This window comes from Musa acuminata, chromosome BXJ2-3, assembly GCF_036884655.1.
Source record: "Musa acuminata AAA Group cultivar baxijiao chromosome BXJ2-3, Cavendish_Baxijiao_AAA, whole genome shotgun sequence".
Lineage (NCBI taxonomy): Eukaryota > Viridiplantae > Streptophyta > Magnoliopsida > Zingiberales > Musaceae > Musa > Musa acuminata.
In genome coordinates this window covers 29,256,717-29,328,417 of record NC_088340.1, presented here as the reverse complement: position 1 = coordinate 29,328,417, position 71,701 = coordinate 29,256,717, and the positions used below count along the sequence as shown (strand labels likewise).

Below are 71,701 nucleotides of genomic sequence, written 5' to 3'. Positions count from 1 at the left end.
TGGAAAATGGTTCAAGTTCTTTGATTCTTATATTGCCATTATTTTCAAATCCCAATTTTTAAAAAGTGATCATAAAATTTTGTTAATGAGTTCAAAATCCAAAAAACTTCTACCAAGTACTTTTAAACCATTGACGATATCCGTAAAACAGGTGTACATGTCTCCAATGGTTTCGTTTGGTTTTATATGAAATAGTTCAAAATCATGCATTAAAAGATTGACTTTAGAATCTTTTACTCTACTCGTGCCTTCATGTGTCATTTCGAGAGTGTGCCATATTGAAACCCGATTAAACTCAGTTTTATCCAAAGTACAAAATATCATAGCTCTAGCATTTAAGGAAAAAGTCTTCTTCTCCAAATCATTCCAATGGTTCATTAGAAGAGAAGACATTCGAAAACTACTTTCAATAATATTCCATAAATTCAAATCCAATGAAAGCAAAAAAACTCTCATTCAAATTTTCCAATATATGTAGTTCATCCCATTGAACAAGGGAGGGCAAATGAGAGAGTGAACCTCTTGAAAGCTGAAAAGAGTCATTTGTTGAATCTCGGATTTTGATGATGAAATTAATTGTTGGGTTAATTGATCTAATCCATATTATTAAGTTAAGTATGCAGGATTAACTATGATAGCTTGAAGACATAAAGCAAGTCTACTAGAGTCAAGTTTGATTGGTGTTCGAGAGTCCGTCGAGAGTCCGAAGATTCGTCGGAAGTGCTGTCGAAACCAACCGAGAAGAAATCAGGGACTTACCGAAGTTTTCAGAAGTCCGCTGGAGAGATCATTGGAGGTTCGCGGAGATCACCGAGAAGGTTCGGCTACTTGCCAAAGACTCGTTGAACTCGCCACAAGACCGGGAGCCTATTGAGAGTCCGCCGGAAGTTCACCGAAAAGCTCGCCGGAAGGAAACTAGACGTTGCCGGTTAAAAACTTGCTTAAGACTATGTCTTAATTTATAGTTTACATGTAATTATGGTTAGGACTAAAGGTTAATCCTATATCCTGGTTATGGGTCAATTGGGCCCTAATATAGACTGGTTTAGGCCAAATTAGGAGCCTAACCAGTGACCCGTAAGGTCGGGCGGTGGTACCGCCAGACTGGGCAGTGGCACCGCCCAGCACCCGAGAGTTCCGGTGGTGGCACCGCCAATACACTGTCAGTGTTAGACACTGACGGGCAGTGGCACCGTCACTAACAGGCAGTGGCACCGCCAGCACTAGGAAACCCAAAAGCAATTCAAATTTGGAGCCCAAATTTAAATCCTCTTGGGGCCTATAAATACCCCTCAATTTTCAGTAGAGAATACAACCTTTGAGAAATTAGAGATTGAGATAAAGCCTTAGCAAAGTCTTTAACAAGTCTTGTTTTCAATAGCTTAAGTGTTCACCTCCCTCTTTCTCTTTGAAAATTTGTAAGAGTATGATCACTTGTAAAAGGTTGTAAGAGGGGTATTTGTCCTTCCCCTTCAAAGTGATTTGCTAGTGGAAGTTGGGAGCCTCATCGAAGAAGGCTTCGCAAGTGGATGTAGGTCATTTGGCCGAACCATCTTAAATTGGTGTGTACCTTTCTGAAACCGTTATTTACATAGCAGCAAGCTTTTGGTTTTCATCTCCTTACTTTACTCGAGAAAATTTTACCAAGTCATTCTTTGTCGAATCAAAATCTCTATGCATTTACGAAATCATTTTCAAACTTACTAGTTTTAATCCGCTACACTAATTCACCCCCACCCCCCACCACCCACCACACCCCCCCCCCCTCTTAATGCCGCTCCTATCCTAATAATTGGTATCAAAACTAGGCTCACTCTCATTTTTGGTTTAATACCCAAGAGAGATGGCTTACTCTAGCATGCATGAGGGTCATTCCATTACACGTCCGCCTATGTTTAATGGGTCGGATTACATGTATTGGAAAAGTTGAATGAGGATTTTCCTCATTTCCAGGGATTTCGAGCTTTGGACTATTATTGAAAATGAATTTCAAAAATCTTCTCTTCCGATGAGCAAATGGGATGAATCGGAGAAGAAGGTTTTTGCTTTAAACGCAAAGGCTATGAATGCCTTGTTTTGTGCATTGGACAAGAATGAATTTAATCGTGTTTCAATTTGTGATTCGGCTTTTGATATTTGAAGAACTCTTGAGGTCACTCATGAAGGCACTAGCTGAGTAAAAGAATCCAAAATCAATATTTTTGTGCACTCTTACGAACTTTTCTGAATGAAACCAAGTGAGTCAATCGGAGACATGTACACCCGTTTCACGGATATCATCAATGGACTCAAAGCTCTTGATAAAGGTTTTTCTAACTTTGAACTAGTAACTAAAATCTTAAGATCTCATCCAAAAGTTTGGGATCCAAAAGTTACGGCCATTCAAGAGGCCAAGGACCTTAAAACATTTCCTCTCGAAGAATTTATTAGGTCTCTAATGACCTATGAAATGACGTGTCATGCTCATGAAAAGCTCGAGAACCCCCTTCCAAAGAACAAGAAGGATATGGCACTTATAACACAAGAAGACCACTTGAAAGGAACATCAAGTGATGAAGACAGTGACGATGATATTGCACTTTTAACTCAAAAATTTTAAAAATTTATAAGAAAGAACAAATTTAAAAATAACACCAAAAATAAACTTAAACATAAAAAGGACCAAGTAATATGCTATGAATGCAAGAAGCTGGGGCACTTCAAAAATGAATGCCCCCAAGCCAAGAATAGGCAACCGAAGAAGATGAAAGCTTTAAAAGCAACTTGGGACGATTCAAGTGATTCCGAAAGTGAAGAAGTTAGCAACAAAGAGGAGGCAAACTTCGTGTTAATGACTTTAGGAGAAGAGGTATGTGATTTAATTAATGAAGATTTATCTTTCGATGAACTTTCTATCACTTTTTATGAATTATTTGATGAGTGTAGAACTATTAGTAAGAAGTTTAATCTATTAAAGAAAGAGCATGTCTCACTACAAAATAAGCTTGATAGTCTTCAAACTCCTCCATGCTCGAAGTGTGAACACTTAGAAGCAATAAAAAATAAAAATTTGCTACTTAAAGGGACCTTAAATAAGTTTAAGGTCGGTAGCAAGGGATTGGACATGATCCTTGCAAACAAGGGTCACGTTACAAATAGAAATGGAATTGGTTTTGTGAGAGGATCTCACCAAAATCCTACTACTTTCATTAAAGGACCCACATTATATGTTTCACCTCGTTTGAAATGTAACTTTTGTTGTAAATCCAGACATGTTGCTTACAAATGTCCAGTTAGAAAAATTAGTCTACATAAGTTGATATGGGTTCCTAAAGGAACTATAAATAGTTCAATGATGAATAACAAAATTGGTAGATCAATTTTTGAGGCACCCAAAATCAAATGAGTACCTAAAAACCATCCTCTTTTGTAGACAAACCCACAAGCTAGGAGTAAGAGATGGTATCTTGATAGTAGATGCTCAAGACACATGATTGGAGATCCATCTTATTTCTCTATGCTCACTAGCAAAGAAGGAGGGTACGTCATCTTCAGAAACAACAACAAAAGCAAAATCATTGGCAAGGGAATCATCGGTAACAAATTAAAATTTTCAATTGTTGATGTATTGCTAGTTGATAGATTAAAACATAATCTCTTAAGTATTAGTCAATTATGCGATAAAGGTTACATCGTTAGATTTGAATCTAATGTGTGCATTATTGAAAAACCAAACAATAACATGTCAATAATTGTTTTAAAATAAAATAATGTCTACACCATCGACCTTGACGAACTAAGTAATGAAATGTGCTTCTCCGCTTTAAATGATGATGCTTGGCTTTAGCATAGGAGATTAGGCCATGCAAGTATGAAACTAACAGCTAAGATCTCATCTAGAGAGTTAGTATAAGGGATTCCCGATATGAAGTTTGTTAAGAACAAAGTATATGATGCATGTCAACTAGGTAAACAAATAAAAACTAGTTTCAAACCAAAAAAATCAAATTAGCACCACTAGACCATTACAATTGATCCATTTGGACTTATTTGGACCAATTGACACAACGAGTCTAGGATGAAGCAAATATGCCTTCGTAATTGTCGATGACTATAGTAGATACACTTAGACCTATTTCTTGGCTCACAAAAGTGATTGTCTTAAATGTTTCTCTAAATTTTGTAAACTTACTCAAAACGAAAAAGGCTTCATGATTTTATCAAATCGGAGTGATCACGGTGGCGAATTTCAAAACCGTGACTTCTAAAGTTTTTGTGAATCCAATAGATATAATCATAACTTCTCCACTCCGAGAAATCCTCAACAAAATGGGATAGTTAAAAGAAAAAATAAAAATTTACAAGAAATGGCAAGAACTATGTTAAATGAACATAGCCTACCTAAGTATTTTTGGGCTAAAGCCATTAATACAGCTTGTTATGTCATGAATAGGGTTCTAATAAGACCATCTCTATCAAAAACTCCCTATGAATTATGGAATAATAAAAAACCAAATATTTCTTATTTTAAAGTTTTCAGTTGCAAATGCTTTATTTTGAATAAAAAGGATACCTTAGGAAAATTTGATGCTAAATCCGATGAAGGCATCTTTCTTGGTTACTCTTCCGTTTCTAAGGCTTTTCGTGTTTTTAACAAAAGAACCTTAGTTATATAGGAGTCTATTCATGTAGTTTTTAATGAAATTTCTGAGTTAAAGAAAAATGATTTTGATGATGATCTTGGTTTTGATAATTTAAATTTAAATGAACCCCCTCCTCAAAATAGCAACTTGGATGTATCTTCTTCTGAAATTTTCTTACCTAAGGAATGGAAGTATGTAGATGCTCATCCAAATGAGCTAATTATAGGAGATACATCAAAAGGAGTTCAAACTCGTTCTTCTTTCAAGAATTTTTGTGCTAACGCCGCCTTCCTTTCTCAAATTGAACCTAAATGTATTGATGAAGCATTGAAAGATTATTCATGGGTTATTGCAATGCAAGAAGAATTGAACCAATTTGAGAGGAATGAGGTATGAAAACTTATTCCTAAACCTAGTGATTATTTAGTCATTAGTACTAAATGGGTCCTTAGAAACAAGCAATATGAATGTGGTATCATGGTTAGAAACAAGACTAGACTAGTGACTAAAGGTTTTAACTATGAAGAATATATCGACTACGAAGAGACCTTCGCTCCTGTGACAAGATTAGAAGTCATTAGGATGCTCCTTGCCTATGCTAGTAGTAATGATTTTAAACTATTTCAAATGGATGTCAAAAGTACTTTCTTGAATGGTTTTATTTCCGAAGAAATGTATGTTGAACAACCTACCGGATTTAAAAATTCTCTTCTTCCTAATCATGTATTTAAATTGACTAAGGCTCTTTATGGCTTAAAATAAGCTCCTAGAGCTTGGTATGAAAGGCTTAGTTCCTTTCTTATTTTAAATAATTTTACAAAAGGCAAGGTTGATACTACATTATTTATCAAATATTTTAAAAATAATTTTCTTATTATTCAAATTTATGTTGATGATATTATTTTTGGTTCTTTGGATAAATCACTATGTGAATCATTTGCCAAATGTATGAGTCATGAATTTGAAATGAGCCTAATGGGTGAATTAACCTTCTTTTTAGGATTATAAATTAAATAACTTAGTGATGGTATATTTCTTAATCAATCTAAATATACATTAGAATTGTTAAAACGATTTAATATGGATGGTTCAAAAGCGATAAACACTCCTATGAGTACTTCCACTAAGTTAGATATGGTTGAAAATGGTGAAAACTTTGATAAAAAAACGTATAGGGGAATAATAGGTAGTCTACTTTACCTCACCGCGACTAGACCAGATATCATGTTTAGTGTAGGACTTTGCGCTAGGTTTCAATCTAATCCTAAATTATCTCATCTTAAAAGTGTTAAAAGAATTTTTAGATATCTTAAAGGAACTCCCAATTTAGGATTGTGGTATCCGAAATCCGATAAATTCGATTTAATAACTTATGTAGATGCCGATTTTGGCGGATGCAGGATAAATAGAAAAAGCACATCCAGAACATGTCAATTTTTAGGACATGCACTTGTTTCTTGGACTTCCAAGAAACAAAATTTGGTTGCACTATCTACGGCGGAAGCTGAATACATAGTTGCAAGTGCATGTTGCGCACAAGTTGTTTCGATGAAGAATACATTGGAAGACTATGGAATTTACTTGAAGAGTCATTTGTCTTACCAAAAATCTATAAAATGTGATAATACAAGTGTCATTTGTCTTACCAAAAATCCAATTTAACACTCTAGAACTAAGCATATTGATATTAGGCATCATTCTATACGTGATCATGTCCTTAACAATAATGTCATTCTAGAGTTTATTGATACAAAGCTTCAATTAGCAAACATTTTTACAAAAGCCTTAAATGAAGATCAATTTGACTTTATTAGAAGGGAACTAGGCATGTTAAATTATCCTTATGAATGAGCTTGAGTGTATGTATTTTCTGAAATTTTTCATCCTCTTTTCGGTTTTCATGGATTTGACTTCTTCTTTATTTTTTGATTCCAAATGACATCTTAAAGAGCAATCCAAGACCCTATTCTATCTTGAATCAAACACCTCTGAAAACAAAAAAAAAAAAGGGAGGGAAAGAAAAAAAAAATTTTGGCATGCCAGCGGTGACACCACTAGAACTGGCGGTAGCACCGCTTGGGCGCTCGATCCCCAGGCCATGGCACTGCTTGGATTGGCGGTGGCACCACCCAAGAATCCTCATATAAGTACATGAGTTAGGATCGGCGGTGGAACCGCCCCCAACCCATGAGAACCCCCCCTAGAACCCTCTAAACCTCTCATACCCTCATTCTAACCTCTAGGAGCCTAAGAGAGAGATTCTTGTTGGATCAAACTCTCTACCTCCAAGGAAATCTCTATAAGGTAAAATCTGAAATCTTCCTTTCTTCCTCTCATTATTTGGCCTACTCTTTATAGTTTTTTCTTAATCTATCATCTTGATTAGATATGGCTCCTAAGAGATCATCAAGAACAAAAGGGAAGAGGGTGGAAGGAGATTCCTATGACCAAAATCTTTATAAATCTAATGAAGTAGCTCTTAGGTTTCCTAATTTTGAAACAAGAACAATTGATAAGGATAAACATGTTGATTTAGATGAACTTGGAAACCTAGAACCCATTAGATGGTTTATATATTTAGATGCTTTACCTATCCTACAAATCAATGAACCAATTTATCCTAGGTTAGTTAGGTTATTTTACTCAATTGATAAGGGTAAACATGTTGATCTAGATGAACTTGGAAACCTAGAACCCATTAGATGGTTTGCACATTTAGATGTCTTACCTATCCTACAAATCAATGAACCAATTTATCCTAGGTTAGTTAGGTTATTTTACTCAAACTTATGTGTGGATAATGATAGCTTAACTAGCTACCTCTTAGGAATATAAATTCAAATCTTTGATAGCACTATATGTGAATTAATTGAAATTACCGAAAAGGACAAGGGCTGTTATTTTAGAAATAAATGAGATATCAATACAATATGAGCAACCTACTCCGAAGCCTTAGAAACTATTTTTGCAAATCCAAACCTAGGCATGATTCCCAAAAATTACGAGCACTTATTGTCCTTTAACTCTAAATTTCTTCATCACATCATGACTAGCATACTACTTCCCAAACAATTTCATCATGATGAAATTAGTCAAATAGAGCTAAGCACTATGTATTGGATAATGACCGGCCTGTTGGGAAATCATAGGGGGGGCGACATCATATGCGCAGCGGAAGAACAAGAAAACAAAAATCCCCGATTCCCAAAAAGATGTTCATCGTCGTGCGAAGATTGGTGCGCAAAATCCGCAAAAAACACAAAAACTGCGTATAGAGATTGTGTTACCTAGGGAGATCGTATATCCCTGTTTCCTTGCAGATCCTTAGGAGAGGGTGAAGGAGGTCAAGCGTCCTCCTCTCTAGCGGTGATCCACACAACAGGGTTGCGACGACGCTCCTCAAAACTCCAGGCCTACTCTGAGGTGGAGAGGGAGAGGAGAATAGGAAGGGCAAGCAAAGACTCTAGCCTATGAGGCTGTGAATCCCTCCTATTTATAGAGATCCCGTGTCAAAACCCTAATGGGTCCTTTCCCTAGTGGGTATTGGATCTGCATCCAATAAGACAAGGGCTCCGTCGGATATCTCATATCCGAACCTCTACTCATCGCAATGCCTACCATATGTGTGTGACCCTCTAGGCCCAATATCGAGCTGGCCGTGAGTCATACCTGTCAGAACTCCTTCTAACTAAGTGAATTATTATCTCTGTAATAATTCACTCGACTCATCGACTACGGAAGTACTAGGCCACTACGCCGTAGTCCCCAGACGATACAGGGGAATCCAATCCATTGGACCTGTCTGTCCTCAGTTACCATATACCTATAGTCCCAAATCCATCTAATATCCCAAAGACCGTATATCGAGCATGGTGCTGTCAGACCCATACGGTTTCTACTCGAGTCTCGCTCTAATCGGATTCTCCCGGAGAACTCTTTCTCTCTCAACCCAAATGACCCTGGCCAGGGATTTGTCTGAGCAAGAACACATGGGATATTCCTCTCATGATACCGAGAGTGGATGATCCTCTATCGACACTCAATAGCCCTCGTAAGGTCGACTACCACTCCCAATGACCAGCTGTACTAGATCTGGGAACAGCCAAACCTATAAGTCTGGTATCAAAGAGTGGAGCACTCATACAGGACATCCTTGGTGTCTCAAGTCTAAGAACCAGATACACCACTAGGACTACGGAATCGTTGTCTGACAATAAGGCATCATCAACCATCCAGCATTCCGTAAGCGGATCAATCAGTGAACTCATTCTCCAATGAGCACCTGTACTGTATCCCTAGTGTCCCTACACGAGCAGCTATGAGACCAGTTGCATCCATCATATGGACGGGTATACAGCACACCAGTCTATCCGGTTATCACGATGTCCCTCTCGAGTAACCTATGACCGGGATTATTTAGGATATGTGTTTAAAGGTGAATCGATCTCATTATCGTGATCTCATCACGATCCGATTCCCATTGCACAAATCCAAGGACATCACAATATATATGCATTTATGCAATAGTTATAAAGTGATATACGCCAAAATATAATAAGCAAAAAGATTCTGTATCAAGTCACACGTGCCATCACTCACGTGATTGGCTTGCTGGGCACTTATGACTAGCAATCTCCCACTTGACCTAAAGCCAATCACCTATATGTCTGATCCCCATCAGACCCCTGTGACGCTCAAAGACAATCTGAGACAATGGCTTTGTTAGTGGATCTGCAATGTTATCTTCGGATGGAACTCTTTCCACTGCTACATCTCCTCGGGTCACGATCTCTCTGATAAGGTGGAACCTCCTCAGAACATGCTTAGATTTCTGATGAGACCTAGGTTCCTTCGCTTGAGCAATTGCCCCGTTGTTGTCGCAATATAGGGAAATCGGCTCCTCACTATCCGGCACGACTCCCAAATCTGTGATGAACTTCTTCAACCAGACTCCCTCCTTTGCTGCATCTGATGCAGCAATGTACTCCGCCTCTGTGGTCGAGTCAGCAGTGGTATCTTGCTTGGAACTCTTCCAGCACACTGCTCCTCCATTCAAGGTGTACACATACCCTGAATTCGACTTGCTATCATCGACATCAGACTGAAAACTTGAGTCAGTGTAGCCTTCAACCTTAAGGCTATTACCTCCATATACTAGTAAAAGATCCTTAGTCCTTCTCAAGTACTTAAGGATACACTTTACTGCTTTCCAGTGCTCCAAGCCTGGATCCGCTTGATACCTGCTCGTGACACTCAGAGCATGCGCTATATCAGGCCTAGTACATAGCATGGCATATATGATAGACCCTATTGCTGAGGCATAAGGTATCATATCCATGTTCGCCCTTTCTTCTGGAGTCTTTGGGGACATACTCGTAGAAAGCGATATCCCATGTCTCATCGGTATGAGACCTCTTTTGGAATTTTCCATGCCAAACCTTTTGACAATAGTTTCTATGTACCTGGACTGGGACAAGCCAAGCATCCTTTTGGATCTATCTCTATAGATTCTAATCCCCAAGATATAAGATGCTTCTCCTAAGTCCTTCATGGAGAAGTGTCTAGATAACCAAGCCTTTATTGTGGATAGCATTCCTATGTCATTCCCAATGATGAGGATGTCATCCACATATAACACCAAAAAGCTAATAGTGCTCCCACTTACCTTTCTGTATACACAAGGCTCATCTTCGTTCTTAACGAAGTCATAAGATCTGATTGCCTCATCAAATCTTATGTTCCAACTTCGGGAAGCTTGCTTTAGTCCATAAATGGATCTAAGCAACCTACACACCTTATCTGGGCAGTTCTTGGACACGAATCCCTCAGGTTGCATCATATACACCTCCTCCTCCAGGTTCCCGTTGAGGAATGCGGTTTTCACATCCATCTGCCAGATCTCATAATCATAGTGTGCTGCAATAGCCAATAGAATTCTGATGGATTTTAGCATTGCTACGGGTGAGAAAGTTTCGTCGTAGTCAACACCTTGCCTTTGACGATACCCCTTAGCCACTAGCCTTGCTTTATAGGTCTCTACCTTTCCATCTACTCCGATCTTTTTCTTAAAGATCCACTTGCAACCGATGGGTACAATACCTTCGGGTGCATCAACTAGGTTCCAAACCTTATTGGAGTACATAGAATCCATCTCAGAATTCATGGCTTCTTTCCACTTCCCGGAGTCTATACTCATAATAGCCTCCTCGTAGGTCTGAGGATCAATATCCTCTACATCCTCTGCTCTAATATGTCCCACATATCTCTCAGGAGGATGGGATACTCTATCAGACCTGCGTAAAGTTGAAACTTGTGTATTAGATACCTGAACAGACTCGGGCTGTAGAGTGGTGCTTGAGCTTGGTTCTCCAACCTCGCTCAATTCTATCATTCTCCCACTGTCTCCGTCAAGAATGTGTTCCTTCTCAAGGAACACTGCTCTCTTAGCTACAAAGACCTTTTGGTCCTCGAGATGATAGAAGTAATACCCACAAGTTTCCTTGGGGTATCCCACAAATTTACATCGCCCTGTCCTTGATTCTAACTTATCGGGGTTGTGTCTTTTAACATGGGCAGAGCAGCCCCAAATCTTAACTACTTTAAGATCAGGCTTCTTCCCTTTCCATATCTCATATGGTGTAGACACCACCGACTTAGTTGGAACTCTGTTCAGAAGGTAAGCTGCGGTTTCTAGGGCATATCCCCAAAATGAGATGGGTAGGTCAGCGAAACTCATCATGGACCGTACCATATCTAATAATGTACGATTTCTCCTTTCAGAGACACCATTGAGCTGAGGTGTATAAGGAGGTGTCCATTGGGATAATATCCCATGGTCCTTGAGGAAGTGAGTAAACTCTGTACTTAAGTACTCACCTCCTCGATCTGATCGAAGAGTTTTGATACTCTTTCCAGTCTGGTTCTCCACCTCATTCTTATACTCTCTGAATTTCTCAAAGGCCTCGGACTTGTACTTCATTAAGTACACATATCCATACCTTGAGAAATCATCAGTAAATGTAATGAAGTAGGAGTAACCTCCAATGGCATGAGTTGACATGGGTCCACATACATCACTATGTATGAGTTCCAACAACTCAGTGGCTCTCTCTCCAGTTCCACTAAATGGAGAGTTGGTCAGTTTTCCACGAATGCAAGGCTCACAAGTTGCATATGACACATAGTCGAATGGATCTAGATATCCATCATTTAGCAACTTTTGAATCCTTCTTTCATGGATGTGACCTAGTCTACAATGCCACAGGTATGCACTGTTCAACTCATCTCGTTTCCTCTTAGACACATTTACATTCATGATATGTGGAGTAGTGTCTAACATAAATAAACCATTATGCAATGTTCCTTTCGTGATGATCTTATCATCTAATAATATTGAACAACCATTGTTCTCAAAAACAAATTTATATCCACTAACTGTTAAACATGAAATGGAGATAATGTTTTTGATAATAGAAGGAACAAAATAACATGCATCTAATGCAATAAAAGCTCCACTAGGCAGATGTAGGGCGACCTCGCCAACAGCTAATACAGCAACTTTTGCTCCATTACCCATCTTGAGGTCCATCTCGCCTCTCTCTAGTCTCCTAGGCCTTGCCAGAACCTGCAACGAATTGCATATATGATAAGCACTACCGGTATCTAATACCCATGTGTTATCATAAGAGTCTGACAAATGGAGACTGATCATGAATGTACCTGAAGCTTCATCAAGCTTTTGTTTCGCCCTTTCTGCAAGGTACTCTTTGCAGTTTCTCTTCCAGTGCCCATCTTTACCACAGTGGAAGCACTGGCCTTTGTCCTTTGTTGGGTCTTTCTTAGCAACCTTTGCTTTACCTTGTTTGCCCTTGCCCTTTCCCTTCTTAAGGGACCTTTCTGCTTTCCTTTTCTTTCTGGTCTCACCAGTGTAGAGAACTAGCTTCTCTTTCTTAATAGTACTCTCTGCCTCCCTCAACATATTGAGGAGCTCTAGGAGAGTCACCTCAAGCTTGTTCATATTAAAGTTCATTATGAACTGTGAAAAGGAATCTGGTAGGGACTGAAGCACAATGTCCACACACAAGTTATCCTCTAGGACCATTCCTAGACCTGTGAGTTTCTCTATCCACTCAATCATCTTTAGGACATGGTTCTGAACCGGTGTCCCCCCAGTCATCCTAGCGCGGAAAAGGCTCTTGGATATCTCATATCGTTGAGTCCTTCCCTGTTCCTCAAACAATTTGCGGACATGTAGGAGAATGGATCTGGTATCCATCTTTTCATGTTGTCTCTGTAACTCTGGAGTCATAGAGCCCAACATATAGCACTGAGCAAGAGTGGAGTCATCAATGTACTTCACGTAGCGAGCGATCTCATCCTCGCTTGCCCCTTCTTCGGGCGTAGGCATCACTGTATCAAGGACGTACACGATTTTCTCCGCTGTGAGAACAATTCTCAAGTTACGGAGCCAATCCGTATAATTTGGACCAGTGAGGCGGTTGACATCAAGTATGCCACGTAAGGGATTTGAAAGCGACATTTTCTGAAAATAAAGATGTAGCAAAAATGAATAACATGCAGATTTTGCAAGAAATAAATTATCAAGATATGGACTTCTATCTTAATATGCTCCCACTATTTTACTAACGAGTCACGCGACACCCTCAGCACGTGAAACGGAAGTCTCCGGCAGACTTCTAGTGGGGATCAGGATCCAATCAGCGTCTTAGTGTAACCTCGAGGGACTCGACCAATCACACTAAGCCTAAAAGGTAGACAACTCTTGCCGATCACAACTCCTTGTGATTCCCGTCCTGTTCGGCCTCCGAATCACCATGGCCTCGAGGGACTCGACCAACCATGATGCTCGGTTAAGTCAACACCTTCGTTACAAGATGAGTCTGATTTGATGATATACCCTCGAGGGACTCGACCAAGCATATCATGCCCTCAGGTCACCGGTGACATCTCTATGTCGTAAGCAAGATAGCGAATCGCGATATAGGTGAGTCTCGAGGGACTCGACCAACTCAACCTACACCGGGATTCGGTTCCTACTCATAACGATGGAAGGCCACGTGGGTCAATCTAATTGCCTCACGTTTACCGACTTAATATTATCGAGAGATGTTTCTATGATTTGGTCTCCTAATATGACATGTCACACATATACATATTTAATATATATCTACATCGCATGCAAATATATATACATATCTAGTATGTGTATAAGCAATCACACCAGATGATCATGGACCACAACCTAATATGATTAGGCCCGAGCCAGTAGGCCTAATCACTCACATCAAGATCTATGTGTGCAACGGTGCATCTCCATGCCTTGTGATCGTCCATCTCGTCCTCGTCGGTTCCGTCGACATCTTGATGCATCTCCATGCATCACGATCGTCCGTCTCGTGGGTCCCGCTATGGCTTCCACGCTCCCGCTGCGCCTCCTCATGTGATTACAACTTAATCATAGGCACGCAGGCCCGACAATAAACGAGAAATATAATGGAGGTTCGCAGACCTCAATAATAATAATCACAAGTACACACATCACACGGTCCATGATCATCCGTCCACTCATCATACATCACATGTATAAATAATCATCATCATGTAGGACTACTAGATAATAATAAAAATAATAATCAACTAAACCTTTTAATTAATTAATATTTTCTGAAATCAGGGATATATAGGGAATTTCTCAATTCCTAAGGGTATTTTCGTAATTTGGACAAAAGACAGAAACTGGAATTTCTCAAATTCCGAGGGGCAAAACTGTCTTTTGCGCAGAAAACCCTAATACCCTTTCCCCTTTTCGCTGCTGTCGCCGCCGCCACCCTGCCGGCGGCGGCCTGTGCGGCGGGGCGAGGGCACTGCCCTCGCCTGCAGGCGGCACGCCCGCTGGCGGCGATGCCGCTGCGGGTGGGCGCCCTCTTCGAGCGCCGCCGCCTCCGCGGGCGGTGCTGTCCCGCCAGGCGGCCGCCCCTGTGAGGGGGGTTTCGCCCGCGGGAGTAGCGGCGGCAGGCGTCGCTGCAGGTGGGCTCCCCCTTCGGGCATCGCTGCCTCCGCAGGCGGTGCTGTCCCGCCGGGCGGCCGCCCCTGTGGGGGGGGTTTCGCCCGCGGGAGTAGCGGCGGCAGGCGTCGCGCGTCGCTGCCCTGCGGCGGCAGGCGCCGCTTCCTTTCGGCGGCAGGCGCCGCTGCCCTGCGGCGCCTCTGCCCGTGGGTTGCCAGCCCCGTCGGCAGCAAGCCTGCTGCAAGCAGACCGCCGGCCGACTGCTGCAGGCATAGCGCCGGCGCATGCGCCGGCGCTGTGCTGCCTGGCTGCGGCTGCCGCTGCAGGTGGCTGCAGGCATGCAGATCGAGGGCAGCAACTGTTGCTGCCCTTCCTCGCTTTTGCGTCAACGATTTTGACGTCAATATTCTTCCTAAACACAACACACGCAGTTCAAAAACCAATCATTCGCACGAACAACCTGGCTCTGATACCACTGTTGGGAAATCATAGGGGGGGGCGACATCATATGCGCAGCGGAAGAACAAGAAAACAAAAATCCCCGATTCCCAAAAAGATGTTCATCGTCGTGCGAAGATTGGTGCGCAAAATCCGCAAAAAACACAAAAACTGCGTATAGAGATTGTGTTACCTAGGGAGATCGTATATCCCTGTTTCCTTGCAGATCCTTAGGAGAGGGTGAAGGAGGTCAAGCGTCCTCCTCTCTAGCGGTGATCCACACAGCAGGGTTGCGACGACGCTCCTCAAAACTCCAGGCCTACTCTGAGGTGGAGAGGGAGAGGAGAATAGGAAGGGCAAGCAAAGACTCTAGCCTATGAGGCTGTGAATCCCTCCTATTTATAGAGATCCCGTGTCAAAACCCTAATGGGTCCTTTCCCTAGTGGGTATTGGATCTGCATCCAATAAGACAAGGGCTCCGTCGGATATCTCATATCCGAACCTCTACTCATCGCAATGCCTACCATATGTGTGTGACCCTCTAGGCCCAATATCGAGCTGGCCGTGAGTCATACCTGTCAGAACTCCTTCTAACTAAGTGAATTATTATCTCTGTAATAATTCACTCGACTCATCGACTACGGAAGTACTAGGCTACTACGCCGTAGTCCCCAGACGATACAGGGGAATCCAATCCATTGGACCTGTCTGTCCTCAGTTACCATGTACCTATAGTCCCAAATCCATCTAATATCCCAGAGACCGTATATCGAGCATGGTGCTGTCAGACCCATACGGTTTCTACTCGAGTCTCGCTCTAATCGGATTCTCCCGGAGAACTCTTTCTCTCTCAACCCAAATGACCCTGGCCAGGGATTTGTCTAAGCAAGAACACATGGGATATTCCTCTCATGATACCGAGAGTGGATGATCCTCTATCGACACTCAATAGCCCTCGTAAGGTCGACTACCACTCCCAATGACCAGCTGTACTAGATCTGGGAACAGCCAAACCTATAAGTCTGGTATCAAAGAGTGGAGCACTCATACAGGACATCCTTGGTGTCTCAAGTCTAAGAACCAGATACACCACTAGGACTACGGAATCGTTGTCTGACAATAAGGCATCATCAACCATCCAGCATTCCGTAAGCGGATCAATCAGTGAACTCATTCTCCAATGAGCACCTGTACTGTATCCCTAGTGTCCCTACACGAGCAGCTATGAGACCAGCTGCATCCATCATATGGACGGGTATACAGCACACCAGTCTATCCGGTTATCACGATGTCCCTCTCGAGTAACCTATGACCGGGATTATTTAGGATATGTGTTTAAAGGTGAATCGATCTCATTATCGTGATCTCATCACGATCCGATTCCCATTGCACAAATCCAAGGACATCACAATATATATGCATTTATGCAATAGTTATAAAGTGATATACGCCAAAATATAATAAGCAAAAAGATTCTGTATCAAGTCACACGTGCCATCACTCACGTGATTGGCTTGCTGGGCACTTATGACTAGCACGGCCAACATAATTGTTTTGGATACTTAATCCGGCAACATATGTAGGACATAATAGCTAAAGACATAATGTTACTATATGGGAGGTCAGTCACTCGATTAATACTTGCCCATAATATTTATGTCTCACCCGATGAAGAAATAATTCAAGTTGATCGATTTACCACTATCAATAGAAACCTCCTCAAAAGACTTAGGTGCACTTTTAGCAATGGTATTTGGGTTAGGCAACCTAGAAGGACTAATCCAGTTCTCCCACTAGTATAACACCCCGAAACATCAATTTTTAGGAGAAATGAATCTTCTCCTCCAAGTCTCTTTGGTGTAGCACCTTCAGAATCAGCTCTTGCTTTATCTTCTGAAGATTTCATTATGGCAGAATTACATCAGATCAAATCACAATAAGAGCAACTCAAATCACAGCAAAAGCAAATTCAATTACAGCAAGCTAAAATTTTGAGGGAACTACGACAAATGAATCAAAAGATAGATGTCATGTATAAGAACTATAGATTTCCTCCTAAGGATTAATCGATATGCCATCTTATTCTGCTACCTTGACATGCGATCCTTATATGGTTAATCTTAATATAAAGTTAAAGCTTTGTCATTTTGCCATCTCCTTTTTATATGAATGCTGAATTTTTCTAATGAGATAAATTTTGTATGATCGATCTTTATGCTGAACTCTTTTTCTAATGATTTTATGATCACAAATTGTACGCTTAAAGTCTCATCTCTTTTTTGTTGATGATAAAGGGGAGAAGAATGAGCAAAAGATTGATGACTTGTGCCAATGTGATAGCATGACTTATATGAATTGCAAAAGCTAATATGTTGTACAAATGTCTTATATGCATCGATAGCATGACTTATATGAATTGTAAAAGCTTGTGTAATGCAAATGTCTTATATGCATCGATAGCATGACTTATATGAATTGCAAAAGCTTGTGTAATGCAAATGTCTTATATGCATCACAAATGTGATAGCATGACTTATATGAATTGCAAAAGCTAATATGTTGTGATAGCATGACTTATATGAATTACAAAAGCTAATATGTTGTACAAATATCTTATATGCATCGATAGCATGACTTATATGAATTGCAAAAGCTTGTATAATGCAAATGTCTTATATACATCGATAGCATGACTTATATGAATTGCAAAAGCTAATATGTTGTGTAATGCAAATGTCTTATATGCATCGTAAAAATGTCTGATATGCATCGCAAGACTTTTTGAGAATATTGCAATATGAAAGTTTTCAGATTGGTTGTCGTTTCATCTCATGATCATATGAAATCATGCCTTATATTTATATCATGATATTTATGTTGAAAGTTCATATCTCTTGTCGAAATGATAATTGGCTTTTATCATTCGACTTGAAAATAATTTTCATAGCTTGAAATTATGAGAAATACGAAGTTTCGTATTTACTCATGCTTATAGAAAATAACGATAAGTTCAACGGATAGAACTTATCGGTTTAGGCTTGAATTCAAAGAGATTGAATTCAAGAGTTTTTATCTTCTCATTATATGGTATTTAGATAAGGGGAGTTATGTTTAACTCCATCATCAATTGATTGTCATCATAAAAAATGGGGAGATTATTGAATCTCAGATTTTGACGATAAAATCAATTGATAGGTTAATTGATCTAATCCATATTATTGAGTTAAGTATGCAAGATTAACTACGATAGCTTAAAGATATAAAGCAAGTCTACTGGAGTCAAGTTTAATGGGTGTTCAAGAGTCCGCCAAGAGTCTGAAGATTCATCGTAAGTGCTGCCAGAATTAACCGAGAAGAAATCAGGGACTTACCGAAGTTTTTGGAAGTCCATCGAAGAGATCGTCGGAGGTTCGCAGAGATCACCGAGAAGGTTCACCTACTTCCCAAAGACTTGCTGAACTCGCCACAGGACCGGGAGCCTGCTAGGAGTCCGCTAGAAAAAATCCGAGGGTGTATCGGAAGTTCGCCGAAAAGCTCGCCAGAAGGAAACTCGACATTTCCAGTTAAAAACTTGCTTAGGACTATGTCTTAATTTCATAGTTTACATACAATTAGGGTTAGGATTAAGGATTAATCCTATAATCTGGTTAGGGGCCAATTGGGCCCTAATATAGACTGGTTTGGGCCAAATTAGGAGCCCAACCAGTGACCGATAAGGTCGGGCGGTGGTACCGCCCAGAACCCGAAAGGTCAGGCGATGGTACCATCGGACTAGGCGGTGGCACCACCCAGAACCCGAGAGTTCCGGCGATGGCACCGCCAGTATACTGTCAGACACTGATAGGCAGTGGCACCGCCAGCACCGGGAAACCCAAAAGCAATTCAAATTTGGAGCCCAAATTTAAATCCTCATGAAGCTTATAAATACCCTTCAATTCTCAGCAAAGAACACAACCTTTGAGAAGTTAGAGATTAAGATAAAGCCTTAGCAAAGTCTTTAGCAAGTCTTGTTTTCAATAGCTTAAGTGTTCACCTCCCTCTTTCTCTTTGAAAATCTGTAAGAGTGTGAACCACTTGTAAAAGGTTGTAAGAGGGGTATTTGTCATTCCCCTTTAAATTGATTTGCTAGTGGAAGTTGGGAGCTTCATCGAAGAAGGCTTCACAAGTGGATATAGGTCATTTGACCGAACCACTTTAAATTGGTGTGTTCCTTGAATGTGTGAGTGTTTACCTTTCTGAAACCGTTATTTAGCAAGCTTTTGGTTTTTATCTCCTTACTTTACTCAAGCTACTTTTACCAAGTCATTCTTTATTGAATCGAAATCTCTATGCATTTACGAAATCATTTTCAAACTTACAAGTTTTAATCCGCTGTACTAATTCACCCCCCCCCCTCCCCCCTCCCCTCTTAGTGCTGCTCCGATCCTAACACCATTTCTCTTGAGTGTTAAACCAAATGAGAAATATGAGGCTCTGATACCAATTGTTAAGATCAAGAGCGGCACTAAGGGGGGGGTGAATTAGTGCAGCGGTAAAAATTACATCGGTTCAAAACTTCATTGCGATTAAATCTATTTTCGATGAAAAATCATTTCATATAGGTATTAACTTTAAAAGTGTTGAATCTCGGATTTTGATGATGAAGTCAATTGTCATTTGTTGTCTAACCTATATGTTGAGATAACTGTGCAGGATTAACTACGATGAAAGTAAGATATGCAGCAGGAGTTACGCCAGAGTCATGACAATGATCACGTTGAGAGTTCGAGAGCTCGACGGAAGTTCGGACAGTCGTCGGAGGTTCTGCGGGAACAAATCCGAGAAGTCCATAAGCTTGCCAAAGAAGCTCGTCGGAACTCGCCAAGTGTATCGTTGCAAGTCTAGGAGTTTGCCGGAAGTCTGCAGGAGAATCACCGAGGGTTCATCGGATGATCGACGGAAGTTCGCCGGAAACTCGCCGGAAGAAGCGATTGACGCACCGGAGCAAGCTGCAGGAATTGTCTTAGGATTTATCGTAGTTAGCACAATGATTAAGTTGGAAATGGGAGGTGATCCCATTAGCTTAATCTTGGGGCAATTGGGCCCCTGAAAAACCCAAATTGGGCCGAATGGATCTACCCATTCGGACCCTGATTGCTGTGGGAGGTGCAACCGCCCAAGCCAGGAGGTAGCACCGCCTGGGCTAAGTCTCCCAAGGAGACTGGGCGGTGCAACCGCCCCAGCCAGGAGGTAGCACCGCCTGGGCTCAGTCTCCGAGCGAGACTAGGCGGTGCAACCTCCCCTGACAGGAGGTAGCACTGCCTGAGCTCAGTCTTCGAGCTCTGGCAGGCGATGCAACCGCCCCAGTCAGGAGGTGCAACCGCCTGAGCTCGGTCTTCGAGCTCTGGCAGAGAGGTGCAACCACCCCTGACAGAGGTGGCACCGCCCAGAGGCTCAGTCTTCGAGCTCTGCCAGGCGGTGCAACCGCCCCAGTCAGGAGGTGCAACCGCCTGATCCCGGAATTCCGGGAATTGACAGTTTTGAGCTCCAAATTTGAACTGGGTTGGGGCCTATAAATACTCCACCCATTCAGCACTGAAAGGTAGCAACTAACACTCGAAATCTTGACATCTTTCTGTGATTCTTAGAGCTCAAAATTATTGTAAAGGCCAAAAGTTCTCCTCCCTCTATTCTTCAAAGTTTTGAGTTGTAAAGAGAGGAGAGAAAATTTCTGTAAGGGTTGTCTCCTAAGCCCGTCAAAAGGAGTGAAACTGTAAAAGGGTGGTTAGCCTTCGCCTATTGAAGGAAGGCCTCTAGTTGATGTCGGTGACCTCGTCGGTGGAGGAAGCCAAAAGTGGAGTAGGTCAAGATTGACCGAACCACTCTAAATCTCGCTTTGCATTTACTTTGAGCATTTTATCTTTACTGCAAACCTCCTAAATAGCTACTGCCTTCTGCGCTTTTACGAACGAGTTTCTAAGTTCAAAACTTTCCGAATCTGCGTTTAGACGTAAATCAACTTTTTCGTACGATCATTACATTTCAGTTTACGTTTACGTTTTGATTTCAATCATAACTGCAAACTGCCTTCTGCGCATTTATAAACCATATCTCAAAGTTCAGTATCTTCAAAATTGACATTTAGACGTAAACTGGTTTTATCGTACGAACGTTGCATTTCAGTTTGTGTTTGCATTCTGATTTTCATCATAAACTGCAAACTGCCTTTGTAGATTTACTTTAACGTCATCTTGCTTAAATTAAAGTAATCTTAGAATCGGCTTTTACATCGAAATCGTTTTTATCAAACGAACGCAGCTTTCGGTTTTAATCGCTGAAATATTTTCGCTGCACTAATTCACCCCCCCCCCTCTTACTGCTCTTGATCCTAACAATTGGTATCAGAGCAGGGTTAACTCTCAAACGGATTAAAACCCAAGAGAGATGGCTTACGCCGGAAACCAAGAGGGCCATTCTATTACACGTCCACCCATGTTCAATGGGACGAACTACACCTATTGGAAGACCCGAATGAGGATCTTTCTTATTTCTATGGATTTTGAACTTTGGAATCTTGTCGAAAATGGTTTTTCGAAGTCTTCTCTTCCAATGATCGATTGGAATAATTTGGAGAAGAAGGCTTTCGCTCTTAATGCAAAGGTTATGAATGCCTTATTTTGTGCACTTGATAAAAACGAGTTTAATCGTGTTTCGATTTGTGAAACTGCATTTGATATTTGTCACACACTCGAAGTGACTCATGAAGGCACAAGTAGAGTGAAAGAGTCAAAAATCAATCTTTTGTTACACTCTTTTGAACTTTTCCAGATGAAACCGAGTGAGACTATCGGCGACATGTTTACCCGTTTCACGGATGTCGTCAACGGTCTAAAAGGACTCAGAAAAAGTTTTTCGGATTTTGAGCTCGTAAATAAGATTCTAAGATCCCTTCCTAAAAGTTGGGATCCTAAAGTCACTGCTATTCAAGAGGTGAAAGATCTAAACAACTTCCCTCTTGAAGAACTAATCGGGTCATTAATGACCTACGAGATGACTTGAAAAACTCATGAAGAGCAAGAAGACATCCTTCCAAAGAACAGGAAGGATATGGCACTTAGAACTTCAGAAGACCACTTGAGAGAAAACTCAAGTGATGAGGCCTGTGACGATGACTTAGCACTTCTAACAAGAAAATTTGAAAAATTCATTAAAAGAAACAAGTTTAAAAATAACACAAAAAACAAACTTGAACCCAAAAAGGACCAAGTCATTTGCTATGAGTGCAAAAAGCCGGGACACTACAAGAGTGATTGTCCCCAAATCAAAAAGAGAACACTAAAGAAAAAGGTGCTCAAAGGAACATGGGATGATTCGAGCGCATCCGAAGAAGAGGAGTCCAACACCGAGCAAGTTGCTCATTATGCCTTAATGGCCACCGGAGAGGAGGTAACGAATTTAATAGATGCAGATTTATCTTTCAATGAATTATTAAATGCCTTCCATGACTTATTTGATGAATGCAAGATTATCAATAGAAAATACAAATTACTAAAAAAGGAGCATGATAGTCTTACTTGTGATTTTGATAAGTTAAAAACTGAATATCATGATAGTTTAAGCTCATGCATAAAATGCCATGATCTAGAAACTCTCCAAAAGGAAAACTTTCTACTTAAGGACACCTTGAAGAAATTCAAGGTTGGTAGCAAGTCATTAAACATGATCCTTGCAAACAAGGGTCACGTTCCCAAAAGAAGTGGAATTGGATTTGTGAGAAGTTCTCACCAAAATCCAACAACCTTCATAAAAGGCACCATCTTACATGTTCGACACCAAAACAAATGCAACTTTTGTTACAAATTTGGACACAAGACGCATTATTGTCCATTCAAGAAAATTAGTCCTTACAAATTGATTTGGGTTCCTAAAGGAACCTTGATAAATTCTATGTAACATGATAGACAATATAGATCTATTTGTGAGGCACCCAAAAGCAAATGGGTACCTAAAAATCATCCCTTCCTGTAAAAACATTAAAAACATAAAAATTTTAGGCTGGAGCAAGAAATGATATTCTGCTCCTTGATTCTCGATATTCATGACCCAAGATCCAAAGAGGAACTCGCAATGCTCTCTAGCCTAAATTACAGATGGAGATTATAAATTTAAAATCACAAATGCGATTTAGATACAACCTTATTTGACTTTTCAGAATTAGAAACGTATGATTCCCAAATTCACATATCCCCTAGATTTTTGAACCCATCAATTTCATCCGTTCATAACCTTCGAATCCAACTCTGTATCATGAAGTGACTAAGTCTCTCATGAACTTGCAAGGCTTACCAACTTGAACAAACTATCACAAACATGTATACGACATTGAGAGTATGCACGTTAAAAGATCTATCTTGATCGTGCAAAAGTCCTTGCCTTAAAATGAAAACTCTTACGTAATTACATAAATAAAGTTGATTGCTCTGAATGAAAATTCTTCTCAAGACAAAAAACTCTCAGATCAGATCACACTGATCAGAACAAGTGCTCACCGCCTGCAGGCGGTGGCACCGCCCCAGCTGGAGGTAGCACCTCCGGCTGTCACGTGTTGCAAGCGGTTGCACCGCTCCAGCGAGAGGTGCAACCGCCCGCAACTCTGCCCTTTTTAACCCAAGCTAGGGCCGGCGGTGAAACCGACCCCAACTCACTCCCTTCCCTCCTCTACTCTTCCAAGCCTCCTCCATCCCCATTTCTCCCATCTTAGCATCCCAAATACCCCTCATTTCGAAGCAAAACATCAACAACCCTTCCCTCTCTTGAAAATCTCACTAAGGTACTCTCTAAGAAGCCCTTAAACTCTGTTTTTTGATTCATTTACTCTTGCTCATCACTATTCTTCTAAACAGCAGTAGTTATGGGATCTAGAAGATCCTCAAGGGACAAAGGAAAGAGGAGATTAGTAGAAGATTTTGATCTCACCCTTTTCGATTCAAAATACCATGCTGAAAAATTTTCCTCTTTCGAACTTAGGAGTGTCAATAAGGGAAAATACGTAGATTTAAATGAACTAAGAGACTTAGAGACAATCCAATGGTTTGTAAACTTAGATCTACTTCCAATTTTATAAATTAACGAACCCATCTATCCAAGACTTGTTAGATTGTTTTACAACAACATACAAGTAGATGAAGAAGAAAGAATGACCACCTATTTTTTAGGACAACACATCTCAATTACGGATAGATTCATTTGTGACATGATAGGCATTCCCATGAAAAGTAGAGGACTTTACTTTAGAGGATCATGGGATGATGAAACTGTTGGAACAACATATGTTGAAGCCTTAGGAACAATTTTTGCCAATCCCAACTTAGCATTTGTTCCTAAAAGTTGTGAACATCTACTGCCTCTAAACACTAAGGTACTTCATCATATCCTAACTAGCATCATTCTCCCTAAACAATACCATCATGATGAAGTAAGCCAATTAAAATTAGGAACTATGTATTTGATCATGAAAGGACATGATATCTGTCTTGGTTATCTTATCCAACAAAACATGCTAGAACTATCTAAGAAAGACATGATGCTCCCATATGGTGGTATAATAACTAGAATAATGAAAGCCTACGATATTCTAATACCACCGGAAGAAGAAGTAATAAAAGTAGATAGATTTAGCATAATTAATAAAAATCTACTTCACCGATTAAGATGTTTTTATAGAAACGGTAACTGGGTTAGAATGCCAAGAAGAACTGATCCCCCTCAACCTGAACCAGAACCGGAAACACCAGTATTTAGGGGTACCCAATCTCCTCCGATCTGTCCCTTTGAGGAAACACATCCATTTGAGCAAACTCATACATCATCTGTCGAAGATATTGGGATTCGGATGGACTGATTCGAACAAAGACAAGAACGGCTTGAACAACAACAAGATCAAATCCTATCTGAGCTGCAGCAAATTCATTGTCAATTTGACTCCTTGTTTAGGCACTTTAATTTTCCACCTCATGAATGAGCTTGTATGAACACAATCATCTGTTGTTATTGTAAACTTCTTATGTTAGTCACCATGATGTGCTTTACCTTGATATGGTTACCTGATATATTTTGAGCATATGTAGAGTTGTAAACATCTATCGTGGTAAATATATGCTTTGTGCATTGTGGTAAATATAAACTAAATGGTTATCTCGGATTTTATATTGAAACTAAAAGTTTTGAAAACCTTGTGCTTTGATTTCCATGATAAATATAGTTTGAAAAAAGTGATATACCAATGCAGTTGATAAGTCATTGTCATTGATACTAAACATCAACTAGCTGACATGTTTGATTTCATAAGAACAATTTGATTTCATAAGAAGAGAATTAGGAATGTTGATATGTCCGAATAGATAAACTAGTCAAAATTATTTTTCGGACTTTATTGAATGATCAAATCACTTGATTGCCATGTGTTGAAATGTTTTGTCTTCATAATTATATTTGAAAAATTGTAGCATAATCTATTCCGAATGCATGAAAGAATTCATCTCATTTTCGGATTCGCTTAACAGTTGGAATGACAAAAATCAAATACACTCTTATGAAAAATATTTTTTCCGAAATGGATTTGATAAAATGACTTTCCTCCTTCATGCACAAAGGATTATAACAAAAAAAAGGAGAAGAAGTATTCAAAGCATTATACGTATCATGCCTTCCTTTATATGCTTGATAACTTGCTTATATTGTTCTCCTAGTATCACATCTACCATGCTTTTTGTTGATGACAAAGGGGGAGAAATATATGAATTGATGCTATAAACACTGATGCTATGATTATGCCATGCCTGCATCATCAAGAGATATATGAACAGATGCCATATATAGAAATGCAACACTTGCTAAAATATTTGAAATGTGTACATCATGTAATGATATCAAAATCTTACTTCATAGCTTTACATGTTGATATCTTACAATATGATGAATTGCTTCAATTACCATCATTCAAAATTATTATGTAAGAATGAATGTCAAGCCTTGACATCATTCTTCAGAGATGTCACTTGAATTCTTAGGTCTTGAATTCAAGAATGACTTATCTCAAGTATGGCATGTAGACAGGGGGAGTTAAGGTTAACTCCATTATCAATTGATTGTCATCATCAAAAAGGGGGAGATTGTTGAATCTCGGATTTTGATGATGAAGTCAATTGTCATTTGTTGTCTAACCTATATGTTGAGATAAGTGTGCAGGATTAACTACGATGAAAGTAAGACATGCAGCAGGAGTTGCGCTGGAGTCATGACAATGATCACGTTGGGAGTTCGAGAGCTCGACGGAAGTTCGGACAGTCGTCGGAGGTTCTGCGGGAACAAATCCGGGAAGTCCATAAGCTTGCCAAAGAAGCTCGTCGGAACTCGCCAAGTGTATCGTCGCAAGTCCAGGAGTTTGCCGGAAGTCCGCAGGAGAATCACCGAGGGTTCATCGGATGATTGACGGAAGTTCGCCGGAAGAAGCGATTGACGTACTGGAGCAAGCTGCAGAAATTGTCTTAGGATTTATTGTAGTTAGCACAATGATTAAGTTGGAAATGGGAGGTGATCCCATTAGCTAAATCTTGGGGCAATTGGGCCCTTGAAAAACCCAAATTGGGCCGAATGGATCTATCCATTCGGATCCTGATTGTTGTGGGAGGTGCAACCGCCCAAGCCAGGAGGTAGCACCGCCTGGGCTAAGTCTCCTAGGGAGACTGGGCGGTGCAACTGCCCCAGCCAGGAGGTAGCACCGCCTGGGCTTAGTCTCCGAGCGAGATTGGGCGGTGCAACCTCCCTTGACAGGAGGTAGCACCACCTGAGCTCAGTCTTCGAGCTCTGGCAGGCGGTGCAACCGCCCCAGTCTGGAGGTGCAACCGCCTGAGCTCGGTCTTCGAGCTCTGGCAGAGAGGTGCAACCGCCCCTGATAGAGGTGGCACTGCCCAGAGGCTCAGTCTTCGAGCTTTGCCAGGCGGTGCAACCGCCCCAGTCAGGAGGTGCAACCGCCTGATCCCGAAATTCCGGGAATTGACAGTTTTGAGCTCCAAATTTGAACTGGGTTGGGGCCTATAAATACCTCACTCATTTAGCACTGAAAGGTAGCAACTAACACTCAAAATCTTGACATCTTTCTGTAATTCTTAGAGCTCAGAATTGTAGTAAAGGCCAAAAGTTCTCCTCCCTCTGTTCTTCAAAGTTTTGAGTTGTAAAGAGATGAGAGAAAATTTCTGTAAGGGTTGTCTCCTAAGCCCGTCAAAAGGAGTGAAACTGTAAAAGGGTGGTTGGCCTTCGCCTATTGAAGGAAGGCCTCTAGTTGACGTCGGTGACCTCGTCGGTGGAGGAAGCCAAAAGTGGAGTAGGTCAAGATTGACCGAACCACTCTAAATCTCAGTTTGCATTTACTTTGAGCATTTTATTTTTACTGCAAACCTCCTAAATAGCTACTGCCTTCTGTGCTTTTACGAACGAGTTTCTAAGTTCAGAACTTTCCGAATCTGCGTTTAGACGTAAATCAACTTTTTCGTACGATCATTACATTTCAATTTACGTTTACGTTTTGATTTCAATCATAACTGCAAACTACCTTCTGCGCATTTATAAAATATATCTCAAAGTTCAGTATCTTCAAAATTGACATTTAGACGTAAACCGGTTTTATCGTACGAACGTTGCATTTCAGTTTGTGCTTGCATTCTGATTTTCATCATAAACTGCAAACTGCCTTTGTAGATTTACTTTAACGTCATCTCGCTTAAATTAAAGTAATCTTAGAATCGGCTTTTACATCGAAATCGTTTTTATCAAACGAACGCAGCTTTCGGTTTTAATCGCTGAAATATTTCTGCTGCACTAATTCACCCCCCCCCCCCCCTCTTAGTGCTTTTGATCTTAACAAAAAGCGTACGGAAGAATATAGTAGATGTAAAGCAATTAAAGTGGTTTGAAGTAAAGTAAATTGTATAAGAGAAATGCAAACCAGAATTTTATAATGGTTTGGTCATCGTGACCTACATCCACTTCGATGATTCCTCTTCCGTCGAGACCACCAACATCTACTATCAGTCTTCTTTTAATAGACGAAGACCAACTACCCTTTTACACCCCTCTTCTCCTTTTCACAAGTTTAGGAGATAATCTTTTACAACCCTCTTTTACAAGGTATCCCTCTCACACCTCCCTTAGAACTCTCTCTAAGCTTTGGGATGAGAGAACTCAACTTTCTAAGGTTTACAACTTTAGAATTATAGGGTTTTGCTCAATATTTCTTACTTACCCATGTAGGAATAGCTAAGATATTTATAGGCCCCAAATGGATTCAAATTTGGAGCCTAAAATTCAAACCCCCGAAATTTTAAGGTACGGGCGGTACCATCGCCTACAACCTGACACTGGATGGTATCACCACCCAAACTGGTGGTACCACCGCCCAGACAATCTCAGAGACTAAGTCTAGGTGGTACCACCGCCTGACACAGTCTCAGAGACTATGCCACGATGGTTTCACCTGTTTGGTTACGTTTGGGCCTTTCTCTTGGTCTAACACTACCCAAACTTGGTCCAACTGTCCCTAATTGGGTTAGCCCAATTTTACTTCCTATTATATGCTAACTATGAATTTTAAGATGTTTACTAAGCTAAACAAAATTCGTAAGTCTAGGTTTCTTCCGACGAACTTCCGACGATCTCTAGGCAATGTTATAGTAGACTCCCGACAAGCTCCTGGACTTCATGATGATCTTCTTGGCGAGTTCTGACTAGCTTCTTTGGCAAACTCTGGGACTTCTCGGTCAATTCTAACAGAACTTCTGATGAACATCCGGACTTCCGATGAACTCTCGAACTCCCAATGAAATCACGTTCTTGACTCCAGGACTTCATTTTGCTTTATGCCTTGCTATCGTAGTTAATCTTGCACATGTAAAAACATACTTTGATCTAGATAATTATTACTAAGCATGAATCATGTTGTCCGACATATTATTGGTCCATCGATGCTTCGTCCGATTCTTCGACTTATTATCCTCTCTTGTGGCCTATTGCCCAATCGGCCAGTTGACCTCTGCAACTCCAATATCTTTGGCGTAATTTTTGCTCTTCTTAGCCCGATGCCCGAATCCATAGCCCGAAGCCTTCTGTTGATATATCATATGATCCTCCGGCTAGACATCTAATATTCTAACATGTTCCATCGGCCCAACATGATTCTTCTTGCTTTAATTGTCTCATCCTGATCGAAGCATTCTACATCATTCAAAACATAGATCAATTTATAAATACTCATTAATTGGTTTCATCATCAAAATTCGAGATTCAACAAAATCTACTAACTCGATTATAATATTCCATGGTTCAAAAAGATTATCTTCTTCACTAAGGAGATCTTATAAATACATATTACCATCCTTGTGGTTATGATAAGAAAGGGAGAATCACATACTATAACCCTTTCTTAAATAGTAGTAACAAGGTACTATTAATCCAAGATCAATCCAAATAGAAGAAGAATAAAACAAAACGGAAAAAAAAGTTTTTTTGAACTTCTCAAAAAGAAAATACTTATAGACTTAGACTTAGAGTTAAATATTTGAGGCTTCAATTGATCTACATATAGATACAACCGATTTATATAGATATCACCTAACCTTTATAATCTAACTAATTTTATTTGAAATCTTTTAAAATCTATTTTAAACTAAAAATTTCTTATCCTTAAAAGTATATCTAATCTCATTTAAAATATAAAATATTAATTTATAATCTTTCAAAATATATTTTAATTTCTTAACTAAAGTCTCATCTTCAATCCTTCTTTACTATCCCAAGAGTAGAAGGCAATGAGCGGTGATCAGTTTCACAGAGTAGCTGTTGTTGTGTCTTGTTGTTGTGTCTGCAGTGTAGTGCAGACTTTGTTGCCACGGATATATGTGTGCGGCAACATGGCAGGCTACTGCGTTATCTCTGACATACTTCGCTGGACACCTATCATGGTGGTAGCTGAAGCACCAATCCACGGTTTATGGCTGGACCACCATCTGGATATCTCCATGGATGCATGCATGATTACCTTGTCATTTTTTCTTGACAATGTCAGCCAAATGTTTTGAGTTTTCCTCTTCCTTTCATCCTTTCATGCGAGCATATATCTGCCTCAATGCAGATGGATCATGAAACCATCGAAGGAAAGATGAGCGAAAGAAAGACAAGATTGCTTGTGCTGGTTTACATCAGATGTTTACCGTCTAAAATATAGTAATATGATACCATGCCAAGAACAGAGTAGCTCACGATGACGGTAGAAGTTCACTGGTCCGCATCGATCAATGTAGCAAGGACAAAGACGTGCCACCAAAATCACAATCTGTAATGGGGATCGAAAGCGATTGTCGCCCTGAAGTATTATTTTCATGAAGAAGATTTTTTCCGTATTAGGAATTTAAATAAGATTTTCCAGCATTGTTAAACACCTCGGCCAACAGTACCAGAGTTGTCTTGCCCCAAAATGCAATATGGATTGGGTGGAACAACGCAAGAAAGGAAAGCAAAACAATGCTCACAGTTCTTAGCATTTTGCTGTTAATCCTCTGCCATGGTGCATGTTTGGAGTTTCTTACAATTTCCCACAAGACAACAAAAGCAAACAGAGTCCAACTAGGAATTATTCGTAAGATCCTCAAGAAGGATCTCTCCAAACTTTTGAAACAAGGATTTGATCATCCCCCAGAACTAAGAAGCTCATCCAAGCTTTGAGGAAACACTGGTTGGGAACTGAGGATGCAGTTGTTTACATTGTCGAACTCCTCAGAGAAAAGGTCTACAAAGGGAAGATCGGGATTGAACGGAAAAGTCAACTTGCCAAAGCAATCCTCAGAAAGGAAAAGAAGAAGAAGAAAACAGAACCAAGCGTATCTATCACTCTTCCCCTTCTGAAAACATGATCAAGTAGTTCAACCATGCAAAAAAGTTTGCGATGAGAGGAGCAAAAGAACCTGAAGATAAACACTCGTGCAACGAAAAACATGATGCAAATGGTGATCTTTGGAGTGCTGGGGGATAACAGGCCTGGTGTTTTAGAACAAGATCCAGTAGTTGGGAACTGAAGTCTAGCTAATCTTTTATTATTTTCCACAGAGAATTTGATGCGGTTCGTCACATGAATTCTCTGAAAGCAGAGTTGAGCTTCTTCACTATGTCTTTGGCAGTCATCGAGAACTCCTCTTCGGTCTGCAAAAGAAGACAACACAACACAGGAAGGTCATCAAGTGCTCAAACTGGACCGACGGATTAACTTCATGCTGAGTCTTGCCTGAGTCATCACAGTGATGTCGAGAGAAGAGCCAGCGAAGGGCATGACGCTCGTGTTCATTACAGAAAGATGGAGCTTCTCGATCTCGCACAGTGCTTTCACCAGTACTCCTTTCCGGTTCTCGCAATGAATCCTGATGAGGATGGTCTTCTCGCACACTCTGGCCTCGATCTCTGGGAGGGACTCGCCGCTTTGGCGTTCGTTGAAGTTCTCAGTACAGGAGGAGCTATCATCATCAGCACACAGCTGATATTTCTTGACGAGTACCGCTGACTCAACATTCCTCTTTGCAACTTGATCTTCAAGGGCCTTGACATTCTCTTGAAGCTGCTTCAGGTACTTGATAGCATCGCTAAGAACAGACGCCTTGTCCATCTTCCCAGGAGCAGGAGACATGAAGAGAGATTTTGTCAGCTTTGTTGCGGCACATTAAAAGTAAAGGATTCATCGATCGAGAATGTACCTTCTTTAGGCCGGGAACTACGGCGGATAGCTCTATGAAACGTTGGCTTAGCTTCTCTCTACGCTTCCTCTCAGCCATTATGTGTTCCTGGTTATGAGAGGCTGACCTGACCCCCGTGTTCCCGCTCTTCGTTCCATCGCCGAACATGGTGTCGTAGTTCCTCTTTGAGCCTTTAGGAATCGACCCATCCGTCTCTTCTTTCGTCTTCCCCGTCGCAGCATGACTGCCATACTGACAGATGGGCGACTCCGGGTTGCCAAATGACAGAATTCTCGGACAGGACGCTTCAGGAGCCGAGTTCTGCTCGGTCGCGCAGGATTTCCAGCTGCTAGTCTTTATGAGTTTATTGGGTCGAACAGTGCTCGCTTGCGGGTGGGAGGAAGGGTATGAGGTGTAGCTCTCGGAGGAAGGAGACTGATCTAGATCTCGCCCAAGGGCCACTGGTGTACTGTAGTGATCCAAAGCAGTCAAGTCCCACTGATTGAAGAAACTGTGATCCATTCCCTGTCGATGGTACAAGAAAGGAGCTTAAGCGCATTCTTTTGGTACTCTGGTACTCTAGCTAAAGGACTTCACCTGGGGCTCCTTACCATGTCAGAGTAGCCTGGAGATGGTAATGCTTCCATGTTGCCAGATTCTTGCTCTGAGAGAGGAACCGATGGAACCTGAATCAAGGTAGACCTCTACAGGATCAAATTAACACCATCAAGTTACTCTACAGAACATGATCTTTTCAAGAGCCAAGAGAAGGAACTCTATCTTGATAAGCTACTAGACATCAAAGAAAACAAAGAACCAGCAGAAAGGAGGAAGCTAAAGACTGCTCCGACAGTGTTGAGATGGAGGAGGAAAGCCAACCTGCAGCAGCAAGTTTGAACCCTTCAGTTCTCTAGATATGAAAGAGCAATCTTCTTCTCCTTGTATCTATATTTGTGCTAAGCTTCTTGGGTACCCTGAGCGTTCATACTTCGTCTACCACTGTTCTTATGGAGGCTTTTGGGCCCTTTTATAAGACTTGGAGACCTCCATCTTTCCTTCTAAATCTATAATATTTATATGTTTTTAGCAGGCAGCTACAGTGTCAACAAAATTATTTCTTCTTTAGGGGGAAGAATAGATACGTGTTATAACATTTACCAATCGAATCAACTTTGCGACCAATGAGTCGGAAGATGATATGACAGGCAGCCCCATCGCTGCAAAGTTACAGAAGTCTCTGGCTCCCAAGCTATCGTCTTCTCCATGACCACTCATCGATGGATGCGATTTGCATCTATCTGGTAAGTCATCCGCTACAGCTAATAAAGACACAAAGCAGGAGCCCTCCCTGCCATCCACCACCTCCGGTTGCCTGCTGTATCACCAACATGATGATATATTGCCATAAATAGCTCCTGGTTGTAGCTGAACTCATGGCAAACAAATGATTGGTGCTTGTGTAGATTTACTAAGGAAAAGAAAAAAGAGAAGAGAACACATAAATCAAGTTGACTCGTCAACTTCACTGCGATTTCGTTTCCCTTACACAGGAAGGCGTTTAGATCAGGAAAGGAGAGGAAGAGGCATAAGAAGAAAATGAGTGCGACAAAGACGACCAGTTTCACGTGGACCTATGCATTAAACAATACCTTTAGTCCACGAGGGTTAATGGGCTACCATCAGAGGGATTGCATACGTGTATGTGTCCCATAGTTCACACTCTGATCCAAAATAAGTCACCATCACAAATAAATGACAAGAAAGATCAGCACAAGTGCAGTGAATTGGAGCTGCAGAGCAGAACAGTGAAGAGAAGGAGATCCATTTGTTTTCCTAGTTCCTGTTCAGGATTACATATAGTCAAATCCATCAGAATCCCAAAGTTTTTATGTCCCAACTCAGCCTGCAACAAAGCTGGAGCTGCCATCTTTATGCATCTCGGCGTTTTGGGATGCCTCGCAGTCACGTATTATATAGCCAATTATTGCTGCTCACTTAGGCATCACAAACCCTATCTAATAAACTACTTCATGAAGCAATAGACTGCTGAGGTGAAGATATAAATATATACTGCAACTTGCTGCGATCTTTGTTATGTATAACTATCTCCTGCTGATCCTTTTTGAAGTTTTATCAATGCATCTCTGGCGTTCGATCCTTGCATCGGAGACAGCCCAGCTCAACCATTCCCTGCATCTCACCATATCTGATATTATAATATGAGGAACCAACGTTGCCAACACTTGGAATCCGACTCAAGACAGTGACTTATCCTCACGTGACAAGAAGCTTTAGCATCATCTGCTTCGGAATCCAAAGAGATGGGAGGTTGCTCATTCAACATAGGGAAGCCCATACGAAGCTGACAGCAGCAATGATGTTAGACAGGGATCCAGTGGGATTCTCTCGAGGCCGGAGTTACTATTTAAAGATACCCGAGATCTTTCCAACAGTAGTCCTGTGCCTCAAGAACAGAGCATCTTTTCTTCTCTGATGTTAATCCTTTTGAGTAAACAAGGCTGAGTTCAGAGCTTGCCGGGACTGTGAAGCGAAGCAGCGATCGTAACGAATCTATCGGTCGTCCGTCGGATCGTCGGGAGACCAAAGTTGGCAGCAGTGCTGCAACTCATGGCAATCGGGTGGGTGAACTCGAAGATGCTTCGTGACGACTCCGGCACTCGGTTAAGATTAAATCCAAGCATGTGAGATCTCGAGATCGATGAGGCAATATCTGCACAGGATTCCATAAGTTCACGTGGGTGGCTTCTGTGGACATTACACCAACGACTAATTGTCGACCAAATCTCGTCTCGCCACAGGGAGAGCTAATTGCATACGTGATGAAAACGTTGATTGATTCTGCCTCGTAAGAAAAGGTCATGGGATCAAAGGTTCAGAAGGCCACAGCCCAAACGCCAAGCGGGAAAGAAAAGTCAGACGTGGCGTTGACCGTGTCACAGCAAACACAAGAGAAGGAACTGCAGTATCTTAATGGTTCCATCGAGCAGGGCATTTCCAGTATTGGTTTGCAAGAGCTGGATGTTATCGTGTATAGGTTTGGTTGTTTGGCGATGGGGATGGGGATAGGTTTGGTTGTTTTCTCAGAAGTGGGCCACTGGATTACAGTTTGTGAGGGTGCCAATTCGCCGGCCTTTGCTGTAGGAAGCACTTGCAGGTTGGCAATGGTTGGGGGACGAGGTGGTCAAATAGGGTGTTGAGTTCATAAAAATATAGATTTTGTTCCTTTTCGATGACTGCAGTATTTTTTTGAGTTGGTCATTGAAGTTAGATCCTTTATTAAATGCTTCACAGTGTTACAGGAATAAACTCCTACGTGTTTTTGTCTTTATTGTTATCTTTTTTTTTTCTTAATTAAGATATATGATTTTCATGGTTGGGGGGGGGGGATGGAGGATGTACAAGTCAGCATATGAAGATAAGAATCTCTCTCTCTCTCTCTCTCGATCTCTCGAGTTTAAAATCTCCTACAAGCAAAAAGAATCTTAATATAAAACATATATATAGAAAAAATAAGACATTAGAAAATATTTTGAGATGCTTTTAGATTTCTCTCTAAGGTTTTTATCTATGTAAATTATTCGAGATTTATACAAAGAGGATATACCAAAAGAGTTATGCTTGAGTGGAGATAATTTTTATAATTGATCTCATAATATTAATAATAATTTTTTTTTTAAGATGTAAGCAAAGAGTGTCGAACTACACAAATAAACCAGTAAATTTTATTTTGATTTGCAAGTTTGCTCTTTCTCCCAAACTTTGATATAATCACAGGTTGAGGACAAGTAAATAACAAAAGGATTTAATAAATAAAAACATATTTTATTAGTAGAATTTCTTTAGGTGACTCTATTACGTTAAGTTTGTTCTTCGATCCTCCTCAACCATGTCACTTGATGCTTATAGGTGTGAGTAGATCTGATTTGATTCAAACTAGAATTGAACTAAAATTGAACCAATCAACGGCTCGATTTTGAATTAAACCACAATAGGGTGGTTTAGTTCCAGTTCCTACTATCTACAGCTGAAATCGATCATTCAAAGGTTTCGATTTGATTTCGGTTCAATTCCAAATCAATCAAAAATAAAAAGATTTTTAAAAAAAAAATAAAATAGATAATTTCGATTCAAAACCCTCTGAAACCAATTCGGCTGATTCCAAATTCAAATGGTCGGAGCCACTGGTTCTGTTCTACAGGGGTCAGGGCTGGCTACGAGAGAATTGTAGCAAGCTTTATGATGGAGACATGCCTTGGGTTATAGGCCCTCAAAGCGATCTCCAAAGCGGTCGCTACTTCTCTTGCAAATAGGTTCCTGTTCCTCCTGAAAACCTATGCTGGCTTTCAATCTACTGCCTTCCATGCCTACTATGGCATGCGAGTCTGAAATCTCCCTCCCCTGTAAAAACCACGACTACTTTTACCCGGCATGCAAACACCTAATAGTAGCTTCCCTTGAATTCCAGTCACAGCAAAATGAGGTGTGGTTCCCACAGAGGTAGAGCGAGCAGTGGGTGCCGAGCCAAGTCAAGTCGTAGGTTGGTCCTTCGACTGAAGCGAGCTGCATACCGGTCACCAGATTCTTCTGTGCTCACTGTGCGGATCAACCCAGGGTTCTCCAAGTACTTGTCGAGATCACCGGAGTTCTGCGAAGGGTCCTTCCAACCTAAACCCCTTCGTGCGAGATAGGCCTAAGATTTGACAAGCTAAAGCCAGATGCATCGAGTCCTAACTAGCGGACCAAAGTACAACTGTGCTTCATCTCTTTCGCCGCTGATATGCGTCCCTTCACCTCCGTCGCCGTGTAGCGCAACGAGGACAAACAAAGTGCTTGCGTGCGAGCGAGAGAATGAGATCGATCATGTGTCAACCTGTGCTCGCCATCGCGTTGTTGTTGTGGGGACTCGGGAGGCCTTGCTGCTCTGCTCAGGCCCTTGAGCTGACGCCTCATGATGTTGCGGCCATGGATACAAACGAACCGGCGAGCAGTGCATGTCCTTTTGTGTTTCCTACCTTCCAACTGCTTCCTCGGCACTATGCACCATTTACCACCACCATTATGTTACGGGTGCCCAGCGTTTGTGCTCTCTAACTTTTACCCTCCCCCATTCTTCTGATCGTTTCTCACTGTTCATTTGGTGTGGTGGTACTTCAGACTCATCTTCCTGTTTCACACCTCTTTGACATTTTTGGTGGCACTTGAGAACATGTCAGTGATTGCTAGTTAAGATTATTTTGCATACTTCTCCTTTTAATCTTCCCTGTGTCTGATCATGAAAAGTACAAATGTGTCACTTTAGCCTGATGAATTGAAAAGGACATGGTGGTGTACCGTAGCGCAACACTAATGGAAGAACATGGAGGGTTATCGAGACAAAACATAGCGAGCGCTTGGCGTTTGCGATGCGTGAGTCATAGGACCCTTGGAGAGCTGAAGCGACTTCGAGAGAAATGGAACACGCAGACAAAGCTGGAGAGGGAACACAGGCAGGCAGGATCGGGAGAGGCCCCGCCGCAGCAGCAGCGGCGGGCGAGGCCCACCTTTCATTCTAGGAGGACCGGGGGAGGCCCCGCAGCCGCAGCTGCGAGCGAGGCCCACCTATCATTCTAGCAAAATCCAAGAGACAGAGATGGATGGCAGGGTGCTCGAGATTCCAACAAAACTCGGATAACAGAGCACCAACCGAAGCGTTCTTTGCACTCTTTTGAGGAAGGAAACAGAGTAAAACTTCGGAGGCAACACAGTGCCTACAGGAAATGAGGAGGTGGCCATGCTAAACACCGAGAAAATTCCAGCGAGAGGGACAGATCATGAAGGCTAGAGTTGCTTGCAACTGTACGATGAGTCTCAGCTCGACCGAGTTCAACTACGGTTGCAGAGGATTTGCTACGCCCGCCCGGGCGTAAGCATGATGAAGGAAGAAGCGAGTCAAAGCAGTAGACCCTGAGCGGCCTGCCACTCCGGCCCGGGCGTAAGCATGATGAAGGAAGAAGCGAGTCAAAGCAGTAGACCCTGAGCGGCCTGCCACTCCGGCCCGGGCGTAAGCATGATGAAGGAAGAAGCGAGTCAAAGCAGTAGACCCTGAGCGGCCTGCCATTCTCGGTAGGGAGGGACGTACGTGAACTGGTGCCGGAACCAACCACATCACGGTCCTTTCTGCTGATACGAGCCAAATGGAGAGTGGGAAGGGAAGTATGCCCCGAACCCACCTCGGGAATAAACAATCGACACGTGTGGTGTATCTGTGTACTCTCCCACTATATAAGGGGATGTGTATCTCCCAAGGAGGTGTGGACTCCCCCGTGCTCGCTCCCAATTAGCAGGCGGCAGCAGCGGCAGAGCACGCGAAGGAACCAAAGAGCCACTGCCCGCTGCAGCACTCACGAACTGGAGAAGTATCTTTGTGCCGTGCGAAGCTTAGTGGAGAGACAACCAGAAGCCAAAACAAGGAAGCAGCAGAACCATGTGCAACACCACACCCTCCTCTCCTCCCTCTTTCCCCTTCGATACGAACTCTCATCTCTTAAGTACCCACAAGCTCCGTATGGAGGATCTCCCTCTCGAACCCCTTGACCAAGACCTCCACAGATGCCCCGGTCTTGCAGAGGTAAACACACTGCTACTCCCTCTGCCACACCAATGCATGCACACACTTGGTGCTTTCGCTAGCCGATATATAGAGATGCTGACGGTTGATATGCTTTGCTCGCATGAATTGGATTCAGGCGGCAGAAGAAATGAGGGCCATAGGGAAGATCTCTATCCCCACGGCTCTAACTGGCCTCGTCCTCTACTCGCGCGCCATGATATCGATGCTTTTCCTTGGCGGCCTCGGCCAGCTCGAGCTGGCGGGCGGCTCCCTGTCGATCGGGTTTGCGAACATCACTGGCTACTCCGTCCTCTCCGGCCTCGCCATGGGCATGGAGCCCATTTGTGGCCAGGCCTTCGGCGCCAAGCAACGCAAGCTCCTCGGTCTCACTCTGCAACGGACCATTCTGCTCCTGCTTTCGGCGTCCATCCCAATCGCCTTCCTTTGGCTCAATATGAAGAGAATCCTCTTGTGGTGCGGGCAGGATGAGCGGATCTCCTCCACCGCCCACATCTTCATTACATTCGCGATTCCTGACCTCTTCTTCTTGTCAGTTCTCCACCCTCTTCGCATCTACCTGAGATCTCAAAACATCACCTTTCCGGTCACGTACTGCTCGCTCGTCTCCGTCGTCCTCCACGTGCCGTTGAACTATCTCCTCGTCGTGCATCTCAAAATGGGTATCGCGGGCGTGGCCCTGGCGATGGTCTGGACCAATTTGAACCTGTTCATATGCTTGCTTCTCTTCGTCCTGTGCTCTGGCGTGTGCAAGGACTCGTGGGTGAGGCCGAGCATGGACTGCCTCAGGGGTTGGTCGACGTTGCTCAAGCTCGCCGCACCGTCGTGCGTGTCCGTGTGCCTCGAGTGGTGGTGGTACGAGTTCATGGTACTGTTCAGCGGCCTGCTGGCCAACCCCAAGGCAGCAGTTGCTTCCATGGGGATACTTATCCAGACTACGTCCTTGGTGTACGTCTTCCCGTCGGCGTTGAGCCTGGGGGTGTCCACCCGGGTCGGCAACGAGTTGGGAGCTAACCGTCCGGCCAAGGCCCGGACCGCGGCCGTGGTATCCTTGGCGTGCGCCGTCCTGCTCGGGCTCGCAGCGATGGTCTTCACGACTTCGATGAGGCATCAATGGGGGAGGCTGTTCACAAACGACGCAGAGACTCTGAAGCTCACAGCATTGGCGCTGCCAATCGCCGGGCTGTGTGAGCTCGGGAATTGCCCACAGACCACTGGGTGCGGCGTGCTAAGGGGGAGCGCGAGGCCGACCACCGGGGCCAACATCAATCTGGGCTCCTTCTACTTGATCGGACTGCCTGTTGCCATACTGCTGAGCTTCGTCGGGAAAATGGGGCTCCCGGGGCTGTGGCTGGGGCTGCTGGCGGCGCAGGCGTCGTGCGCGGCCATCATGGCATACGTGCTCGCCGGCACAGATTGGAGGATGGAGGTGGAGAGAGCCAGAGAACTGACAAGAGCTTCTAATTCTTCTCCTCCTCCTCCTCCTATCGCTCCCATCACTGCTGATACTAGTGGCATCAACAGTGTTCTATCACCTTCCACCAGTGAAGACAAAAAGAGGGCAGCTGCACTGGAAGGGATTTTGTGCATGAATGGCGATGTGAAGAGGGTGAGTAGTTCTGAAACAGATCATCTCATTTCCTATGTGTAATGAGTGCACAAATTCTTGTGTCTTTGACCTTAAAACCTTCTCTATTTCCTTCCTTCTTTTCCTATTCTAATCTGATGTATGGTTTGAGAATATACATGAATCTAATATGTCCATCTTGGTAACCCTGAGAGGGTCATTTCTTCCCAAGGATACGCAGTTCCCATCGGAGAGCAGATGGGACTTCTCGAGTAGAGGTACATGCAGAATCCAGCACGCAAATGTCACCATCTTCAAGTGAAGTTGCACAAGTACTGCATGTGATTGCAGAAGTACTCTTCCTACTCGTCTTCTTTGATAACTCCCATGGCAGCTGACTATTTAAGCATTCCCAAAGCTGTCCTCCTAATGATACACCGATAGTTCAACAAAATGGTAAAAGCTTAGAGCACCATCATGAGATGCCTGTGAAGTAAACAACCTTATCATCCCTGTACCTCCTCCACCAACTGGAACTCACCATTAAATCTTGGAACTTGTGGTGCTCTTCTAAGTACTCAATTTGCTGGAATGGTCGAAAGAACTCCCACATGCAAAAATATAGAGGGAAAACCAAGTATCGTCATCATCATCATCATCATCAAGCACCATGTCACTGCAGCTTTCCTGTTCTTTTGGCAGTAGAAATCTATTAATTACAGTGAGGGTGGATCATTGGTGGAGATGCTGAGTTCGGTGGGGCATGGGCTGCTGCAAAAGAAGAAACAGGGGAGGGGGAGGCGACTAAAAAAGATCACATCGCCACTATTGTTTATATAGGCTTCTGGTTGGACTTTCGAGTGTCATGTCAATACCGGAGCTGAAGCAGAGTGGGTGAGTGCTGTGCTGCGCTGCTGCTCCTCCAAGCGTTCAAAAGAGGGGATGATGAGGAGCTTGGAGGGCAGCGCCACCTGTGTTCTTGCCTTAGGGCTGACGAGGCTACCACGCTAGGAGGATTCATCACTGCCAACCCCATGTCACCATGTTCTCCTTCTCATATTCTATTACTCCGGCATGGTTCTTTTGGAAGACTTGAGCTGGAGCCCGGAGGTGGCGTTGGCTGTTGCATCGGTGAAAAAGAAGACCACTATCTCTCCACCGCCACCTCAAGATGGGGCAAGAAACATGCGAATTCAAACCCATTGAACAAGGTGGCGTGCTACACTGCAAAGCAATGGTGATCTGATCTCATGGCGACTGGAGAGAAGGGTGCCACGCGAGGTGGGAGACCATTAATAGTGATCAAAACAGGGTGCCCAACTCGGTCTCCGCTTGCCCATTTGTAAGGCAAAAGGGCTACGACTGAGCCACACGAAGCTCGATTGAGCATCTCCGGCGTGGAAGCAAGAGCGAGTGGTGGAGAAGATAGGTAAACTGAATGAATGACTACTACTGGCTGGCGTGGGTTGGCCTTTGACCTGCTCCGCTCCGTCTTCCCTTAAAACGCAGGGCAAGGTTGGAATCCAAGTAACGTAAGCTGGAAGATGGAGAGAAGCAAGGGAAAAGGAGATCCCTTCGTATTCCTCCATGGCAACGCAAGAACAGTCCTGTTCAAACTCTGGCACCATGGATTGGATCCGACCGATCCACGACCACCTTTCTGTACGAAAACATTCGATTAGTGACGAGATCATCAATCTGGTCAAAGAGTGGTCAGCATCAGTGCATATACCCTAAGGGAGAAAGAGAGAATGCTGCAATCAACACTTCAGATGCAATGAACACACTGCCCGTGGTGTGGTTGTACACTCCAACCGTGAAGCATTTGCACAAGGCATATTATCACTTGATGTGCACACCTAATCACAATCATACTAATTAAATCCATGCAATCCAGAGAAGATTTGAGTTTGCCAAATTGACCAGCTCATCTCTTTTACTAAGCAATGGTTGGAAGGATGTGCAGACAAATTAGCCAATTCCAACCTGTGGTGCAAAGCTTATTCAGGCTGGCCTGATTAAATGAACTTATACTACTAATCATGATTCCTTGAAACCTCTTTTTTCTGACAGTAGTATCCCAACCAGATATGCAAATAAATACTGCTAATACAACTCACCAGGAGCCAATGATGAGTGATGATATATGTTTTACAGTTACTTTATAACAATAATGTCAATTAGAACTGACGGCTGTAGAGAGGTATATGCTCAAACAATTATCATAATGAAAGCTAAATTTATAAAAGGAAAAATGAATACAGAGTAAAGACCATATGGGGTGAGATAAGGCTTCCAATAATGACATAAAATTATGATGAACTATGTAGGAACTGATAATGACAGAAATCACTTTCTGGTAACTTGAAATAAACACAAAGCAATGAAATAAATGGAAAAGCAAACTGATAGCATGACTCAGACAGCATACATTTATCAGGGAATTAAATCTAAAAGTATACTTGCCTAATGAAAATTGGCCTGACTTACAAGTTCTGGAAAATCCATCAGTATCGAAGTTGCTAAAAACTGAATCAATCCAGACGAACCCAGTAAACATATAAAAGGGGGCAGCCCAGCCTCCATAGTACCTAGCAATGCAAGCAAATATACCAGGTGCGGTCTGGCCTCGGTGAAATGTCTCCTGTTTCCCTGAGCAAATTAGGGTTAATATTTTACTTGCATGTTTCCATGATAATACAAAGGTAGATCAGAATAACTTGATCCAATAGAGTATTAACCCATAAGAAGCACACCTTCACCATGGCTCAAACTAGCTCCCAATCTGTTGATGTTATCAACTCAAATGCAGAAGATTGAAGAAACCTACACAGTGATGCACTGGTCCTGGAACCACATCCTGAAATTTGCAGCAGACTAGCAGCCAAACCTTCTGGTTACAGACTTTGGCACCCAGCTGATTGAATTGGAAGATTTCTCTAGCCTGTTAAAATGAAACTAATCTCAGTTAACGTAGAGAAACAAATAATTTCTCATGTGGTCGAGTTTGGAAGAGAGCTCGAAAGAGATAGCACCTTGAGATTTCCTCGACTGCTTTAATCACTTGCTAGGAACTAGTTTCCAGCACCTGGCCTCCAAATATGATTTCATCTAGGACAGTATGCATCCGGGAATAAGAAATCCACGTTCACATAGTTTACATGAAATCTTGTGGAGCCCGTCTCGGCCTTCTAGGTAAACAAGTCACTTTAGTTTTCATATAAGATGGGACGTGATGACAAGGAATGAAGCAAATTATTGTCTTCTACAACAGTAACACATCTCAACAACTCATATGGCTTGTCTGTATTATCAGCAAAAGAAAATATACAAAAACACAATTTTACACAACATACTTTAGTAGTTGCATTGTAAACACATCTACAACCATTAGCATACAATTTTTTTTTTCAAATTCTAAATTATGGTTTTTCTTGAAATTCTAAATTATACAAATTTCATGATGCCACAATTAACTTTCTAAGATCTTAAATTTGTCTTTTTGTTTTGGAAGATCCAAATTAAATTTCTCATCAATGAAAAATAATTGATGTTATTAGAAGAATGGATTGTATAAAGAGATAAAACTTGAACATGTAATATGCAAAAATAAATGAATTTGACAAAACCATATTGTGTATGCTGCAGTAGGGTAAGAGAAAGAAGCCAAATGTTGAAAGTATACCCTCTGACTAAAAAAGACAAGTGAAATCTCTGCCCAAGTAACCATTGCTGTGTCACCAAGAATATATCTTATCCATTGGGCGAACCCAGCAAATGAGGCTCCTACTAATGCAGAATCTGAGGGTTACCTTACAAATAAAGAAGTTGTTCCAGTATCTTGAACTGTGGTCATCCAGGTCACAAAAAAGCAATTTATCTGATGTACTAAAGCTTGTCCTCAATATATCTTATCTATTGGTGGCACATATATGCATACTAAATAATTTATTCTTTTAGTGTGAATTTCGCCCTGTTCGTACCTATTTACAACCTACTCATCACAAGGCTATATGTCCAATGCCTAAAAGATGCAGTTGAGAAGCATTTATAGAATATGGAGGTCTCCAACTAATTGGCATGATCTGATGTAAACTATAAATATGATGATACCCTCTTGGATCAATTTTCATAGTAAATATAGCCAGTAAGGGTATAGTAATAGATTCTTTTGTTGATTATAGATAGGAAACATTGCTATTCCAAAGCATTCATTTCTACTTGAAAAAAACATAGCATAAATACATTCTATTTTATACATAAAAACAAACGCTAGAAGTTTAAAGAAAGAAAATATGAAGATAAGAGACAAGTAGAGGGAAATGAGCCAATATTTAAACATTGAGTTCAAGATCCAGTCATGCCAAGTTTAATATGAGTAGCTCATGAGTGTTCTGAGCAAATACTCATTCTGTTATCGCTAATACTTCTAGCAAACAGGATAGAGTTAATTGATTCTCTGTAACATTGGTTTGTCTAACTAAAAGTGAACTTGCTTCAAGTTGTTTTGCAACCCATTCCATTGAGAACAAAATAACATTCTCCTAAGCTCACTTTCCCTAGCTTTTGTGCATTCTTCTTTTAGTTAAGATGAAAGAGCAGATGCATTTTACTCGGTTATAATAGAAGTTTTCTGGAAAGCTTCAGCGGTGAGCTCTGGCGACAGGAGTCACTCCTCTTCCCCCCTATGAACCCCAAAGTTTCCCCACCCCCAAAGCCTCCAGACAAGCCTCCCAACTCACCCGACGATTCTTGCAAAGCCCCTCTCTCTTCTTCTCGACCATCATGCAACCCTACACTGCTGCCACAATCTATCCGATCAACCTAGGCTAGCCTCTTCAAGGGAACACAAAATGGCAACAAAGCTCCTTGTGAAGCCACCCTCCATCGCATTCAGGAGAGCTCCAATCTAGTGATAGAGCTCGACCTCTCAGAAGTGAAGACCTCCAAGGAGGCTTGGCAACACTGTCTCTATGAAAAATTCTTCGAGCGTGCACCCCCATCTGGAATTCTTAAGATCGATCCTGTTCAAGATTTGGAAACTCCCAAATGGAATTTAGATTGTGGATATAGCATCAGGATTCTTTGGCTTCCATTTCAATTCCAAGGAGGAACTATCGGACATCCTCACTGGAGGGTCGTGGTTTGTTGGTAGCTAGGCTCTTACCCTCCTGCCTTGGAAGGACAACTTCCAATCGTTGTGGGAGAAAGTGGAAGTTGCACCAATCTAGATTTAATTGCCAGGCTTGCCATTTGAGCTTCACTATTCGAGCGTTCTTAGTAAAATTGCCTCTAGAATTGGTAGATTGGTGAAGATAGATGATATCACACTATCTCGTTCAAGAGGGAAGTTTGCCCGTGTGTGTCCTAGTCAACTTCTCCAAACCTTTGCCCCAAGGTTTCTGGATCAAGGAGGGCTCTTACCAGTTTTTCCAAACAATATCATATGAAAATATACCCAATATCTATTTCAGCTATGGCGTGGTCGAGCATTGTTCTGATCTTTGCCCTTGTTTACAATGTAAGGCCGAACTCGAACAACCCTCCCCTCCTCTCCTTCTTCCTCTAACATTAACTCCTCGTTTGAGGCTTTGGTTTGCAGGGTGACGGAGGTCTTCCATAAGGCAACTGAGAAAGGGTTGAAACAGGGTGATGACTAACTTGCAGACAAAGTAGATCTAGAGTGGGTCAGGATAGTGAAGGATGGGCCTAAAGCTCAAGAGGAGATCATGAAGTCGACTCCCTCCCCTTCGTTCTTCTTCTCCTCTTCTCAATCAAAGAAAAAGAAAACTCTACATCCTAGTGCCGATTCTGCAGATGCAGAGGCTCTCAATCCCTCGCCGCACCCCCCTCTTCTCCTAATCTAATTATTATACTCTCTTGGTATTACAGGAGTGCCTCGAAACAAGAAGGAAAGGAGCAATTCATGGTCCTTATAAAAACACATCAACTAGATATCATCACTCTTCTTGAGACTCACCTGGACGAGGAGTGCAACTGCAGTTTCCTCCATAGGCTAGGAAAGGCTTGGAGTGGGAACTTCGTCTCGGTTGTTGGACGTTCTGGCGGCATATTAGTAGCCTAGAAATCCTCCTCGATCAAGGCTACCACTATTAGCAAAAATACCCAAAGTTTTAATCTCGTTATGGAAACCCCTTGTATGTCCCCATAGATCTTTTCCGCAATATATGCAAGCACTTCGGTTCATACTCGTCGGTCTCTTTGGACTTTGCTCTCTGCTCTCGGTTTTGTTTCGCTTTCATAGTTTCTTTACAACGATTTTAGCACTATCCTTTTTATCGATGAAAAGCTTGGAGGTAGGCCGTTCCTTCTTTCTAGTTCTGTCTTGGATTTCCAGAACTTTGTTTTTAACTCTGGTCTTCTTGATTTTGGCTTTTATGGTAGTCGTTTCACCTGGAGCAACAAGGCACTTTAGGATCTTTGCTAGGTTGGACTGTGCCCTTGGTAACCAGTATTGAATTTCTTTGTTTGATAAGATTTTCATCCAGCACTTGGCTCGGGCTGCGTCCGACCATGCCCCTCTTCTTATTCAAGCAAACAAGATTAAACAGGGCTGTAAATCTGCTAAAATATTTTTACCAAGAGGTCAATAATATTGTTGCCTCTGTTGGGCTGATGGCCCATATTCAGCCCATGTGGGCTTTATTAGCCCACAGCCCACACCCCCTCTTAACCTAACCCTAATTAAGATTAGGGGGGTGTGGTGGCTGCGTTTTAGATGCAGATTAAAGCTATAAAAATGCAGCAACGAGGCAGATCTTTGGAGCCACGAGATTCCAAAGAGAAGAAGGAGAACAAGGCAGAAAAGGAAGAGAAAGAAAGGGAAGAAGACAAGGACAACGCAGAGATACTGTTCTCAATCATCTAGCAGAGTTCTCATCTCAGGTTAGATCAAATCTACAGTAGACTCTTGCTGTGATTACTTGGGGAGGTTTTAGATATTGTGGGCAGTGACGTGATCCTTGTATCCAAGTTCTTCTCTTATGGTTGTTGCTAGGGTTTTGGGCAAGAGATTGAGATTTGTATATTCATTATTCTCATAGTGGATTATCTCTAGTTTGCCCCGTGGTTTTTACCCTTCACATTGAAGGGGTTTTCCACGTATATCTTGGTGTTCTGTTTGATTGTGTTTCCATTTTATTCCGCTGCGTATTTTGGTCTTCTAGTATTTGTTCCTATACAAAGGTTATTCCTGTTTATATCCCCATCAACTGGTATCAGAGCGGGGTTTTGGTGATTTAATTTTTGTATTTGAACATGGAGGCCAGTAATATTTCTCGCATGATTAGTTTGAATGGAAATAATTGGATGATATGGAAACCAAGAATGGAAGATCTCTTGTATTGCAAAGATTTGTATGGACCTTTGCAAGGGGATAGTGCAAAACCTACAACTATGACAGATGATGAGTGGAAGAGGTTAGATCGAAAAACAATTGGGTTTATTAGACAGTGGCTTGATGATAGTGTCTTTCACTATGTTTCTACTGAAATTTCTGCATATTCTTTTTGGAAAAAATTGAAAAGTCTCTATGAAAGAAAAACAGCTGGCAACAAAGCTTTTTTGATCAGAAAACTTGTGAACCTAAAATATAGAGAGGGTGCTTTTATTGCTGAGAATTTGAATGAAATGCAGAGTATTACTAACCAGTTATCCTCTATGAAAATGTCTCTTGATGATGAGTTGCAGGCATTGTTACTTCTCAGTTCATTACCAGAAAGTTGGGAGACACTGGTGGTTTCCCTTAGTAATTCTGCACCAGATGGTATTGTCACTATGAGTCAAGTAACAAGCAGTTTGTTGAATGAGGAGTTGAGAAGAAAGAGTTCGGCAACATCTCAGAATGATTCACAGGCACTTATCTCAGAGAACAGAGGAAGGTCAAAGTCTAGAAGCAGTTCACGTATGGGTAGGAGCAAGTCAAGATCAAGAAAAGATATTGCTTGCTATAACTGTGGTGAGAAAGGACATTACAAGAACCAATGTAAGCAACCTAAGAAGAACAAGAAAAAGGGAAAAGAAGTGGAGTCTACAGAGTCAAAGAATAATACTACAGCTACAGTACAGGGTGGTGATTATTTGATTTTGTCTCCTTCTGATGATATTTTTTCTTGTGTGTGTCAGGATCTTGAGTGGGTGATTGACACAGGTGCTTCTTATCATGCTACACCTCGGAGGGAGTTTTTTGCTACATACAGGTCTGAAAACTTTGGTGTTATCAAGATAGGCAACTATGGCACAGCAGACATCATTGGCATGGGTGATATCCATTTAAAGACCAACCTTGGCTGCAAGTTGGTACTTAAGGATGTGAGGCATGTGGTTGACTTGAGGCTGAATTTAATTTCAGTTGGAAGACTAGATGACGAAGAGTATGAAAGCAGATTTCACAAAGGGCAATGGAAGCTCAGTAAGGGTTCTCTTGTTATAGCTAGTGGAAAGAAATGTTATACTTTGTACAGGTTGCAGGCTAAAGCTTATGGTGAGCAGTTAAATGCTACAGAGAAAGACTTCAGTATGGAGTTGTGGCATAGGCGATTGGGACACATGAGCGAGAAGGGGCTGCAAGCTCTTTCCAAGAGAGAGGTATTACCAGATCTCAGAGGTATACATCTGAACCCTTGTATTGATTGTTTGGCTGGTAAACAACATAGAGTTTCATTTACTAGTGCTGCTTTGTCTAGAAAAATGCATGCCTTAGACCGTGTTTATACAGATGTATGTGGTCCTTTGAGGACAAAAACTCCTGGTGGATCTGTTGATGTTCTTGGTATAAGTGGTGCACTTTATTTTGTCACTTTTATAGATGATTTTTCCAGGAAAGTTTGGGCTTATGCTTTGAAGACCAAAGATCAGGTTATTAATGTCTTCAAAGAGTTTCATGCCAGGGTTGAAAGGGAGACAGAAAGGAAATTGAAATGCATAAGATCAGATAATGGTGGTGAGTATACGGGATTGTTTAATGACTATTGCAGGTCACATGGGATCCAACATGAGATGACAGTTCCTGGTACACCTCAACATAATGCAATTACAGAGAGGATGAACCGCACCATCATGGAAAAGATCATATGTATGTTTTCACAGGCCAAGCTACCCAAAAGATTTTGGGATGAGGCTTTGAGGACTACAGTTGATGTGATCAACTTATCACCATGTACAGCCCTAGATGGTGATGTTGCAGAGCATGTATGGTCAGAGAAAGATGTTTCCTACAGGCATTTGAGAGTATTTGGTTGTCGTGCATTTGCACATGTTCCAGATAATGAGAGGTCCAAGCTGGATGGTAAGTCTAAAGAATGTATTTTTCTTGGTTACTCACATGATCAGTTTGGTTACAGGCTTTGGGATCCAGAAAAGCAGAAGGTGTTCAGGAGCAGAGATGTGGTCTTCTTTGAGGATCAAACTTTTGAGGATTTGAAGAAGAAGGCACCAGCCAAGACTTCTGCAGAAGGATTAGCAGATTGTGACCCAGTTATTCCTCCAGTATATCAGGGTGATGGGGGAGATGTGCAGGAAAATAGTGTAGAGCCTGATGTTGATTTACCTGCAGGACATGTTGAGCAAGAAGAAGTAGGAGAGCAAGTTCCCGCAGAACCTCAGTTGAGAAGATCTTCTAGACAACGTCAACCTTCCAGAAGATACTCTACAGATGAGTATGTGATGCTTACTGATGCAGGCGAACCAGAGAGTTACCAGGAAGTAGTTGAGAGTGAGCAGAAAGAGAAGTGGTTAGTTGCTATGTAGGAAGAGATGGATGCTCTTCAGAAGAACCACACTTATGAATTGGTGCTGCTACCAAATGGAATGAAGGCCTTGAAGAACAAGTGGGTTTTTAGGTTGAAGACTCAAGAATATTGTTCTCAACCAAAGTACAAAGCTAGATTGGTTGTGAAAGGCTTTGGTCAAAAGAAAGGTATTGACTTTGAAGAGATATTTTCTCCTGTTGTTAAAATGTCTTCTATTCGTGTTGCTCTTGGTATTGCTGCTAGCCAGGACTTGGAGGTTGAGCAGTTAGATGTGAAGACAGCTTTCCTTCATGGTGATTTGGAGGAGGAAATTTATATGGAGCAACCAGAAGGCTTCAAAGTCAAAGGTAAAGATAATTTTGTCTGCAAGTTGAAGAAGAGCTTGTATGGGCTAAAGCAAGCTCCAAGACAGTGGTATAGAAAGTTTGATTCATTTATGACAGAAAATGGATACAAAAGAACGGCTTCAGATCATTGTGTGTACATCAAATGGTTTGGTGAGGATTTTATTATTCTCTTACTTTATGTTAATGACATGCTTATTCTTGGGAAAGATATGTCTAAAATTGACAGGTTGAAGAAGGAACTGAGTGAGTCTTTTGCAATGAAGGACATGGGGCCAGCAAAGCAAATACTAGGCATGCAGATTTCTCGTGACAGGAAAAACAAGAAGATTTGGTTGTCACAGGAGAAATACATCGAGAAGGTATTGGAAAGATTCAGTATGAGCAATGCTAAGCCAGTTGGTTCTCCTCTTGCAGGTCACTTCAAGTTGTGCTCAGAACAGAGTCCGTCAAGTGATGAGGAGAAGGAGAAAATGCAAAAGGTTCCTTATGCTTCAGTAGTTGGAAGTTTAATGTATGCAATGGTATGTACGAGGCCAGACATCGCATATGCAGTGGGTGTTACTAGCAGATTTCTTGCAAATCCAAGCAAAGAGCACTGGGCAGCAGTGAAGTGGATTTTTAGATATCTCAGAGGGAGCTCTAAGGTTTGTTTAAGCTTTGGAGGTGGACCACCTATGTTAACAGGTTACACAGATGCAAATATGGCAAGAGATATAGATACGAGGAAGTCTACTTCAGGTTATGTACTTACTTTTGCAGGGGGAGCTGTGTCATGGCAATCCAAGTTACAAAGGTGTATTGCTCTCTCTACCACAGAAGCAGAATATATTGCTGCTACAGAGGTATGCAAAGAAATGTTATGGATGAAAGAATTCTTACAAGAATTGGGGCTGAAACAGAAAAATTATGTGGTGCATTGTGACAGCCAGAGTGTCATCCATTTGTGTAAGAACCCAATGTTTCATTCCAAGTCAAAGCATATAGATGTTAGATATCACTGGATTCGAAATGTATTTGAAGAGAAGTAGTTGCAGCTTCAGAAAATTCATACAGATGACAACGGAGCAGACATGTTGACGAAGACCTTACCAAAAGAAAGACAGGAGATATGCCGACAGTTGGTCGGTATGGCTTCACATTGAGGAGTCATGGGACAGCCTCCCTTATGGGCTGAAGGGGGAGGTTGTTGGGCTGATGGCCCATATTCAGCCCATGTGGGCTTTATTAGCCCACAGCCCACACCCCCTCTTAACCTAACCCTAATTAAGATTAGGGGGGTGTGGTGGCTGCGTTTTAGATGCAGATTAAAGCTATAAAAATGCAGCAACGAGGCAGATCTTTGGAGCCACGAGATTCCAAAGAGAAGAAGGAGAACAAGGCAGAAAAGGAAGAGAAAGAAAGGGAAGAAGACAAGGACAACGCAGAGATACTGTTCTCAATCATCTAGCAGAGTTCTCATCTCAGGTTAGATCAAATCTACAGTAGACTCTTGCTGTGATTACTTGGGGAGGTTTTAGATATTGTGGGCAGTGACGTAATCCTTGTATCCAAGTTCTTCTCTTGTGGTTGTTGCTAAGGTTTTGGGCAAGAGATTGAGATTTGTATATTCATTATTCTCATAGTGGATTATCTCTAGTTTGCCCCGTGGTTTTTACCCTTCACATTGAAGGGGTTTTCCACGTATATCTTGGTGTTCTGTTTGATTGTGTTTCCATTTTATTCCGCTGCGTATTTTGGTCTTCTAGTATTTGTTCCTATACAAAGGTTATTCCTGTTTATATCCCCATCAGCCTCTTCATGGAGAGGAGACATCAACACCCTTTACCCTCTCTCTGACATCCACCACAGATTAAAAACTTGAAAAGGTCGTTCTAGACACTGAGAAAGAAATAGTTGGCCTTGAAACTAAAGACTCCAATGGCATGCTTACCCCCGATGATCACTCTAATCTCCTCTACCTGCACAATAAACTCACTGCTTTAAATAGATAGCTCCTCATTAAGTGGAAGACATGAGCTAAAATTAAATGGGACTTGGAAGAGTGGAAGGGGCTAAAAACACCATTTTTTTTCACAAAGTGGCTACCCTCAGAAACCATAAAAACAGCATTAACCTTTTAAAACTTGATAATGGTGATCTTTGTCACAACGATCGTTTTGTTCTCACTTCTCTAATTGGTATCCAAATTTGTGGGCTCATTCTAGCTCCAAACCCTCTGAAAACTGGAATCTCATTCCCACCCTTCCCCCTCTCACTCATTCTGACAATTCCATCTTGAGTGATCTGTTTTCTGGAAATTAGTAATTCTCTTAAGCCTACCGGCTTTATTGTCAAATTTTTCTTTAAATATTGAATGTCTCTTAAGGACCACATCTTGGAAGCTTTCAACTTCTTTCCAAAATCCAAACATCTCCCACAAAGTTCGGGCAGAACTTTCGTGGTCCTTGTTCCCAAACATGATAACCCTGAGAAAATCAAAGACTACAGGTCGATCGCTCTTTGCAACGTGATTTGCAAACTGCTTTTTGAGATCCTGGTTAACCGAATTCACATTCATCTTAACAAACTTGTTCAACAAGAACAATCTATGTTCATTTCTGGTTGATCCATCCATGATAATATTCTGATCGTCAATGAGCTTCCCCACTTCATGGTCACCTCTAAGGGCAACTCTCCTATGGTAATGCTCAAAATTGACCTAGCCAAAGCATTTGATAGCATATCCTGGAATGCCATCTTATAGGTCATGGAGCCCATGAAATTTCCTCCTATTTTTATATCTTGGATTTTTGCTTGCCTGTCCTCCCCAACCTTTGCTTGTCTGATCAATGGGATTCCTTTTGATTGGTTCTCTAGGCATAGAGGTATACGCCAAGGGGACCAAATCTCACCATATCTTTACATTCTGATCCAGCAGATCCTCTCTTTGGTTCTCACTGACCTTGTTAGCTTTAACAAGTTCACCCCTTTTAACATCAAGGGAATCAAGGTCTCATATCTCATGTTTGCTAACGATTTGATATTTTCCTTTAGGGCGAACCTAAAAACATGCAACAGTGTCCTTTCTACCCTCAACCTATTCGCCAATCTAACCAATCTCACGGTTAGCTTGGATAAATCTAATGTTTACTTCCCCAAGCATTGCAGTCTTACCACGAAATATGGAATTTGCAATCTGTTCGACATTAAGGAGGGATCCTGGCCCATCCCTTATCTTGAAACTTTTCTCTCCAATGGCAAAATCCAAGAGCGCTACCAAGGTCGGATGGTTGACAAGGCCCTTGGTAAGATTAAAGACTGGTACAAAGGGTTGCTCTCTCAAATGAGCAAAACTGTCCTTATTAATTCGGTTATTAACTCTATCCCTACCCACACCCTCATGAGTTCTTGGACTAATAAAAAAATCATTAGTAACATGAGCAAGGTCACTAGGAACTTTTTTTGGAATGATAATGCTGATCATAACAAATGTAAACTCATCAATTGGGATCAGATCGCTAACTCTAAGAGTTGCAGTGGGCTTGGCATACACAACCTAAAAATTATCAAAACTACCATTAATGCCAAGTGTGTCCTCCCTCTTCTAAACTGTGATAGCAAGCTTTGGGTCAATATCCAGAGTGCCAAATACGGGGACCTTAACCCTTGGGAGAACAACAAAACCACTAGGGTATCCCATGCCCAACAATGTCTCTCCCACTTATTGAATCATCTTATGGGATTCTACATAAAATTATTGGGGAAGGTTGTAAAGTCTGGACGGACCCTTGGATCTATAACTGCCCCATTAATTGATGGCCTACTTTCTTTAAAATTAATGCTGTTGAGAAAATTGATACTGTTGCTGATCTTATTGCTGAAGGGCTTGGGACTTGATAAAACTAAGGGAGGTGTTCCACCCCTTGCTCATCTCCTGCATCCTTTGTATTCATCTCCTACAGGTTCCCAGTAATGATGCTTGGGTTTGGACTCTTTCCCCAAAGGGTTCTTTAACTACAAGCAGTACTTATAGGTATGTGAAAGCTAACAAAAGCTAGAGGAAGAAGCATGGAATGGCTGGGAGGCGATGTGGCAGATAGAGGTGGCCCCAAAAATCAATACCTTTATGTGGAAACTTTTATGAAATCTACTCTCCATAGCTGATTTTTTCACCAACTTCCTTCACTTCTAGCTTGAGCCATGACAAGTTTGCCACCTCTTCAATGACTCTCACATTCTTTTTGAGTGTCGCTTTACTTCCTCCTATTGGAGATTGGTTAGGGATCATATCCTAGTTTCCTTCTATTGTTTCGATGAGTGGAATGAAGGATCTTAGCTTAATGAGGGATACAACCTTGGACATCTTGAGGGTCTTTGGACTCGAAGTTCCATCGCAAACTGCCTTTGGCAGCTTTGGTTAAACCGCAATAATTGCCGCTTTTGCAACCATTGTTTCAGTGCTTTTCTCTACTGTAGGGCTATAGCTGACACAAATGCCATTTGCACAACCCAAGCTCTTGAGGGAACGGGCATGACACAACCCCCTTACACATCACAGGGAGTATCTTCTTGCCTTCGACTCAAATGTGATGGATCCTTTGACCCTGTTACTGGTCTTACAGGTGGCGGGGATGCTGTTAAGGATATTGAAGGAACAATCCTGATAGAGGGAAGATTTCCCTGTGTGGCCACTTCAACGCTAATGGCGGTAGCGCTCGCATTGCTTGAAGGACTCAGGCAAGCCCTCCAACACAGCTTACACACATTGGACACATGGACGGACTGTCTCCAACTTGTCAATTGTATCAACTCCAACCCAAAGGTCTTCTGGGACCTCAAAACCATAATTTTGGATATACTTTCCTCTGCTAGCAGGTTGAATATTATGGGTTTCAACCATTTTGATAGGACACTAAACCCTGTAGCCTATGACCATACCCTTTTTTGTAGGGTACAGGGCACTTCCCATTTTAGTTCTTGTCTAGAGGCCTCTAATGCCTTAGTTTTTGCAACTTCTTCTAAATATAGCATTTTCATTTTTTTAAAAAAAATGAAAGAGAAGTTTACTATTTCAGTTGCATAGCGGAGGAATATGCACAAGTAATCTGAAATTTTGGTGTATATGTTGACGAACTGACTTGTCAAAAAAATCCAAGAAATTGCTTACAAAACAAATGCATACCTTGTTGAAGTTAAACACTATGTCAAGCTCACCGACATTCTTGAAGCATCTGTCCAGTGTCTTAACAGGGACTGCAGTTGACAGAATCTAAATTAGGAACGAAGTTTCATACAAGGCTATGGGCACAATTAACTCACGATCGTCAAAAAAGTTCCATGCAAGAACAAACGATAAAATTTTTATAAGGAAATAATCTCTAGGTTGAAAGCTTGATTTGCACCTTGACTGAGGTCGAGCATAGGTAGTTCGTTTTCACAACCATCAAACACAAAAACAAAATACAGCGTCGCGAGGTGCTTGTATACCAGCCGGGTACCCTGCAAGAAAGATGAACCATGGCAGTGGCAGTCACCAGATTGATAAGATAGATGGCAGGAAAGATGGGAATTTTCTTGGAGAGCAAACATCAAAGCCACAATCTATCTACAAAATTTCTAAGCAATGGCCAACATTGTCTGTGGAATTTTACGGGCCCTTAGCTCTATAAATCATCAACAATTTTTCTCTGATAAAAAATCCAACTTTAAAAGGAGGAATTATATTCAGCAATTAGAGGTACAATTGTAACAAAAAATCAAACATATAGACGTTTATGCTCTCCTCTTGGTGGCTTCCTCCTTTCTGCAACGAGAGATAAAGTAAGAGAGGACAAGATTACTGAGCCGAAGATTGCATCTGCTTCGACGAAATTGCTAACATTGTCCGGTCTTCCCGATAAAACTACGGCATAATGACGTAAAAATATTAATGGAAATTTTGTAGCGAAGATATAAAACGAACGAAGTAAGAGGGGTGAATTGAGGGTTCTTTTCCAGATTATTGGGATTACAGGCTTCCGACCTGTGAAGACGCTGCGTATGAGCTCCTGCTGTTTCTCCGGGGGCTGGACTTCAAGAGAAGAGCATGCAAGAGCAGTCAATCTAAAGAGACGATTCCAATTGGAATGCAAACATCAAGGCAGAAGAGAGAAAAAGGAGGAGATTTCGGGGACCCGGAAGTCATAAAACTTGAGGGGGCGGGGCTTGCCCTCGGTGTTCATCACGATCACCACGCGTATCATGGTTGCCGCTGGGCACCCAAATCCAAAGAGGCACTCGGAACGGAGAGAGGTGGCCGAAGCGCCGCTCCAGCCAATGACGTTGTTTCCGTTTTTGAAGACAAAAAACAGAGGCGGAAATGTTTTTGGAAACGGCCTCTTCCATGTTGGAATTCATCGAGTCGAATATATATATATATATATATATATATATATATAAGGGTTAAGTTCGGTCATGAATCTTTTAAATCTTTATAGGTTACTCATATCTAAAATAATCTATATATTTTAAAAATATAATATATAAACCCATTCCATTAAATCTAAGTTAAGTTAACGGATGTTAAAATTTACTTATATAGTATGTTAACTCATAATAAATTATCAATATAATAATATATATAATTTAGAATTAAGATTCATTTTAGCTCTTATAATTTTGGTCATTGATCTTTTAAGCCCTTATGGTTTACTCATGTATAAGATAACTCATATATTTTCAAAAACATAGTATATCAGCCTCTCCCATTAAGTTTGAGTTAATAGACGTTAGAGTTTGCTTACGTAGCATGCTAACTCATAAAAAAATTATTAATATAATGACATATATAATTTAAGTTTTAAGAAAAAACGAAGACCTCCATCAATGACGGGAGGAGGCATCGTCGTTGAATTGACCAACAGTAATTATGCTGAGTTATTGTTGTCTAGCAAGGCATCATACACACATAGTCTCCCATACTAACAATGAGCTCACGAGCTTTTGGTCTTGTCTCAAGTGGATATGTGTCAACCAGTCCGACGCTAGGTATACAGTGGTCTCTTGGTCCCTCTTTCTCCTCAGTGTTTTTGTCTCTATCGCCTCCCACTTCATTCTCTTCTATGTTTGAGTTTAGCTCTTCTTCACTTTTACCTCCAACCTCCCTTACATTTGCCTCTCCACTTTCATTCACCATTATTACCACTATCATTTCCTCTTTCTCAACAAGCTAATCAGAGAGAATAAACGGGTGTGGGAGGGCTCCATAGACCAGCTAAACCGCTCCTACCACCTACTCTTCGTTTTTGTGATATAGTACTTTTCCAAATGAGGTAGTTTACAAGGTATGATAGTACTTATTGAGATCGGAGCGAGTGTCATTCGTGGTGGCGGACAGTGCCATCATGGCATACACCCTAGAGCTAGCAAGTGACATCCGGAAGCTCCTATGCCATCGTCAGCATGAGAGAGGTTATATGAGTATGACACCCTACTAGTTAGTAACGGTTCAATGTTGCTGGTGGTGGTCGCTTTCATGACGATACCTCCTTTTGATGGATATTTCATTTTTTCAAAAGAATTTAAAATACACGTATCATTGTATTAATAGTTTATTGTGAGTCAACATAGCACGTAAGTAGACTTTAACGTTTGTTAACTTAAACTTGACGGAAAGGGATTATATGCTACATATTTAAAAATATAATAGTAATTTTAGAGACAAGTAAATCATAAGAGCTTAAGAGGCCTATGATCAAAATTATAAAAGTTAAAATGGATCTTAATCATAAATTATATATGTCATTATATTAATAATTTATTGTGAATCAATATGTTATATAAGTAAATTCTAAACAGAAAAAATTCATATATTATATTATTAAAAAATATAAAAATTATTGAATCTCGAATTTTGATGATAAAATCAATTGATGGGTTAATTGATCTAATCCATATTATTGAGTTAAGTGTGCAGGATTAACTATGATAACCAGAAAACATAAAGCAAGAATACCGGAGTCAAGTTCGATGGACGTTTAAGAGTCCGAAGAATCGTCGGAGATGCTACTGGAACCAACCGAGAAGAAATCGGGAACTTGTCGGAATTTTCGGAAGTTCGCCGAAGAGATCGTCGGAGGTTCACGGAGATCACCGAGAAGGCTCGGCTACTCATTAAAGTCATCACAAGTTCGGGAGCTTGCTGGGAGCCCGTCGGAAGCAGTTCGTCGGAAAGCTCGCCGGAACAAGACTCGACGTTCGCGGTTGAAAACTTGCTTAGGATGTGTTTTGTTATGTAGTTCACTTGTAATTAGGATTAGGATTAAGAGATAATCCTATATCCTGGTTAGGGGCCAACTGGGTCCAAAATTAGACTTGGTTTAGGCTAAATTTGAAGCCCAACAAGTGAACCGAAGGGTCTGGCGGTGGCACCGCCCGGCACCCGAGAGCTGGACGGTGGCACTGCCCAGCACTGTCAGTGTCTGACACTGACAGGCGGTGGCACCGCCAGCATCGGGAACCCAAAGAGAATTCAAATTTTGGAGCCCAAATTTGAATCCTCTTGAGGCCTATAAATACCCCTCAAATCTCAGTTGAGATTACAACTTTTTGAGCAGCAATTGTTTGAGAGAAAGGTCTTAGAAAAGTTTTAGCTAGTCTTGTTTTCAATTTGCTAGTGTTCACCTCCTTCTTTCTTGCTGAAAATGTGTAAGAGAGTGAACCGCTTGTAAAAAATTGTAAGAGGGGTATTCACCCTTTCCTTTCAAGAGATTTGCTAGTGGAAGGTGGGAGCCTCATCGAAGAGGGGCCTCGCAAGTGGATGTAGGTCACTTGACCGAACCACTTTAAAAACGCGTAATCTCTGGTTTGCATTTCATTACTGCTATTTACATTACTGCAAACCTTCTTACTTGCTTTATTTCATCATTACCTTTGCTGCACAACTTTGCGAATACACTTTCAAGTTAAGCACTTCCGATTCCGATTTTTATCGTACGAAAGATTTGTTGAAACCAACGTTTTAATCCGCTGCACTAATTCACCCCCCCCCCCCCCCCCTCTTAGTGCCACTCCGATCCTAACAATTGGTATCAGAGCAAGGCTCACTCTCATATTTGGTTTAATACCCAAGAGAGATGGCTTACTCCGACATGCATGAGGGTCATTCTATCACTCGTCCACCCTTGTTTAATGGGTCGGATTATACTTATTGGAAGACTCGGATGAGGATCTTCCTCATTTCTATGGATTTCGAGCTTTGGACTATTGTTGAAAACGGATTTCAAAAATCTTCTCTTCCGATGAGCGAATGGAATGAATCGGAGAAGAAGGTTTTTGCTTTAAATGCAAAGGCTATGAATGCCTTGTTTTGTGCACTAGACAAAAATGAATTTAATCGTGTTTCAATTTGTGATTCGGCTTTTGATATTTGGAGAACTCTTGAGGTCACTCATGAAGGCACTAGCCGAGTGAAAGAGTCTAAAATCAACATCCTTGTGCACTCTTACTAACTTTTCCGAATGAAACCAAGTGAGTCCATCGGAGACATGTACACCCGGTTTACGGATGTCATCAATGGACTCAAAGCTCTTGGTAAAGATTTTACTAACTTTGAACTAGTAACTAAAATCTTAAGATCCCTCCCTAAAAGTTGGGATCCAAAAGTTACGGCCATTCAAGAGGCCAAAGACCTTAAAACATTCCCTCTCGAAGAACTCATTGGGTCTCTAATGACCTACGGAATGACATGTCAAGCTCATGACGAGCTCGAGAACCCCCTTCCAAAGAACAGGAAGGATATGACACTCAAATCACAAGAAGACCACTTGAAAGGAACATTAAGTGATGAGGACAGTGACAATGACATTGCACTTTTGACTCAAAAATTTAAAAAATATTTAAGAAAGAATAAATTTAAAAATAATACAAAAAATAAATTCGAGCAAAAGAAGGACCAAGTGATTTCCTATGAATGCAAAAAACCGGGACACTACAAGAACGATTGTCCTCAAGCCAAAAAGAGAACATCAAAGAAGAAGGCGCTCAAAGCAACGTGAGATGATTCAAGCGTGTCCGAAGAAGAGGAGTCCAACACCGAGCAAGTTGCTCATTACGCCCTAATGGCCATCGGAGAAGAGGTAACAGATTTAATTGATGCAGATTTACCTTATCATGAATTATTAAATGCTTTCCATGAGTTATTTGATGAATGTAAGATAATTAGTAGAAAATATAAATTACTAAAAAAGGAGCATGATAGTCTCACTTGTGATATCGATAAATTAAAAACTGAATATCATGATAGTTTAGCTCCATGTATAAAATGCCATGATCTAGAATCTCTCCAAAAGGAGAACTTGCTACTTAAGGACACCTTGAAGAAATTCGAAGTTGGTAGCAAATCTTTGAACATGATCCTTACAAATAAGGGTCATGTTCCTAAAAGAAGTGGAATTGGATTTGTGAGAAGTCCTCACAAAAATCCAACCACCTTCATTAAAGGCCCCGTCTTACATGTTCGGCACCAAAGCAATTGCAACTTTTGTTGCAAATATGGACATAAAACTTATAAATATCCATTCAAGAAAATTAGTCCGAACAAACTAATTTGGGTTCTTAAAGGAACCATGATCAATTCTATGCAATATGATGAACAAGTTTTCAAGGCACCCAAAAGAAAATGGGTACCTAAAAATAATCCCTTCTTGTAGAAACATACACCATCACAAGCTAGGAGTAAGAGATGGTATCTAGATAGTGGATGCTCAAGACATATGACTGGAGATCCATCTCATTTCTCTATGCTCACTAGCAAAGAAGAAGGGTACGTCACCTTCGGAGACAACAACCAAGGCAAAATCATTGGCAAGGGAACCATAGGTAACAAATTAAAATTTTCTATTGATGATGTCTTACTAGTTGATGGATTGAAACATAATCTCTTGAGTGTTAGTCAATTATGTGATAAAGGTTATATCGTTAGATTTGAATCAAATGTGTGTATTATTGAAAAACCAAACCATAACATAACTATGATTACATTAAAACAAAATAATGTCTACACCATCAACCTTGATGAACTAAGTAATGAAATGTGCTTCTCCGCTTTAAATGATGATGCTTGGCTTTGGCATAGGAGACTAGGCCATGCAAGCATGAAACTAATATCTAAGATCTCATCTAGAGAATTAGTGCGAGGAATTTCAAATATAAAGTTTATTAAGGACAAAGTATGCGATGCATGTCAACTAGGTAAACAAATAAAAACTAGTTTCAAGCCAAAAACTCAAATTAGCACCACTAGACCATTACAATTGATTCATTTGGACTTATTTGGACCAATTGACACAACAAGTCTAGGGGAAAGCAAATATGCGTTTGTAATTGTGGATGACTATACTAGATACACTTGGACCTATTTCTTAGCTCACAAAAGTGATTGCTTCAAATGTTTCTCTAAATTTTGTAAACTTACTCAAAACGAAAAAGGTTTTATAATTTCATCAATTCGGAGTGATCACGGTGGCGAATCAAAACCGTGACTTTCAAAATTTTTGTGAAGTTAATGGATACAATCACAACTTCTCCACTCCAAGGAATCCCCAACAAAATGGAGTAGTTGAAAGAAAAAATAGAAACCTACAAGAAATGGCAAGAACTATGTTAAATGAACATAGTTTACCTAAGTATTTTTGGGCCGAAGCCGTAAATACGGCTTGCTACATCATGAATAGAGTCTTAATAAGACCATCCTTATCAAAAACTCCCTATGAATTATGGAATAACAAAAAACCAAATATTTCCTATTTTAAAGTTTTCGGTTGTAAATGCTTTATTTTGAATGAAAGGGATGCCTTAGGAAAATTTGATGCTAAATCCGATGAAGGCATCTTTCTTGGTTACTCTTCCATTTCTAAGGCTTTTCGGGTTTTTAACAAAAGAACCTTAGCAATATAAGAGTCTATTCATGTAGTTTTTAATGAAGTTTCTAATTTAAAGAAAAATGATTTTGATGATGATCTTGGTTTTGATAATTTGAATTTAAATGAACCCCCTCCTCAAAATAGCAACTTAGATGTACCTTCTTCTGAAATTTCCTTATCAAAGGAATGGAAGTATATAGATGCTCATCCAAAGGAGCTAATTATATGAGATACATCAAAAGGGGTTCAAACTCGTTCCTCTTTTAAGAATTTTTTGTGCTAACGCTGCCTTCCTTTCTCAAATCGGACCTAAATGCATTGACGAGGCCATAAAAGATGATTTTTGGGTTATCGCAATGCAAGAGGAATTGAATCAATTTGAGAGGAATAAGGTATGGAAGCTTGTTCCTAGACCTAGTGACCATTTAGTCATTGGTACTAAATGGGTTTTTAGAAACAAGTAAGACGAAAATGGTATCGTGGTTAGAAACAAGTTTGCCAAATGTATGAGTCATTTCAAATTCATGAATCATTTGCCAAATGTATGAGTCATGAATTTGAAATGAGTTTAATGGGTGAATTAACTTTCTTTTTAGGATTACAAATCAAACAACTTAGTGATGGTATATTTCTTAACCAATCTAAATATACATTAGAATTGTTAAAATGATTTAACATGGATAATTCAAAAGCAATAAACACCCCTATGAGTACTTCGACTAAGTTAGATATGGATGAAAATAGTGAAAATTTCGATCAAAAATCATATAGGGGAATGATAGGTAGTCTACTCTACCTCACCGCGACTAGACCGAATATTATGTTTAGTATAGGACTTTGCGCTAGGTTTCAATCAAATCCTAAATTATCTCATCTTAAAAGTGTTAAAAGAATATTTAGGTATCTTAAAGGAACTCCAAATTTAGGATTGTGGTATCCAAAATCTGAAAAATTTGATTTAATAGCTTATGCAGATGCCGATTTTGGCAGATGCAGGATAGATAGAAAAAGTACATTCGGAACATGCCAATTTTTAGGATATGCACTTGTTTCTTGGACTTCCAAGAAATAAAATTCAATTGCACTATCTACGGCAGAAGCCGAATACATTGCTGCAAGTGCATGCTGTGCACAAGTTATTTGGATAAAAAATACATTAGAAGACTATGGAATTCACTTTAAAAATATTCCCATAAAATGTGATAATACTAGTGTCATATGTCTTACTAAAAATCCAATTCAGCACTCTAGAACTAAGCACATCGACGTTAGGCATCATTTCATACGCGATCATGTCCTTAACAATGATGCTGTTCTAGAATTCATTGACACAAAGCATCAATTAGCAGATATATTTATAAAAGCTTTAAATGAAGACCAATTTGAATTCATTAGAAGGGAATTAGGTAGGTTAAATTGTCCCTAAGAATAAACTTGTTTGAATGGATTTTTCGTAAAGTTTTTCATCATCTCTCCGTTCCTCGGTGAACTGATCCTTCTCTTTCGATTCTAAATGATATGTTAAATTATCTTATCCTATCTTGAGTCAAACACCGCTCCCATCTGATCAAGATTAATGATTTTATGATATTTTGAATCTCGAAATTGATTTTGATGGCTTGATTATGAGTTTCAAGTTGACGAATTGAATTTGAATGGATTTGTATTCGAATTATGATCTTGACTTATTGGAGTTACTACTTGAAACTTTTCTTCTTATCCCAATATCTTCCTTGTACATCTACAATTTTTGTTACTTATAGAAAGAAGAGATTTGATAATATGGATGAATGCTGAATTTTCATTTAAGATGAACTCTGCGTAAATATTTTAGCATACTTAATTTTGATTGATAAAATCTTTGTATGATCAATGATAATATGGATGAATGATGTATGATCAATGCTGAATGATAAAATCTTTGTATGACAAATTATGTGCTTCAAGTCTCATTCCCTTTTTGTTGATGACAAAGGGGTAGAAAAGTGATGACTTGTATTATTTTAATAGCATGACTTATATTAATTGCAAAAGCTTGTGTGATATGAATGTCTTATATGCCTTACAAAATCTTTGAGAATATCACAAGATCGATTGATCATATTGAAAGCATGTCTAACATGTATATCATGAAATTCATGTTAAAAATCTTTATCTCATGTCGTAGTAAAAATTGTCTCTTATCATTCGACTTGAAAAGGATTTTCATCGAAGTTTCGCATTTACTTATGCTTAATGAGAATAACGATAAGTTCTACGGTTAGAACTTATCGGTTTATGTTTGAATTCAATGGGATGGAATTCAAGTGTTTTTATCTTCTCATAATATGGCATATAGATAGGGGGAGTTATGTTTAACTCCGTCATCAATTGATTGTCATCATAAAAAAGGGGGAGATTGTTGAATCTCGGATTTTGATGATAAAATCAATTGATGGGTTAATTGATCTAATCCATATTATTGAGTTAAGTGTGCATGATTAACTACGATAACCAGAAAACACAAAGCAAGAATACCAGAGTCAAGTTCGATGGACGTTTAAGAGTCCAAAGAATCGTCGGAGATGCTGCCGGAACCAACCAAGAAGAAATCGGGAACCTGTCGGAATTTTCGGAAGTTCGCCGAAGAGATCGTCGGAGGTTCACGGAGATCACCGAGAAGGCTCGGCTACTTATTAAAGTCATCACAAGTTCGGGAGCTTACTGGGAGCCCGTCGGAAGTAGTTCGTCGGAAAGTTCGCCGGAACAAGACTCGACGTTCGCGGTTGAAAACTTGCTTAGGATGTGTTTTGTTATGTAGTTCACTTGTAATTACGATTAGGATTAAGAGATAATCCTATATCCTAGTTAGGGGCCAACTGGGCCCAAAATTAGACTTGGTTTGGGCTAAATTTGAAGCCCAACAAGTGAACCGAACGGTTTGGCGGTGGCACCGCCAGACTGGGCGGTGGCAGTACTGTCAGTGTCTGACACTGACAGGCGGTGGCACTAGCACTAACAGGCGGTGGCACCGCCAGCATCGGGAACCCAAAGAGAATTCAAATTTTGGAGCCCAAATTTGAATCCTCTTGAGGCCTATAAATACCCCTCAAATCTCAACTGAGATTACAACTTTTTGAGCAGCAATTGTTTGAGAGAAAGGTCTTAGAAAAGTCTTAGCTAGTCTTGTTTTCAATTTGCTAGTGTTCACCTCCTTCTTTCTTGCTGAAAATATGTAATAGAGTGAACCACTTGTAAAAAGTTGTAAGAGGGGTATTCACCCTTTCCTTTCAAGAGATTTGCTAGTGGAAGGTGGGAGCCTCATCGAAGAGGGGCCTCGCAAGTGGATGTAGGTCACTTGACCGAACCACTTTAAAAAGGGCGTAATCTCTAGTTTGCATTTCATTACTGCTATTTACATTACTGCAAACCTTCTTACTTGCTTTATTTCATCATTACATTTGCTGCACAACTTTGCGAATACACTTTCAAGTTAAGCACTTTCGATTCCGATTTTTATCGTACGAAAGATTTGTCGAAACCAACTTTTTAATCCTAACAAAAATTATTTTAGATTTGAATAAATCTGATGCGGTAGTCCGATTAAAGAAAGGAAATTAATGTTTTAGATATAGCGTTAATCTCCGTTTTAGTGCATGTGATTTTGGTGCACTCGGTCGACCTTTCTCGACTCGTGATGGTGAGTCGGTCACTCGTTCGACGCATTGCCCATGCCCACTCGCTTAGGGTTTAAGGGCTTTTGTTATCCCCGTCTGTCGCCCGACACGAAGAAAACCCGTCCGAGATCCAAGATGGCGTCGCTCTATAGGTCCGCCGCCATGGCCGCCGCGAGGTCCATCGCGGTCCGCTCCAAAAACCTACTCCCGAAGCCCGCGTCATCTCGAAGAGCCGCCCCTATCGTTCGGAGGTGCAGCCATTGTCTCCCGAAATCTATGCCTTCGAGATCCCTTCTACTACTTCTCGTTCACGTCGATTGGGTGGCCTGATTAATTCCAGCACAAATCTTCTAGGTCGATCGCACCGGCGCTGGGAAGTGTCGAGTCGCTGATGCCGCTTCACAGCGCCATCGCCTCCGCCCGTCTCAAGTCTTTCATCGCGGTTGATTCCTCCTGTTGGAGTTGGCTCTCCCAAGGTAACAACCATGAACTTCCTTATGCCTTGGTTGGTCATCGTTGATAACTGGGGAGATCTTTCATTTTGTTATGCATACGAGTGTTGGCATTTGGTAGAAGCAAAAAGAATCTAGATTTCAAGAGGTTTAGATTCTATGGAGGGACTTAGCATCAAATGAGAATAGTCGTTGGATTGGTTTTCATTGCACAATTGGAACTTTTGTCTTGTGGTAATTCTGATGATAGGATTAAGCAAGCGCATCTGACCATGGCTTTGAAGAGTACGACGAAGAAGGGAAGGAAGATTGCATGTGAGGAATTTAAACCACGACTTCCACAGGACAGGCCACGTTATTGTTTCTTCTTGTCCTTTGACATCTTATTGGATAAGAGTAGGAGTGAGAAGGAAAATAAAGATCAATGTCATTTCTCTGCTTGAGACTGATTTTGGCATTTATATCTATGCCAAGCAGATTGTTTCTTTGTTTTGGGGGATGTTAATGGAGCTTTGCAGTCTGACCTGTTCTTATCCTAACATGTTTCTCTATTTTTATGGTATAGGACGTGCTTTACCCTTGTGACCAAGGTGTGATGGCTTTATGCTATGTGGAGTAGTAGATTCATAGGGCTTCTCTATTCCGAAGACAATAACATACTTGCTTATAAAACTTGAATTGTACCAAGTCGCTGGACATTCTCTTTTTTAGCCTTAGCGTCTTGGCTTTTTAATTTTTGGAACTTATTGAGAAAACATTTCTTGTTTGATGGGCTTTTAACATCAACTGGTGCCTCCTAGGGCACACATGTCATATCGTTCACCATGTACTTTAGACAAGAAAATTTGGCATCTGATGCAGCTAGGTCAATTGTTTCCTTTTGCAATGTGTTCTCTATTCGCATGGACATATGCTTATGTCGTGAGCTTATGGATTTGATAACCACCATCATGATAATTCTTTGGACGACACCGTAATGTTACTGAGCAACTAGATTGGATTCTAACTAAGCCTGTTTGTCCTAACTCACAAATCATTCTGAACTGCTCTGTTATGTAATGCATTTATTTTTAGTTAATCTATCTACTTGTCTAATTGCAACCAGAATGATTATTGTTGTGATTGTATGTATATTATTCTACTTAGTACTGTACAACAAGTATCCAAATTCCTCATATGATGTTGGAATTGGCTTTGGTGGATGTATCACTTGCATAATATTTTGATCTCAAATAGGGAATTCTCACCTTCCAAGCCTTTGGAATCTGATTAAATATACTACTTACAATTTGATAAAATAACCCAAGAATACGTGAAGAAGTGATAGTATTTGGAATCAGACCACGTAATAGATTCTACAACCTAATGTGAATAGGACATGAATAGCTGACCACAAGAATGACCTCCACGTCCATAACAGGTGACATGGCCACATGGCTGATTTGATCCATTTAAACGACATAGTTCCTGAAACTTTGTTGTCTATATGTAATTATTTCACCTCTCCTTATCTTCACTTTCTTTTACTTTGTTTGTTCTTTGTATTTAGTATTACCCAAGTTTCTATTCTACCTTGCATTAGCAAGTTTGTTGGCCTCCATCTCTAATATCTATCCTTTTGTTAAAATCATTAGTCTGAAATTTTGCTTTGCTGCTCCCTCAGTTTCCTAGTTTTTGGATGTGATTTGTATATCTTAAAGTTTGACTTTTTATACATATCCTTGCCATGTCTGCACTAACTACATTCTGAATCTCTTATCTGATCCTTTAGGTCCCCCAATTTCCACTTTTCCCCTTAATCTTGTTAGTCATTGTAATGTTCGTGTTGTTACTGTTCTCTTTTTTCTCTGTTCATATTGTGTTATTTTCGCACCATGTAATTCTTGGATTTCTTTCGGTCCTTACTATTTTCTTCGATTTATATATGTATTTTAGACAAATTGCTCTACCTCTGTCCTTGCCATTTTTTTGTCCGTTTTCTTTGATTTATATATGTATTCTAGACAAATTGCTCTACATCTGTCCTTGTCATTTTTTTTGTCTGCTTAAGTTGGCAATGCTTATGTAACGTTCCGATTAGTCCTATATCGAAAGTGGTCTAAGATTAAGATTAATTTATAAGGATATACTGGATGTATTATTATTAATTTGGGTTTAAGCATTTTGAACCCGTTGTTTAGACTCAACGAAGTTGATAGTCTAGTTATCTCATCGGTTTGAGTTGTGACAATTGGTATCAAACCTGACCTAGTATTGGGTATAGTGTAAGAGTTGAGTAGGAAAAGATTACCCATGGATAGGGCTAGAGAGCGTGTCATGACGTGGAGCTGCCATTGGCGATATCTCACGTGTATTATACTAAGATTTGATTTGGACTATGTTGAGTCTTGAGGAGGATGTTAAGTCCTTAAATAGGAGGAGATTGTACCAATTCCATTAGACTCCGTCGAAAGTGGGCTAAGACCAAGATTGATTTACACGGATTCGATGGATGTCTTATTGTTAACTTGGGCTTAAGTAATTTGAATCTGCATCAATCTAAGACATCCCAACAGGTAGGTTGGTTTGGTTTGATTTGGTATTTTTGAAATATGTGGTATTTTTGAAATATTTTTGGAATCTAGAATTCTGGATTTATTTCTTGCTTTTGTCTATATTTGTGGCCTGCATGCTGCTTTATCTCTTCTCCCTTCTAAAACCTCTTATTAGGCATATGATTGCATAATTCTATTTGAGTAACCTATGACTGGCATCATAAGTGTCTATTCTTTTATTACAAATTTAAAGACCATGATTTCTTCATAAATTCTTATGACCTTGAAACATTTTGTTTCAGTCTGCTATCAAATAGAAATGTCTACTCCATTCTTGTACTTTCTCCCTTTGTATCAAAGTTTATAGCTGATGTTTTCTGTTTCATGTTGATGTTTATCCAGCTATTTTATATCTTATCTTATAAACAGAATTTCTATTGTGTCCAATTTGCGTATTTGTTAACTTTAATGTTTTTCCTGAAAGGTTTTTAATTTCCCAAGTTGTTAACCTATTTTTACACTCTCTGAGTTAATTTATTTATCCCGGCTATCTTAGAGCACCTTTTCTTGTTGCCACCTTGTCTACGGTCCCTCGAGAAAATTACCTGAAGGGCCTTAATATTTCTTTTATTTCCCCAATTCTTGGGCGGTATAGAACATATGATATCCTTTATCTATTTAGCAATAATGGTTAATTATAGATAGAGGTGTCAATTGTGTTCGATGGTACATCCAGATACCTATGAGGATCAGTCCCTAACTAGGACGGGGATGTTGAGCATTTTTCTATTACACGTACGATAAGATTATGGGACCCCTACTCTTGTATCTGTCATCATCTCATTTATAATAATAATAATAATAATAATAATAATAACAACAAATATTATTATTATTATTATTATTATTATTATTATTATTATTAAATAAATAAATAAATATATTTGAGAATTGAACTCAATATCTATAATTGCAATAATCGAACATTAATAACTAAGTCGATCCTATATTTAATTTTATAAATTTTGATATTATTAATTAGTTTTGATTGTAATTTTATTTTTTTACAAATAAAATAAATTAATCAGGAGAATATGGGATTCCTTGCACCCAATTGAGAATTTTCATGGTTCCCCCACCTGACGCGGTGGTGGGGAAGCACTCCTCTCTTATCCCATCCCATCGACATCCTTGATTATATAGATACGTATTCTATGTTATATTGTGCGCATTTTGTACACTCGGTACGTTAGTCCTGATGGAGAAATCAAGTTATATCTCAAATTTATAATTGTTTTTGGAGGTTGCAATCATCTGACAGGATGATCGAGTGGTTAATCTTTTCGTGTCCTCTATCGTGAGGTAACACATTTTGCAAGCGATTTTTATACATAAATATTTTTCAAATTAAAGTTCCGAGCTTAAAAAACAATGATGGTCCAAAAGTCTTTGTTATTTACTAGTTAATTAGTTATATCCCACCACAAAACCTGACGATCTTCAACGAAGCAATCGTTAAAAGCCATCCTGATGACTCGTAAATCATATAGCACACTTATTGGGGTTCTCCAACTTTTAGCTTCGATTCTTTAGGCACGAACTTACTGTTAAAGTCTCTTCACTGAAATTTTGTCCCCTCTGATATTGACAAATATGGGATAATATTTATAAGAAATTGACTGAATAATTTTACTTGATTACTAGCGAATAAAAATCGGAATGTAGCTTTGAGACCCCGATAAAGATTAAAGAAGAAGAAGAAAAAGAGAAAAACCACTTTCTCATTCTTATTCCATTGACGAAATGAAATCCAGAAACGCTAAGTGCTTTATTTAGTGGAGATCCTAAAACGAGTAGAGAAGAAGAGAGACCTTAGTTCATAACAACAATGTCAGGCGGATTGAATAGTTCGCTCAACTTGGTTCTACAAGCTAATGGTTTGGTCAACTTGCTTGGGCAACAAAATGTGCAGGTTCCGGTGCAACCAAGGTGGTCTTCTCGTCCGGTTTCCAAAAGCTCGCAGTCTTAACATCATCCTTTGACATCAATTTTGAGAACTCATCATGGTCATATTGTACCTTGCTCTTTCCTCCAAATTCCTCGGGTAGTATCTCCGGATCAAAGTTCTTATGCATTACTCCCATGCTCTCTTCGTTCTTTGGGTATACGAACTTCACCTTCTGAAAGGTTTTCGGGTCCAAGAAATACTTAACTATCTGCATGTGAAAAAATGGAGCACCATCAGCATCTTACAAATTAAATCACAGTTTTTCCTTCATATTTGACGAAACAAGGAGGAAAGGCTCATACCTTCCAGAATGATTCAAAAATTCTTGGAGGATTGTAAAGGAATGCAGCTGCAAGCCTCTCAGGATAGTGACTCTGCAAGATGTTTGCCGTCTCTCGAGCAGTCTTGATGGGCACTGAGTTGCTTAGTGACCATCCTGTGAAGTCTATCAGCCAGATCATTTGCTCTTGGCCATCGGGTAAATTGATAATGGCATTTTCTAGGAGATACACCAGATGCCTGAGTTGGTTGTCATGCGACGATGTGTTCTGCAACATCTCAATGGTTATCGTCTCCATTCTCGATGCTGAATAACATGATGATTTCTGAGAAAATGAAACGATCATTGCCAAACCTGTTTCCCTGGTCTCAGCACAAGAACAGATCTCCCCTCGCGATCTTGAAAATCTGCTCTATACACCTTACCGGTTTCGCCTTCGACTGCAACTTCATGCTGAAACAAACCAAATAATAGGGTAAAACATGGCTGTAATTTTGCGGACATTCAAAATCAACCACCTAAATTGAGCTCACCCAACGAATTTCCTCTGGCTTATAAGTCGCTCTCCACTTAAGTGTCTCTTGTAACATTTTCTTTGACTTATCAATGTTCCAGTTCCGAGCTACCAGGTATCTCCGCAGGCATGCATCGTCGCTGAACATTAAGCTATGTCCGGATAAGGGTCCAATAGCAGCTCTGAGCTCTTTGACCTGTTTGTTGAACAATTACAACAAAATATATATAG

The 71,701-nt window shown here is 40.8% G+C and overlaps 4 protein-coding genes and 1 long non-coding RNA gene across 10 annotated transcripts in view; 2 read left to right on the top strand and 3 right to left on the bottom strand.

Moving 5' to 3' along the window:
* Window positions 1–30,624: 30,624 nt before the first annotated feature.
* LOC135607655 (transcription factor bHLH18-like) lies at window positions 30,625–32,897 on the bottom strand. 2 transcript variants are annotated; one of them, XM_065099618.1, is made up of 5 exons: window positions 32,715–32,897; window positions 32,447–32,539; window positions 31,857–32,360; window positions 31,394–31,768; window positions 30,625–31,311 (listed from the first exon to the last, which is right to left on the bottom strand). In XM_065099618.1, the coding sequence occupies exons 2-5, from the start codon at window positions 32,480–32,482 to the stop codon at window positions 31,237–31,239; spliced, it is 990 nt and encodes a 329-aa protein (XP_064955690.1). In that variant the 5' UTR covers window positions 32,483–32,539; window positions 32,715–32,897; the 3' UTR covers window positions 30,625–31,236. The 2 variants fall into 2 exon arrangements, with proteins under 2 accessions (XP_064955690.1, XP_064955691.1); XM_065099619.1 differs by having other exon boundaries at window positions 32,447–32,521.
* A 4,815-nt stretch (window positions 32,898–37,712) lies between these two features.
* LOC135607654 (protein DETOXIFICATION 48-like) lies at window positions 37,713–40,236 on the top strand. Its single transcript, XM_065099617.1, has 2 exons — window positions 37,713–38,463; window positions 38,582–40,236. The coding sequence occupies exons 1-2, from the start codon at window positions 38,320–38,322 to the stop codon at window positions 40,112–40,114; spliced, it is 1,677 nt and encodes a 558-aa protein (XP_064955689.1). The 5' UTR covers window positions 37,713–38,319; the 3' UTR covers window positions 40,115–40,236.
* On the bottom strand, window positions 40,081–56,495 carry LOC103974080 (uncharacterized). Of its 4 annotated transcripts, none has more exons than XR_010485217.1 (7): window positions 55,529–56,495; window positions 55,309–55,379; window positions 43,066–43,218; window positions 42,787–42,974; window positions 42,521–42,682; window positions 40,572–41,690; window positions 40,081–40,456 (listed from the first exon to the last, which is right to left on the bottom strand). It is a non-coding gene; the product is annotated as an uncharacterized LOC103974080 (long non-coding RNA). The 4 variants fall into 4 exon arrangements; XR_010485219.1 differs by having other exon boundaries at window positions 40,081–41,690; window positions 55,529–56,028; window positions 56,149–56,495; XR_010485218.1 differs by having other exon boundaries at window positions 40,081–41,690; window positions 43,066–43,221.
* Window positions 56,496–65,718: 9,223 nt separating this feature from the next.
* LOC135581069 (protein NONRESPONDING TO OXYLIPINS 2, mitochondrial-like) lies at window positions 65,719–67,020 on the top strand. The gene is made up of 3 exons (XM_065097532.1): window positions 65,719–65,933; window positions 66,037–66,158; window positions 66,700–67,020. Exons 1-3 carry the CDS (start codon window positions 65,737–65,739, stop codon window positions 66,717–66,719), a joined length of 339 nt encoding a protein of 112 aa, XP_064953604.1. The 5' UTR covers window positions 65,719–65,736; the 3' UTR covers window positions 66,720–67,020.
* A 3,413-nt stretch (window positions 67,021–70,433) lies between these two features.
* Window positions 70,434–71,701, bottom strand: part of LOC135584629 (uncharacterized) — a 4,751-nt gene continuing 3,483 nt past the window's right edge. For both annotated transcript variants that reach the window (XM_065099616.1, XM_065099615.1), the window contains exons 3-6: window positions 71,490–71,666; window positions 71,311–71,409; window positions 70,979–71,224; window positions 70,434–70,884 (exon numbers count right to left, since the gene is read on the bottom strand). In XM_065099616.1, coding sequence (XP_064955688.1) covers window positions 70,612–70,884; window positions 70,979–71,224; window positions 71,311–71,409; window positions 71,490–71,666 — 795 coding nt within the window. In that variant the 3' untranslated portion in view covers window positions 70,434–70,611. The remainder of the gene's footprint in view (window positions 70,885–70,978; window positions 71,225–71,310; window positions 71,410–71,489; window positions 71,667–71,701) is intronic.

Excerpts from the sequence above, each read along its gene's own strand:
- LOC135607655 (XM_065099618.1), bottom strand. The coding sequence starts at position 32,482 with ATGGAAGCATTACCATCTCCAGGCTACTCTGACATG. Across the intron at positions 32,361-32,446 it reads CTCCAGGCTACTCTGACATG|GGAATGGATCACAGTTTCTT; the intron begins GTAAGGAGCCCC and ends TACCATCGACAG. Across the intron at positions 31,769-31,856 it reads TAGTTCCCGGCCTAAAGAAG|ATGGACAAGGCGTCTGTTCT; the intron begins GTACATTCTCGA and ends GCTCCTGGGAAG.
- LOC135607654 (XM_065099617.1), top strand. The coding sequence starts at position 38,320 with ATGTGCAACACCACACCCTCCTCTCCTCCCTCTTTCCCCTTCGATACG. Across the intron at positions 38,464-38,581 it reads GATGCCCCGGTCTTGCAGAG|GCGGCAGAAGAAATGAGGGC; the intron begins GTAAACACACTG and ends AATTGGATTCAG.
- LOC135581069 (XM_065097532.1), top strand. The coding sequence starts at position 65,737 with ATGCCCACTCGCTTAGGGTTTAAGGGCTTTTGTTATCCCCGTCTGTCG. Across the intron at positions 65,934-66,036 it reads GCCGCCCCTATCGTTCGGAG|GTCGATCGCACCGGCGCTGG; the intron begins GTGCAGCCATTG and ends CAAATCTTCTAG. Across the intron at positions 66,159-66,699 it reads TTGGAGTTGGCTCTCCCAAG|GACGTGCTTTACCCTTGTGA; the intron begins GTAACAACCATG and ends TTTATGGTATAG.